At 31.6% G+C, this 72,089-nt stretch overlaps 4 protein-coding genes across 7 annotated transcripts; 2 read left to right on the top strand and 2 right to left on the bottom strand.

Moving 5' to 3' along the window:
- Window positions 1-36,313: 36,313 nt before the first annotated feature.
- Window positions 36,314-42,944, bottom strand: LOC121123532 (EEF1A lysine methyltransferase 1). The gene is made up of 2 exons (XM_071890700.1): window positions 42,037-42,944; window positions 36,314-36,627 (listed from the first exon to the last, which is right to left on the bottom strand). The coding sequence occupies exons 1-2, from the start codon at window positions 42,572-42,574 to the stop codon at window positions 36,488-36,490; spliced, it is 678 nt and encodes a 225-aa protein (XP_071746801.1). The 5' UTR covers window positions 42,575-42,944; the 3' UTR covers window positions 36,314-36,487.
- Window positions 40,058-50,502, top strand: LOC121123531 (uncharacterized). 4 transcript variants are annotated; one of them, XM_040718657.2, is made up of 2 exons: window positions 40,058-40,212; window positions 49,348-50,502. In XM_040718657.2, the coding sequence occupies exon 2, from the start codon at window positions 49,371-49,373 to the stop codon at window positions 50,298-50,300; it is 930 nt and encodes a 309-aa protein (XP_040574591.1). In that variant the 5' UTR covers window positions 40,058-40,212; window positions 49,348-49,370; the 3' UTR covers window positions 50,301-50,502. The 4 variants fall into 4 exon arrangements, with proteins under 4 accessions (XP_040574591.1, XP_071746800.1, XP_040574592.1 ...); XM_071890699.1 differs by lacking the exon at window positions 40,058-40,212 and adding an exon at window positions 48,974-49,075; XM_040718658.2 differs by lacking the exon at window positions 40,058-40,212 and adding an exon at window positions 49,103-49,251.
- Window positions 42,574-46,149, bottom strand: PGAP5 (Per1-like protein PGAP5). Its single transcript, XM_040718656.2, has 2 exons — window positions 43,491-46,149; window positions 42,574-43,331 (listed from the first exon to the last, which is right to left on the bottom strand). Exons 1-2 carry the CDS (start codon window positions 43,933-43,935, stop codon window positions 42,748-42,750), a joined length of 1,029 nt encoding a protein of 342 aa, XP_040574590.1. The 5' UTR covers window positions 43,936-46,149; the 3' UTR covers window positions 42,574-42,747.
- On the top strand, window positions 47,038-48,953 carry noi (splicing factor 3a subunit 3 noi). The gene has a single exon (XM_040718654.2). It carries the CDS (start codon window positions 47,191-47,193, stop codon window positions 48,700-48,702), a length of 1,512 nt encoding a protein of 503 aa, XP_040574588.1. The 5' UTR covers window positions 47,038-47,190; the 3' UTR covers window positions 48,703-48,953.
- Window positions 50,503-72,089: the final 21,587 nt, after the last annotated feature.

Here is a 72,089-nt window from a genome sequence, read left to right as displayed (position 1 = left end):
CATCTGTAATTCCTGAGATAAACATTTTTGTAATGCGATAAGCATAAAATTGGTTATTCAAATTATCAAGGATAGTTCCAGAAAATTTCACGCAGAGGGAAGTTGATGCACATTTGTTTGAATTTATAGTTAAATTCGAAGTCGTGAACGTTACCATATATAATTTTCCCAAGTTTCCCTATTTATAATAAATAAACACATAATAAGTTTGATATATATTATTCATATAATCTAGGATACCTGAAAACGAGTTCGCTCAATATTTGGGACCATTGAGCTCAGTTATTAAGTGAGATAGTGGTGATTTATTAGTATGAAGTTAAAACACTATTCAAACAAGTCTATGGACAAAAAATTTCTCTATTAGTTGCGCTCTGTGGATCTTTAAGAGTTTAATGGACAGTTTTTGTAGTCCGAAATTATAAATTGGTAAAATAGGTTGTCTTATTGGGCATAAATGAACAAAATGTATATTTGATAATAATTCTTTGACACTTTAAATAAAAAAAAATGAGATTTGAGTGATAAAAATGAAAAGAAACATCAAAATAAATGCGCATAAAACGCGGTACCAAAAGATAATATTTATTTATGAGCAGCATATTTGGAACTAAAATACTCATACACTGAGGCAAGTTACAGAAAAGATTGTTAAAATATTGCTTCAAACTACATGTTTCATCTATAATACTTAATAAAATAAAATTCCTGTAGCTGGATACAAATCGATAATTTTAAGGAAACAACATCAAAGTTTCCTTTTTTGTCTATTCTGGCTAAATATGAGGGGGGAGGGGGTGTTGACAAAAGGTTTAGCTGGGATAACATTTTCAGGATCCATTAAATGTTATAGGGAGTCAGAACACCTCCCCCCCGTCCTTTAAGCAAAAAATAAAAAAACAAACCCAAAAGTATCTTTAAAGGTGCAATAGAGGTCAAAAGATACTTTTATAGTAATTCCCCGGAATACTAAAAGGGTACGAAGATCCAGTCGAGTGAAAAAAAATATATGTACGTTGACTATTGCAGTAAATAAAATGGGGATAATGAAGGCAAAAAGTCGGCTTAAAGTAGCTTTATCCACTCTAAGTCAAATGACCATTTCGTCTCCTACATATATCCAGGATTACTAAAAAAGATTAGTAATAATAACAGTTGCCCCTCAAAAAGATATTTGTCCCTCAAGGCAAAAATGGGCATTTAATCTGGTCCATTTGATCTCTCTATAAAAAAAGTAAATAGGTAATGAGTTTTATATAAAAAATGTTAAAAAAAGTTAATCAAAGAAATGTATTTAATTTTATAAAAAGTTAATCAAAGAAATGTATTTAATTTAATAAAAAGTTATCAAAAAATGTATTTTCTAAAGAAATTCATGAAAAAAATACTGCTTGTATTCCCAAATATTCGTGAAAAATTTGTTTAGTCCAACAAAAAATGATCTTATCTTACGCTTATGAATAAATACCAAAGTTACTCAACTGGTGCCCTGTCGCACAAATCCGAATCTTTTTAGTTGGATAGCAAGATAAGAAAATTCATACCAACAGTTGACCATGATAAATATTTGTTTCTGTTTGTTTATCCCTATGTTATAAACTCAAATGGTTTAGTATAGGCTCTAATATTAGTATTTTATATGCATGATTTGATGAAATTCTGTACCTATGAATGCATTGGAACTTGTCTAACTGGACTATGAATCATAAGGTGATTGAATAGTACTCTAAATACATGTATCACATATCTGTAGTACAGCTTGCAAATATTTTATCCGACTATGCAAAGAAGACTGAATACTTAAGATTCAATGAAGAAAGATTTTTCAATTAAATTAATCTTCTCCATGCACCTTTATAAGGATATTATTTTTGGCAAAATTGCTTCGACAGTAACTTTCATTATATGTATTTAAATAGTAATTCCACCAAGTTAACTTGTCAAGAAATCAAACCACATCGTGCATTTTAAATTATCCATACATAATGTATGAGTATGTGTTGTGAACAAGTTGAAACTTGTATTATCAAGTTGTACAACTCTTAACGCAAAAAAAGAGATTGAAAAGTTCGATTACCTACTTGTCATGAAAATAATGTAGTAATTTAATATTTTGCCGATATTATAATACTGTAATTTTTAACTATTTTGATAAAAATTACAACTGGGGGTATCAATGCCCCCCTCCCCCCTCCAATGAAGGAATTTATGTTTACTTCTAGAAAGTTTAATATTTGAAATTTAATTTTTACAATTTTTTTCTCTAAAAAACTTAATTTTCCAAATTTTACCAAAAAATTTGATTTTCAGTCAACAACTACGGAGATTTGAAATTTTTACCAAAAAATTTAATATTTGAGAACTTTTTCCAAAAAAAAATTGTATTTGAATTATGGTTTTTGAAATTTTTGGAAAAAAAATTCCAAAAAATTTTAATTTCTTGAGAATATTTATGAATTTCTGAAATGTTTGTCTAAAAAATTTAATATTTGAAATTTTTTTCATAAAAATTGATTTTTTTGAATTTTTTTCAAAATATTCCAAAAATTAAGCCCTAACCAAAAAAAAAAAAAATATATATATATATATAACCCTGTGGACTCCCCTGGGCATGAACTAACTAAAAATATATATTATCGGCAATGTGGTATGACAGTCTGTAGTTTGTTGTTTAAACTAGTTTTTTTTTTTTTTTTTTCAACAAGGCATGACGAGAAGAATTTTCACAGCGCCCTCCATTCGAGTAACATAAACCTATATTTTTTTATTAATTAGTTTGATCATTCTGGGAGATACTTTTTCAATTAAAATTATTTAAATAATAAGTTTGTAAAGGCAGTTTACATGCACTTAGAGGGATGTCCTTAAATATTTATTTGAGCAAGGGGAATAGCTAATAATCATAAATAGTCAAACCAAGTCTAAGGTGCACTTGTTTTAAGCATGTCATCCCACTAAGCGGCGTGTTCCAATTTTCAAATTTAGAATTGTAACAAAATAGGAAACCTAACGTAGTTCCTTACCTGATCAATTATAATTCGACTCTCAAATATATTTTGTACTATGTTGGTACTCACGGCCACAACGTTTTCATTCCTACTTTGTTTTTAGCAGATAAAAAGTTTAGACGTCTTTTTTTGTACTCTGCGATTTTCTACTATAGAAAAAAATAGAAAGAAAAAATCTATGGAGAGGAAAATTCTTTAAAGACTATACATAGATTAATTATTAAAAATCACCATTTAAAAAAATTAAACAATCTTTAAAAAGTTTTTTTTTTTTTTAAGCTTCCTAATTAATTTTTCCTATCCATTTTTTTTCAAAATCCAGGGCACACTAAAAGACGTCTAACCTTATTATCTGTCAAAAAAAAATAAACAGTTCAAAATGGCTGATATTATCAACATCACGTTGTAAACATGTGGACCGACATAATAAAAAAATTAACTTGCGAATCAAATGAGAATTGAATTCGACATTATAAATTAACGGTTACTTTTTGATAGGAGTATTATAAATAATTATATTTTCATTCTTCTTTTTTATAAGGGGCCATTTTGTTTGAGGGTAGGTTGGCGCAGGTCTTAATGACGTAACGTCGCTGCAAAATGTACTGGTTCCAAAACTAATTTAGTATAATACAGTTTTAAATATGTCCACTATAGCACAGATAATTCTAATACATTAAAATGAAGGGTTATTAAAAATGACTCATTATGTAATTTAATAAAGCGTTCTGTGACGTAAAAATTTTAACTTGTACAATCTACTTATACAAGTTACAACTTGTAAATAATTTCATCTTATACGCAATACAACTATTATTCATATGCAGGTAGAAGTTCAAATCACCTAAGTATTTTTAGAATGAAAGTGCCTTTTCAAAGTAAAATTATATAGACTTGTTCTTTATTAAATCTTTTTAGAGAAGAAGGGATCAAAGGCAGCTAAAAATGCTCAAACAATAAAAATAGTTATTTAAGTCCTTTTAGTATTTAAAATATAAAGAATATTGCATAATCATGATTGATCGATATGACTGACAGAAATGCTAAAAATATATATATTTAAAAACCAAATCAGAAAACATATAACACTACGATCAAATAGGACGATTCAATTTTTATTCATCAGTTCTACAAACATTTATACATTGAAGTATCACTTAGTACCTATACAAGTATTTATGGGCAACACACTTGAATAAATGTGAATATGCGATAATTGGTGAATTTTGAATGTAATTATGTGATGCTTCACAAAATGACTGATAATGATGGATTTGAAAAATCCATTATTTGATTGTGAAATTGGGTAAGAGTAGGTCCATTAGTTTGATTGGGCAATTTTATGTTCTCGTTGTTTCGTTTTAAAGATAGGTAGCTACAAATTTGGAAACTGAGTAAAAAAAAAAACTATGCGCTAGGCAATTTTGAAACAAAATTTCATTATATCTCATTACTACAATATATACCTTTAGTCAAACCTGTATTAAGCGTCCACTTAGAGTGACCTCTAAGTGTAGATGATCTCTTAAACCAGGTTTCCGATATTGTAATAATTCGAAATTGGAAAAATAAATGTTTCCAATTAGTGACACGCTTAAAACAGGTGGCCGTTATACCAGATTTGACTCTATATCATTAAAATATTAAAGTCTAATAGATCAGAAAAGTTTTATTTTTGTTTCATAATAACAGTACACATTTGAAGTTTTGTTTTACACAGTTTTGAAAATCCCATCAGATAGGTGACGTCATCCACCATTATCCATGAACTGAATATTGGTCCATCCAAAAGAATTGAGACTCTTTGGGAACAAATAATAAAACACATTTAATTCATTTTAAATGCATTTTTTCTGTATTCTATTAAAAAATAAAAGTGGCTTAACATTTGATTTCCTATCTATTTGTCGAATATGGGCGCTATCAGCTTCCAATACATCCTCCAGACGCTGCAGCAATCCCTGGCATACCCTGATCAGGTAGTACTTGATCATTGCGGCCCAGGTCTGGTCGACAGAGGCCTTAAGGTCCTCACTATTTGATTGGCGCACTTGACAGGCCTGACTCTTCATGTGCCATCATATAGAGTAATCAATAGGATTGAGGTCTGGGCTCTATGGTCACCATAAGTTATTGTCCCACAATTGCATGATGTTGGACAACCACTTTTTTTCAGTTTCGCAATGTTTCAGGTGGGCCTCTGCGAGTAGAGGCCACTCATGTGCTCGATGAGAGGTATTTCCCGAATTCTTGATGATCCTGGACACGGTACAGCGGCTGGCGGCCTAGTCCTTGTCAAAGTCAGACATGTACATCTTGGTATTGCTTGAAAAGCTTCCTTGACCCTATTAGAGTCCAATTTTTTTTCACAAAAATCATCCCACTCCATGTTGTAAGTCATTAAATTTTAGTCTCAATTTATTTGCACGGACCGGTACACCGAGCTTCGATATTTTACTACCTAGGGTTTTTTTTTTTTAATTAGAAATTTTAAAAGGATAGTAATTTAAAAAAAGAAGAAGATATCAAAGTATAATTTTCAACAAATTTTATTTTATGACTGTCCATAATTCATCAATTAAGTCATTAATTATTAACAATTCCGCAAAGATGCTGGTTTTCTTTGGGAATAAATCCGGTTCCAATTAATTGATTTGAACAAATGACACTAATTTAGAATTAAATCATCAAACCCACTACGATAAAATCAATTCAAGCTAATTAGCAAAATTATCTGTGGAGTTATTTGTGCTCTGATAATTTTTTCAACCTTAAATCATGAAAATAAATTTTTAAAAAACCGTTTTTTGTGTATTAGAAATTGAAAATATTTCTAATATGTTTATAAATTGCACGTATAAAAACTCAAGAGCCAAATTGCAATGAATTTAAATTAATAAAATATTATTCAAACCCTTTTTGACAATATTTATTTTAAGAGCAAAAAAAACTTTATAATTTTACCTCTATATTGAAACTACGTCCAGTCCGTTACTATTTTAAAAACCTGCCTGCTACACACTATTAAAAAGGAAGTTATGTTGCCGCACCATGTACTTTGGATATTCGTTAGTTACATGTTGACTACTCAACTGTCAATATCTTAGTTATCATATGCATTTGACAAAGAAATGTAAAAAAAGAAGAGTAAAGTGGTATTGAGCAGTATTGCTGGAAAGTTACTGCAATAACCCGACCCGAACCTCCTACATTTCATCTCATTTGATTGCTATAGAAAATTTAACAGAAACACGTAATACTGAATAATTTCTGGCTCTACATCCCTACTTTTTAAATATATTTTAACTCAATATATATATATATTTAATGGGAAAACCTTTTACTGACATTGTAGCATGTTTAATGATGAAATGGCCTAGTAAATTATAATTCATTATATGATTGCTCAATCAGAAAAATAATACCAACTTTATTCCAATGGGGCATGAGCGTTATTTACTTATATTAGTTTGTAAACAAAGTGACAGAGAGTGGCACCATCTTGCAGCAAAAAATACAACTATTATTTAACATAAAATATATACTAATAAAGTAAAGTTTGTTTGTAGGAATATATGAAAACGAATCACCGGGTGTACTGTACAGGGTATTCATGATAAATTAGGAACATCTTTAAAGGCTTATAACGAACAAACTAGAAGGAGTAGAACAATATTTTTTTATTATTTGAAAACTGCATTCAATTATTCCAATGAGATCCGCCTTTCTTGATAATCTATGTCACACAGGGACGAAAGCTTTGGCAGGCCTGATGGATTAGCCCAAGGAAGAAATTACACCTTCCATCAAGACAGTGTACTGGGGCACAAGGCAAAAATGTACAGGATTCATTTGCAACAAAATATCCTCACTTTTGAAGCCTGGATTTTTGGTCTGCAAACAACCCGTACCAGATCCACTCCTATTTGTATCTTTGGGAAGGATCGAGCATGAGGTATGTGCCAAGTATCATTCGACTGTAGAGACCCTGGAGAAGTACATTACCCGTAGAATGGCAAAGCTGAATCTACATTTTGTACGAGGTCTCTAAAGATGTTTTTGCATAAAAATATGTAGTTTTTTTACTTCATATAAAGTATATAAAAACCATTACCTGTAATGCATAGTGTATAAAGTATGTCCTGTGGGTATTTCAAAATACTAGGAAACAAAAATGATATGGTAATCCTGACAATGTTAAGAGTGTTTGGGAGAAGAACAGCTTAGCTGTTAGAACGTTTTATTAAATTAACTATTACTTAATGTGAGAGGAATGAAATCAACACAAATCCCACTCCGTATCTAGCATGTACATAGGCAGAAATTCCTCCCATATCAAAGGACTTACACGTCTAAGTCCATCCTCAATTTTACTCTCCGTCTCTCATGAGCACCCGCATTAGCGGTTACATTATATTCAGATGTTCTCTCTTGAAGAATTAAAGAATAATGGCAACAGCTTTGGAAAAAAATAGGACTATTAAAATTACTAATTAGAAAAAATATAGCACACTTTTAGGTCATTTATTATACAGCTCTACATATCCCCTAATCCCTATTTGGTATTTTAAGTGTAAAAAAACTTAACCACTATGTGAATAACGAGTTGATTTTTGTAGGAACAGCGGATTGAATACACACAAACCAACTTGCAGATAACCTGTATATCATAAATATGTACAAATGACTATATCAAATTTTTTTTTTTAAACTACGCAAATTCTTATAGGTCAAAGGTACGCATCAATCCTTGATCATCATTTTAATTAAACAACTTTATGGGTGATTCGACAACAATGGAGACATTAGTAATTAATTAATATTTAATTGAGCAACTATATGAAAAAAAAATTAGTAGATTATTTCGTACATGCAATACTCAACTCTTTATCTCAAACTATTCAAATACATGTCATAAAAAAAAACTGTTATGATAATATGGTTTTACAACAGCCTTATCATGGAATTTTTTGAGATGTTCTTCAAATTTTTGGTATAATTAGACGTAGGTTTAAGTATGAATAATTATACCTCACTAATATCCGTTATCTGAAAGTTATAAAAAAAAATACTTGGTAATATAAATCACATTGGCACAAACAAAAAATAGCATTGGAATTATCTTTTTGAAAAACAGGGTCGTAAATTAGACACATCTTGAATGAAATACATGCAAAAAATTCACCGTTACAGAGTAATATGATCTCATCCATTAAATCAAGCAACTAAAATGTTTGTTTCGAAGATTCTAATGATTTCAAGTGCTCAAACAATATTATCTATCTACACTAAACCCATTAATCAAATTATCATCTAATATAATATTATGTATCAATCATTTGATTCCATTTTCTCATTACAATTATAATAAAGTCAATTCTGATGTGCTCATTATTTTGTAAATAAGTCGTGGTATTCAATTGTGGTCTTTTGATATCAATGAAAATCTTACAAACTCTGTTCGGTGAACAGATTGACAGCTCTTGACGTTGAAGGCCGTGTCCATGGCGTACCAGGCTGTCATGGTAGGAGCTCAGAGCGAATCCAAATTTGTGTGAGAGATGCGCAGACATTCTTCTTCGTGACACCCAAAATTGCAAAGTTCAAGGGTTTGAGGTCAGAGCTAGATAAGGGTCATATGGAGGCTGGTAGAAGTAAGACTTATTGTTACTACATAAGTTTTTGCTCTTATGAGTTATAATACACTAATAATTTAATTATTAAATCACTGAAAGTAGTGGCGAAAGGAAAAAGATAAGGTTTTTTTATAAAGGAATAACAATGAAAAAATGCGTAATCAAAGTAAAAAGTATTTTCAATATTTGTTGTTGGTTTTTTTAATGATGAAAGTAATCTCCCCATACACACACTTATGAACTATTTAGGTGCTTTGACCTCGAGTGATTTTTGCCTCAAAATACTTTTTTTATTACTGCTGAACTAGACTAAAGAACGCCGAGCTCATATAAATAAGGACTTCCTAGAGATGCGAAAATTGTCAAAATCTTTGTGAGTGTAAATTTATATAAAAAAATGTATAATTGTTAAAAAAAATTGTGTTATGAATTCCCTTCCAGCAAGGCAATTTGCCCCTCTGAAAGCTTAAGCTTTTTGACTCTCTCAATTAAAAAATTCGTATTTGCAGAATTGAGAGATGGATTTCCTTCTTTTTTTTTACTTCTTCTTCTTTTTACTGAGACATAACAAGAAAAGGGATGCATACCCCCATATTAATAAAGTTAAGCTTGTTTTTTTATTTTTAAAAAAAGATTTATGACCTTCAAGAGAACTAAAAATGCTTTGGGTTTGATACAGTGGCCTCGAAACCAATTCATAAATGTGTGTTTTGGAGGGGAAATAACGTCACATATTGATAATTACCAGAATAATGCAGTTTTTTATTTGTTATTGTTTTATTAAAAGTGAGAAACCCATAATCCATTGCTTTGCACTAATCCACCCCTTCAATTCTGACACCTATATTTTGATTTTTTACTAAAAATTCCACAAAATGTTACATTTCGGGATTTTAACATATTATAATTTTAAATTATAGCAAAAATACTTGTAAACATATTTTTTTTTAAATACTCGTATCAAAATATTAATTTCCACTGATGCTACTCCAACAATATATTGGTTAAATATTCGTAAAACTTCGTAAAGCCGCCCTTGTGTCAACGCCTAGCTTTGAGGTCTCTAAAGAGGGCAAAGTGTGGTCTTTCAAAACATCTACTGTAGCCAAGTCAATGGAATTGAAATTCAAAGTTGGAAAGGAGTTCGAGGAAACTACCTCTGACGGTCGTACAGTGGACACCCTCGTCACGATGGACGGGCCCACAACTTTTGTCCCTGAGCAAACCGCCAAAAATGACGGACAAAAGAGTACCAAGACTGTACGTGACATCAAGGATGGCAAATGTACGCAAGTCACTGAGGTCGTTGGATGGATCTGATGTTAAATGGGCTCAAGTCTTTCAAAAAGCATAAATCAGTAAGGAAGATAACAATTAACTTATAATACTTAAGTCATAAAAGTTATTTAATTTTTTCCTATGATCTAGTAATGTATTTAAACTCTTGTTAAATTATTGTAATGTTATCTAGTTGCGTACATGGGGTGGGTTAGCTAGTGTATGCATTAAAAGTATACTGCCCGACTGAAAAAAAAAAATAGTTAAACATTTTTTTTAAATCTTTTCACTTCAACCTATATTAAATTGCTTTACTCACATTTTTTTAAAGTATTTTTATCATTCAAGGATTATGAATAGCATGCTAACTTGATTGTCATGGAAACATTAAAAAAACCTTCACACTAACTATCGCTCTTGTTGTAGTAAACATCTGCGTTTGTGTGAGTACCTATGATGTTGTCTTCTTGTAGATAATAATAATTAGTAAGGATCTTGGGAGTGGATGATGATGATATATTTCATCGTTACTCGAGTAAATAACAAGAGACCCACCTTAATTTGTTATCTCGATGATGTGCGTGATGATAGTTATTATCTTTACACTCATCCACGTTGGTTGAAGGACGCGGAGATGCTCCAAATTAATTTTACTTGGATGGATTTCTGTGTTCATAACCCTGATTTGAAGAATATGCAAACTAGCGGCATTAGGTATATCGGAACCATATACAGTGATAAAGGGGTACTGACGTATTTAAAACGGTACTATACCTACAAAATTTATACTGCAGTCGGTATTCAGAGCGTTATTATTTGATAACAACATTGAACCACCAATAATGTAAACCACAAATTTCTTACCCATATCAAAAAATTGTCATTATAAAATACAATAATGAAAATGTTCTTTTTTTTTTAACAGTTTTTAAACTTCTTTATTAAAATTAAAAAAGAAACGATATGGCTCACTTTTGCCTTACTCTAACCTTGACCTCAACCCTCACTGAATTTTGCAGTTTGTGGCGTTTAAGAGAAGAATGTCCACCGCACCTCAAATCCAAATTTGGATTCGCTCCGAACTATCATGATGACAGCGTGGTACACCATGTACACGGCTTTCATCGACAAGAGCTGCCAATCTTTTCCCCAACGTGTCAAGGCTGTATTTGCTTGTGAAGGAGAAGATATTGCGTAAAAAATACAACTAAATATTGTATTTAAACATATCACAAGTATGTTTTGAGTTGTCATTCTTGATTCCATAAAGATCACTTTGTCGTAATTAAGTCATGCTACTTCAAGTTTTGTCTACCCACTCTGTAGAAATACGGATAATAATTTTGATACCGAAGCCACTACGAAAATATTGCTATCATGACAACACTAATTAAACCAATCATACATTAAGCAAATAAGTCATAACCAAAGTTATAAATCAAATGGCGAAACGGAAACTACATCATCAATACTTTCCCAATTATAATTGGCTATATTACAACTTATTTGTCTGGCATGGAGAGTGCATAGACTATTACTCCATAACAAACTACGCAGTATCCATAAATTCACACTTTTAATTGAATTACGAAGGTGCGAAGAGAAAATAGTTGCATATATCAGGAGGGAAAAGGATAAAGACACGTCATCCATGGTATCTCAAAAGCGACATCTGGCCAGGTAGGGTAGTTTTCAATAAGGCTAGGAAATGTTCTCATGCTAACAAAATTTTGTTTGTTTGATAGCTTGGTCATAACAATCCATAGCAAATTGAGGAATGTCATTGATGTTGTATATACTTTAGAATCATGTTAAATTGACCGAATGGATAAGAGTATGGTTTTTTTGCAAATATGTACAACCTACATAGGAATACATTAATAGACCCACAAAAAGTATGACTTTCCATTCACATTAAATATTCAAATAGAAAATTAAATAGTATGTCAAAGAAATGCAATTAATAGCTTGTCGATCAATCTTCTATCTGTGCAAAAGTTGATTGATTTCATGAGGAAACCTGACCCAGTATGGATCAAGATAATATACATACAGAATAATTTGTAAATAGTATATTTAGATAGTAGTGATGTGTCGTTCATGTGCGAGTTGTTCAAAATTAAACTCTCTTTTAAAAGAATAAGACTAATGAGTCATTAAAATGAACGACTCCTTCAAGAATAAAAAATCAATAACTGTCTAAATATTTATTGGTAGACGGAATATACTCAGTCCTTTGAAAGTCCGTGAGTTGCCAACTGGTCTAAGATAAATTACAAAAAACAATGGCAAAACGATTGTTTTAATGAATATCTTGAGATTGTATGTTTAGATATTTATATGTCCAATACATATCGAGGTAGCGTTGTGTCCATCCTTATTAAGGACTAAAGACTGCAGTCTTGTTCAGTTTAGTCTCGCCTCGGTCCAGTTCAGTTCTGCATATTAGTCCTAAAACTCATAAATTTCGGTCCTTTATGACGTACTCAACAATACTTCTTCTCTTTTTAATCAGTTCTAGTACTGACAGTCCGAAGGACCAGGTCCAAGAACTGATAGGGCCGGCCCTACGACTGGGCTAGACCAAATAAATAAGTACTGACACAACATTATGTAGGGGTCATTCCATAATAAATTTTAACGACTACACAGATTGGACTAAAATTAACTATGTGGTATTGTTGACAGTAGACCAGCTCAAAAATTAAATTTTGGATCTATAAATCAATCCAATTTTGAGTAATGAGGCCTTATAGTTTTTTATACTAGTTTTTTTTTTTTAAATGAAATTTTCATCTATATACAGTGTGAGTAACCGATATCGTCTGTAAGATATTATGTTCGGGCGGGGGGATTGGTTTTTGGAATTTTTTGAAAAAATAATTTTTTTTTCTGAAGATAAACTTTTTTCAAAAAAAAAAATTTTTAATTCTACAGCCATCCAAAAAAAAATTAATATTTTCGAAAAAAATTTCAAAAACTAAATTTTTAAGAAAATATTTTAAAAATCCACAATTATTATCAAAAATATAATTTTGTAAAAAATTTCAAAAATTAGATTTGAAAATTAAATTTTTTTGAAAAAAATTTCAAAAATCCAGAGTTAGTTACAAAAAAATTAAATTTTTCGAAAATATTTCAAATATTAAATTTTATGAATAAAAATTCAAAAATCCTCAGCTGTTCACCAAAAATTATATTTTTGAAAAAAAAAATTTGAATATTACACCGTTATTTCTAATTACATGAATTTTCCACTCTACAGTTGTTTTTTATAATCAAAGGGTCTTTACATTTTTTTTTTTCATAATAAATGGTCACTCAGTTGAGCACAAACATCCGCCTAAGCTCTTTTTTTCTAAATTGGGTTTTTTGTTATATGAAGCATGTTTATTAAGTCTACATACATCAGGACACCAATTTGAGCTCTGTACCTTTATATGTTTCCAAATTTATGGTCGAGTATGCATTTTGCACTTTTCTACTACCTCTACCATTACCTCTCAAATTGTAATGCCCACGTACTGTGACCATATATAATCTTTGTACCAAGTTAGATCAAAATAGATCTGTATCTTTAGCATTAGTTCTGGTGACAAACAGAAGCAAAAACATAGCCTTCGTTGGCAGAGGTAATAAGTCTTATAATCTAAATGATAGTTTTTCAACAATGTATTAATCTAACCTCTCATTTCGTGGGTTTACGATAATTCACTAATCAAATATTCATCAAAAAGTTATTTTCTTCAGCTTTAAAGCGTCAAAACTCACAGTTGCATTGAGTTTTAGATCCAAAATTTTATTTCTACACTAGTCTACTGTCAATAATACTATATACTAAATTTTATTCCAATCCGTTTCCTCATGAAAATTTCTCATATAATGAGTTACATGTTAAAAGATGAATAATTTATTAATTAACGAAGAAATTTAGTTATTCTAGGGACTTTTTCCTTCAACTATTTTGCCTTATACCATTTGGCCTGACGACATTATTAATTATCATTATACATGATGGACTATTCATATTAGAAAATACTCAGGGATTAACAAACAAGCCTAACACGAAAAAAGAAAATAACCTCCATCATTAGTACAACAGAAAACAACCATTTAATGTGTTTTAATGTAATACACATAAATATTTTAAATAAAAAATTAAAAGGGAAATAACAATTTCAACCAAAAATAAACAATAAAGACGTATGAACCTCATTTATTTATATTTTAGGGGAAAATATCCTTGAGGTAAAATGGATTTAAGGCGAAATTTCTTAATCCGAAAAGGTTTAAGGCAAAATGTCCAGAGGAAAAATAATTTAAGGCAAAAGTTCCAGAAATTTGATATGATTTTTTCTTTTATAAATTTAAATTTTGATATATTCAAAACATGGAGTCAATTTCATTGTTTGGATGAGTTAAATTAATGGGAATAATACAGTTTTGCTAAGTCCGTTGTTACTGACTTATTAAAAAATAATGATAAAACGACGACTCATGAAGAGTCATCCTTTTTTGTGAACTAGAGTTAAAGAACCGAAACAGTAAAAAGAATTGATTTTCTCATCACTATTATGTATATTAATGATACCTTGTACGAGAGAAATCATGGCTTTATCAAGGAGCTTGGCCAAGAATTTTAAATATTTCAATACATAGATTTAACAAGCATGAATGACACAGGAAGTTGTAGGTTGTTTCAACCTTGATTCTAACTTTTAATGACTAAGCCAAACTCTCAGAATAATCATTTTGGCTCAAGGAACAGTGCATATTATGATGAAATGCAAAATGTTGTCATTATTTAATTCACTCATTATAGATACAACAGCTAATATTGAGACTGGGTCCGAGATCGATTTTTGTTTGGCTCAATATTAAATGATTTTTTCTACATCGATTTGGAACAATATTTGAATCTCGAAACCAACACTCGTATATAAAGAGTGGGGACCCAAAACTTACAATCACATTTAATCTAAAGGTTTCATTGCGAAATCAAGCAACAGTTGAAACAAACATTAACAATTTTTGTTTTAATGCCATGTCTCTTTGTGTAAAAAAAAAAATTAGTAACAACAACAAAAGGTGTGTGTACGATCTCCTCTGGGCTGGAACTGAGAAGCTTCCAGAGACCGTTGGCATCTCCATCTGGCCTTCCTACAACGCCAAGAAGTCCATTAAGAATAGAAATGGAACCATACAGCCAAGTAGAAGCTAAACTTCTTCAGCTAAAATTTGGGGGACTTCCAGGCTGCCTCCACGTGTCCCTCCTTCAGTGCTCACCTCAACTCCCTGAACTTTGGGGCGTCTTGTTAAAGAATGTCTGCAGAGCCTCGTATCCAAATGTGGATTCACTGCCTTCATGACAGCGTGGTACGCCTTGAAACCCGTCTTTATCGTCAAGAGCTCCCAATCTATTTGGCATATAATGTTTGTAAAGTAGGCTATATTGAATAAAATATATACCTAAACATATCACAAATCGGTATTGAGTAGTCTTCTTTCTTTTTTTTTTTTGATTACATAAAAATTACATTTCTCGTAATTTAGTCAAGCTACTGCAAGTTTTGGGTCCCCACCCTGTACAATTAAGGTTTATGAAATAGGTTGAAAAACTCCTTAAATTCAATATTTTGTTTTTCACATTTAATTTTCAGAATGTCAAATATAGAGTTCTATGCCTTGAATGGCTCTAAAATGCATCTTTAATAATTCCATTAGGATAGAACAGTCATACATCCAAAATCATGACTATCCTGATTTATTTAGGCTATCATTTTTGTCCTTAAAAATTGGACTCCGTGTGTATACTATCAACTTCTCTAAATTTTATTAGTGGTTAATTGGCAAAATAACGTTCTCATATGAATTAATAATAATTGATTATTGTAGGAATGTAGGAACTATCTCGAAATTATTACATATACACATTGTAGAACCGTATCTGTTATTCTTAATTTACAATTGTTTTAATAGTTTATTTGTGACTTTATCAGACTTGGCTGTTAAATTTCTTTGTGGTTTTACTAAGAACCATTTGCATAATTAAAATAGAAATTTGAAATTTTACAAAAAAGTATATCTGTTTTTTATCCAAAAAAATACATTAAGTAACTTTTATAAATTATGGTTGAAATCAAGGTTAGTGATGCCGAAGAGCAATCAATAGAGCTGAGTTCGATTGCAATTTGTCCTAGTCCTTAAATATAACTCAAAAACACTAGTCCCGGATTTATTTTCAAGTTATGGCGAGTGCAAATTACATTATGGTGATTTCATCAAAGTATCATGCATGATTATTTTCTTTGGAGGGAGGAGTAGGCTGTGCCGATGGGTTTTTTGTACAATTTACAATTTTGACATGAAAGTTTTTATTGTTTTTTGCAAATTTGAGAATACATTTTTTAGAGGAGACAAAAAAAACTTTTCCTTACATTTTAGATTTAAATTTTTCAGAAGAGACTAAATTTGAACGAGTTGTAATTTTAAAAAAAAAGATAAATAAATTTTTTTGTTTTATATCCTGCAACAATATTTTAACAATCTTTCTTAAACTTGCCTCAAAATAAGTTACAGAGAAAGATTGTAAAAATATTGCTACAAAATACATGTTTCATCTCCTAAATAAAATATAAATCCTGTAAATGGCTTAATTAAATTTTTTGGGAATATATATCGATTTTTGAATTTTATTCCAAAAAAAAAAAATATTTCTGAGAAAAGCTATGGATTTTAAATTTTTTGAGAATAGATATGGATTTTTCAAAAAAAAATCCCCAAAAATTGAATTTTTTCAAATTTTTGTCAAAAATTTTTATTTTTGTACTTCTTTTCAAAAAATCCAAAAAACCAGAGCCCCTCTAAAATAGGGAACGCCCCTTTCATTGAATCTAAACATACTTTGAGGGTGTAAGGGGTACTTGCATTAAATACATCATTTTAAAAAGGTTGAGAACCCCTTGTCTTATTTATATATATATATATTGGCCATTTTATTGTTTATATAAATAAATATTTGGTATTATTTACTTATGTATAGCTACGCCTGAAGTAAATTAATAATAAGGAAAATTATAATAGTGCAGTGGCTAATAAAATACTATGTAGGATCTTAATATTATAAAATATATGTATATAGTATGTAATTCTTCTGGTAGTAAAGCAGTTGGTATGATTGATTGATTTAAATAATTACTAACTGATTTCCGGGCTTTTTTCTATTTCTTTTTAGAAAGAGGGTTTCGCGGTACAATATAGGTACATATATATGTGAAATATATCTTTCTTTTCAAAAGAATACTATTACTTTTGAATGTCATTTTATAGCAAAAAAAGAAGCCCCTTGAAATTGTACGAGTATTAAATACGTACAAGAATAAATAGGTGTATAATGTACATGCTTCGACGTACAAATTGTATGTGATGATGAGGAGAATTCATTAAAATTTTGATCGATATGTGTAGATATTTCTATGCTTATGTGATAATGGAAATAAATACAAAATAAAATAGTTGGTATCTGGACAATGACATTTACATAACGACCAAAATAGTACTTTTGAAAATAAAAAGAGTCAAAAGAATGATAAACAGAGGAGAGTAGAAAAAGAGATTACTTTGGAATTCAAGACGTCAAAATTATTTTTTAGGCTTCTACGTAAACAATGGATGTTAATGCTAATGTTACATTGATGACATTTTCACGCCTCAATGACTCACTGCAAATGATGATATCACTAAAAACAATTGAACAAATACTTATTGACAAAAATAAAACTAATTAAATACAAGGGCGTCTGTAGGAATATATTTATCTATTCTTTTGAGGGGGGGGGGGCTTTGTTTTTTTTTAATTCTTGTGAAAAAAAAGGGAAAGAATAAATTTTTGTGGAAAAAAAATTCAAAAATCCACAGCTTTTCAAGAAAAATCAGATTTTTTGGAAAAAAAAAATTTTAAAAATCCACAACTGTTCAAGAAAAATTAATTTTTTTGGAAAAAAAATCAAAAAAGTAATATTAATATTAGTCTCAGCTGTTCAAAAATACTTTTTTTTTTTTAATTTTCCTTTAATTGGCCCGATGGAGTTGAACTGATTAAATATAATTTATTTCAAAAATTAAATTTCAAATATGTAATTCATGTTTAAAAGTATATAACTTTGCATAGAGGGCTAGTCTCCTGTTAGTATTTGGTTTAATAATGAGGAATAAAAAATTTTGGTTATTAATTAACGTACCAACTTGCAATTATAAAGGTTTATGAATAAATATTGATTAAGTCCCAATTATTTTTATTTTAAATATCAAGTAAATAACCGATTAAGAATCATATTTAAATTTACTATTATTTTACTGATATCTTATCTGGCATTCATTATTTTAGATCATTTAGTTGAATAAAATGTTTTGCTAGTCCAAACACTACTTAAAAACAAAGGAAAATAGTAAACAGTAACTTTGAAACATAATTCCTTCTATTTTACAGATTTTCGTACTAAAAAGCCGCACTAAGCAGGTACCCCCCTTGTATTCATAACACAGGAATGAAATACAGCTGTTTCCTTGCTTAATACCTATTTGGCATAAAAATGTAATGCATTTCTAGTTAAGAAATTGGCTTTAACATAAGTATGCACATAAATTAAATCACTGGCTAAGTACAAAAAGATAGTATCAAGTGCCACTCCCTTGCCACAAGAAATAAAAATGAAAAATTTTAATTGCTTAACATTTGTGTGACTTCATTCTTTTCGTCATAGGGGGGAACACAATAGGCTTCCATCCATATGGATTTTTGGAAACTGATACATAGATTGTTAAGGGAGTAGAAAATTTAATTGACCGATATTGAAGCCATTTTGTGGTCAATATTTTCTCTGACCTCTTTTAACGTCCCTGGCTTATTGGTGTAGACCAATGACTTTACGTGCCCCCAAAGAAAGTAATTAAAATGGGTTCAGTAACACAATCGATTGGAACGTTTGCTCTGTGACAGGTGTCACCGTCTTGCTGATACCACATGTTCGCCAAATTAATATCTTGCAATTAGAGCCAACATAAATCAGTTATCATGGTGAAATAGGGATTTCCATTTAAAGTAACGTGGCGATTACCATCATCAACGGAAAAATAAGGCCCAATTATTCCTCTAGCATGAAGTCCACACCAAACAGTAATTTTTTCAGGATATATTTATGTCTCGTAATGCACTTGTGGATTGCTGGCTGACCAATAACGCATATTTTTCTTATTAACAAAGCCATTGAGCCAAAAATGAGCTTCATCACAGTAATTGATTTTTCACTCTTAGAGTTATAAAAATGAGACGGTTATTTTCATAATAAATTTGGATAATTTGCAATCGCAGATCAGGTGTATATGCCTTCATGATGAAATATATACTAATGAAGTTTCGAAATGTCAAAGGAAAAAAGAAATATGCGATAATTTTTATCCCTAACAGAAATAAAATTTGAATTGTCCATCATAAAAAAAAACCTATATAAAACTAAGGTACTGTAATGTACTAACAGCTTAGCCAGGGATTTTTTGAAAATTTAAATATTTTGACAATAAATGAATTAAATAATTTTCAAAAAAAAAAAATCATGAAAATTTTAACATTCTAAAGTGATGTCGTATGCTTTAAATGACTTTTTAGGATTACAAAAGATTAAATAAGGCTGAGGAAGGAGAGATATGTATAAAAAAGGGGACGTCAGCTAAATCAGAGTTTTTAAAGGTTACATAATTTGAAACTACTTTTTTAAATATAAAGTTCGTTTTGTTTTTGTAAGTTAAAAAATATTGGTTATAATCGGCAAATTTAGTTGATTACCGATTATGTTGAAATTACTTATAGCAATCGTAACAATGGATAAAAAACATTCCAGCATTTTATATTGAAAAAAAATATAAAAAAGCTTCCAAAAAATATCCTTTATTTTGCTGGATTTTTGTATGACTAAATACATTTTGTAGGATCTGTATTCAAGATAACTTAATGAATATTTAATCTATTGAATAATGGAAGATTTTTTTATCAATTGTTACTATCTTTGATTTTCATGTATATTGTTATTTCACCTCGAAATATGACTCTGAATCGAAATTATACTCTAAAACTTGACTTTAAAGGCCAAAGGGTTGAAAGTTTTAATAGTCATTTTGTGTTCTACGGATTAAATAACAATCATGAATGGGGATTTTAGGTGGTGGGCTTTCCAAGACCTGAACTTTGTTGCATGGTGTTTATTTTGTATATTACTAGCATCGGGAGGCTGCGTTACAGGGCTGAATAGATGGGAATAGCAACAAAGAATGAAGGTAGAAGAAAATAGACGGATATGGGGATCTAAAGGACTCTAGTGAAAGATGTTCCTAACGTAGCCGCCTTTATTCTGCTTTTTCACTCAGGGGGGGGCTCACTCCTTCACTCCCCCTCCCCCACTGGTTGCGTGCATAGCTGGATAAACATATAGTAGCTTCTAATTTTAAACAAATCAGAATTGAGAACTACGATATCCTACCTTGAGTGTCCACTCTTTGCCTAGAGTCCTTTAGGGGGATCTTGAAAGGGACCAAGGGAGACGAGAAGAGAAGGAGAAAGACATTGGAAGAGAAAAGGGAAATTAGTTTTTATTGCGGTCAAAAACAGTCTCTTAATCACCTCGGAGGCCCAAAAAATAGCATTTGAATATGCTTGGTTATTTTCAACATCTACTTACTAAATTACAGACTAATCTGTTCAACTTTTTTGGACTCCATGTGTGATAAATATATATGAGATTAAGCTGTGCTGGAATGTATTTCTAACCTTTTGAAGCAAGTGTAGACATCAGCTTTCATACAAATTACATAATAATGGCTCCTTTCCGGTGTGACAATGATTTACAATCATCAAATTTCTATTTACAAAAGGTTATAAAAAGCAGACTGAGAAGTAATCATGTATTTTCTTCACAGTAGGAATGTTTTTTTGCGAGAAGATGTAGGTAGAGTATCTAGAAAATAATATCAAGAGTAGGGTGGGTCGTTTTCAGACGGTTTGATCAACTTTTTCGAAAACTGAAAACGGATGAGGAATAGGTGAATATTCGGATAAAACTAATTTGGGGAAAATATCTCGAGGCTCCCAATACATACACATTTACAAAATGGCTATTTTTTTATATAATTAATTTCTTTTGTTAGTACGATAAAGCCTATTCACTCTATCCTAAAGACAAGATCAATTTGCTTACTTTTTTTTGTACATTATTCGGTATTGATAGTGTTACGTCCGTCCCTATATTAGGACTGAAGACGGCATTCCCTTGCAGTTCAGTCTCAGTTCGGTCCAGTTCATTCCTACATATCAGTCCTAAAAACTTATAAAGTTCGGTCCTTGAAATTTAGTTCCTTTTTTTTAATTCTTTAATCAGTTCTAATACCAACAGTCTTAACGACCGACCGGTTCCAAAGACCAATAGGACCGTTCCTGGAACAAATGAATAAGCACCAATACAACACTAGGTATTGATAGTGTTGAATCGGTCCTAATCAGTCTTTTTTTTTTTTTTTTAACGGTTCCATCTTTTTTACCATTCAATAGTTATTTGTTACAACAGTCATAGCTATTTTTTTATTTTCTTCACTCCAAACTAGGATTAAAGATATAAAAACAAAAAAAAATAATGATTGATAACTGAAACATATTATACTTTAGAATAATATGTTCTAGCCACACACATCCTATTTTAAACTTTATGTATCTTGTCTCATTGAAAGTGGTTATGCTGAACAGCTGAACGAAGTAGTGAGTAACTGCGTCATTTCAAATGTTATACTGACTATATAAGACTTAGAAGGACCTGTTTTAGAACTGACACATTTTGTTCGGACCGGACTAATAAGACTGTAATTTTTTAGTTTTTTTTTAGTCTGATCCAACACACTAGAATACTGATGAATAATTATAATGGTTGAAAAAATTGAATAACTATTGTTTTGCTCTTGATAATTAAGTATACGTCTAACACAATGTTTAACATTTAATACAAAATTTGATTTGTGAGACATATAAATTTTTTTCTATAGGAAGGAAACTTACACAATTTGATTTTGATAGGTTAAAAATATCAATCAAGTATATCCAAGAATCAAATTTCGAACCATAATTCGTAATGATGGAAAAATATTTTTTACCTTAAATCCACAAAATATCCTATATAGTATTAAAATAGTTTAGATGTTTGTCTGATTTCCATTCGTTCCACTTGGAAAACACTGGTAAAAACTTCAAAAACAGAGATAAATATAAACTTTAGAAATAAAATGGAAGTTGTTCAGAATTCTGAGTTACGTACGTAAGGTTATGTTTCATTCTGATCGGACCAGATTCCTGGGTGTTGGAGGATAAATTTGTTATTTTGCTAATAAGTTAATTTTTTTCATAAGACAAGATCGATTCAAAAATGTACTAAAAAATTTAAAATTAAAAAAAAACCGAATTATTGTCCAAACGGAAAAAGGGAGATCGTATATTAAATACGAATTAAAAAGGGGAATTAGGTAAGTAAAGGAAGAAGAGGATTAGTAAGTTAGTCTTCGTATGTATCTTCATTATGGGTGAAGAAGGAACATGGCAAGTTAGCAAAGGCAAGGACAATAATTATATCACATGGCTAAGCATTTAGAAAAATTTCTTTATATTTACCAAAATCAGTATTTTAATATGGTCAATTATATGTTGCTTTTTCAAGAGTGTCAAAAGGGGGTGCAGGTTTGGTTTTATTTACATACATCAAATGAACAGAAAAAGCAAAGAATGTTGTATACAAGAAGGTTTTACAATAGAAATTGACCTATTATATATTTATAGTAGATCGTTTTAGTTCAGAATTTTGAGACAGAAAAACTAAATATATTTAAATCTTTTTAATTTTTCATACCCTATCTTTAAGATAGGGTATTTGCAGTAGTATATAAATAAAGTTTTAACGGAATTGAGGTAACTCCACCATACGTTCAATTATCCTGAAATTTAGTATAGTAAAGTCTTTTAGAGTCATACAAATCCATTTCCAAAATGCTGTTTTTCGACTCACTCTAAATTACCGCATTAACTGTGTATTGAAAGTATATAAAAAATGTATATCTTCTAATTATACTCATAGCAACAACAAAGCAAAATGCACCAGTTAAGATCAATGGAAATAATGATTACGTAAGTAAATCTTTAAAAGTTCCTACATAAGTTTTTCAAAAAACTTTTAAAAGATAGGTACATGATATCGTTTCCATATCAATAAATAAAGATTAACTTCATTAATAAATTTAATTTTAAAAAAGATGTAAACAATTCTGATCGTTCTTAAATTCATATTTTTAATTATAAAGATCCATCAAAATGTTAATTTATATAGATGACTGTTCAAATATTTTAGCAGTGCAGTTACTTATGGTTGTATTTTTTTTTTAAAGACAGTCGTAATTAGTGCTGTATTGGTAATAATTAATCAACTAGCACAGCTAATGGCTATGCTCTGACCAATGTAATAATTTAGACTTTTGAGGTGTTAGGGAATTGTGATTGCATGATGGACTATAGAGCACGTTATAAATTTGTAAAGATAACTTATAAATTGTGCTACCTTAATAAATTAATAATACTTAATACCTTTAATTTATAACCATTTAGAAAATAACTTTACGAACACTCAATATAAGGTGTTTTTTTGATAAATTATAACAATTTTTGTAACAAGAGTTGGAGTCAGTACAAATTGTCCGCCCTTGGCAGCCCTGCTGTAAATGCATATAAATTATGATGTACATTACCCTTAAGATAAAAAAAACCTTAAAAAAAACAGTGCTCCTTATATCGATGGGGACTGATTATTATTTTTTGTGTTAATAATATTTATATGATGTACATCAGAGAGCACTATATGCAGTGCACTATGTATACACGTTCGATGCTTTATCCACACGCCTCCAGTATTTCATTCATGGGACTAGATTGTTACTTCTCAGGTAAATATATGTTTATGACATCCATCATAAAGCACTATATCCGTTGCATCCAGTGATTCGTTTACATACATTCGTGGAAACATAAATACAAACTTGGCTTTATTAATAGAGATATAAAAGAATAATTTAAAAAAAAGGGTAAACATCCTCAATGACGTCACAAGGGAACAATTTTATCTTCTTTAATGACGGACAAGTGGGACTGGCCCGCAGTCCTCGGTCCTAAATAAGAACCGACACAACACTAATTTCTAAGCATTTACGTAAAGATTATGCTCGTGAAAAACAGTGAGTAACACTGAGGATTTCTTCGAGAGTTATCTTCTATATTCTTGAAGCAATGTTTGACTGTTCAATGTCGTCTAATAGCTCCGGGCACTTGTAGGTAATACCACTAGTATACAAATATGCATACAGACAGACAGACAAACTTTGCTTTACTAATTTTGATATGATAAAAAAATTGGAGGGCTTCAGAAAAGGGGGGATAGCAACACCGCCGGCTACAACTACCCCCTGGTCTCCAATGATCAATTGAAGTTGTGTTTATGATTGACTGTACATGATTATAAATACATAGAGGTCAAACACTTACTATTCTATGGATAAATACATATTTTGTAGTCATATGATTGTGCATGGTGCAAATGTATTCTATCAAATATTTTATGTTAGAAGATGCTTTTTTCATGAATATAATCAATGCAAAAACTATTAATAACAAAAAGTAACTCTTATATCAGTAAAACAAGGTTTGCATTTATATCTAGATAAGAAATCGTTATTTAAGATATGACCCAAAAATGTGCATATTACATTGTTATGTATCTTTAGATTGCAATCTTCTATCTAACTATTTATACAATAGAACCCCGCAACTTGTAAAATGATGAGATAACTTTATGTCTGAGCAGCGCGGACAAAACTTCTGACTCTTGCGAATTTTGTAAACAAAGTAAAATTCGTGCTTCGGTTACATGTCGCTAGTTGGCGCTGTTTCTTAGCAGGTTAAAAACCATTGTAACGGGCCAAGTAGAAAGTACATAAGGATATACTTCTAGTATTTATGACATACGTAAATTCTCAGTATTTTTTGCCCCTTCCTCATTTTCGCATTTGCTGCACATCATTTGCGTACTTTATGACCTCTGCCGACAAAGTTGAACGTCGATTTTGGTCAAACTTGGTACGAGGATTATTTATTGTCCCAGTAAGAGGGCATTAAATTTTGAGAGGTCAAGGTAACACACAACGTAAAAAATGCCTCATCAACCATAACTTTCTAACAAATTGAGATACATAACTCAATTTGATTTTAAGTGAAGGTTTTGTTCTCTACCGAGTGCACATTCTAATTATAGGTTGTGTTCCCTATTTCAATGCCCCTTCCTTCTTCCATACGTACATGTAAATTATACATACCTCCTACCACAGGGATGTCCAACTTCATCATGTAATGACCTGCTTTGCCACTTGAAATATTTTAATGGTCCACAGAACCTTTTAAATGAAATTTCATGAAAAATGGCATCAAAACTATTAAAAACAAATCTATTTTAAATTTAGGCAAAATCTAATTTTTGCTCTGCAGCATAATTTGATCGAATTATTATTTTTTTTTTAAAGAAATCCTTAAAAAAGCATGTTTTTCTCTTTTTTCTCATTAATTTTATTTTCCTAGAGAGGTAATTTTTCAAAAATTCCTTTATTTTGGGTGAACTACAGCTCCCCCTCCCTTGCGAGTGCCCTTGCTGTTAGAGTCTCAGAAAATACGAGATAACTTCAAATATTTTCCTATGTTTGTTATACATTATTTGCGTTCTACGCATTTTGATGATATTGTGACAATTTTGCTACAAAATACTAATTGAAGTGTGAATGAGTATTGGGCCACACTTAAACATTAAGTGGGATGCAATACAGTCCGCTGACTACGTGCTGGACATCCCTATCATATGGCTATACAAAGGCCGTAATCCTCTGCGGCCGAAGGCCCCAAATAATTGTATTCAGTAATAGTATTAATCTGTCTTATAATAGTAAATCATGTATAGTTACTTCACAGTTAAATTGTCATTACAGCACTGTATACTCCAAGCTTTTCCCAGATTTTCGATGTATTTAATGGTTTTATGTACAATTTTAGAAAAAAATATGGGTCAAAAGCTTAAATTAATATATGTCTTGTACATATATATTTGTGTAGCAAGGACTCATTTTTAACAACAAACGTGTGTACCTAAAACACAACACGTCATATTAAAAAAGAAAAGGCAAGTAAATTTATTTAGGGTTGTAAATCCCGAGCATTTTTTAGCGTATGAGTTTTGTTATGGACAACCTGTACAATGTGTTGTTTTATTGTGTCCAGCTGTTATCATCATAGATGACAATAATATGACAATGAAAGAGGTACCAGCTTTTTGTAGCTCTTACCTGAATGAGTGTGTTTTTATTTTCCAAAGCTGTTATCAAGCCTCTTTTATTCTCAAAGAGTGAAAATATAAGTATGTAGTAGTGCGTGAAAGACGAAAAAAGTGCCCTAGGATGTGTTGTCGAGCTATAAGTGTAAGTCCTTCTTTAACTCGGGGTAGAATTGAGGATTGACAACGGAATAACTTCTGCCAATGTACTTGCTTGATACGGACTGGTGTTATTGTTTATTTCCTTCATCTATTAGCTGTTCGCAGCTTATTTGTTAAAATGTCATGACAGTTAAGCTAATCACCTCCCAAAGATTTTTCAAATTGTGGGGGTGACCAAGTTAGTTATCGGTTTTTTTTTCTTTTAGCAAACTGGCAAATTATAGTATTTTCAACTATGGTTATCATTATAATTTCATTCTTGAGGAGAAAACAATATCTAAGTATAGAGTAACTATGTGTGAGTGTGCTCATGAAAAATGGTGAGTAAGACGGACGATTTCTTGGAGAATTATCTTCTATATTATTAAAGCAAAGTTTGTATGTTCGTTGACGACCAGTAACTCTGAGGAATCCCAAGTACTACCGCTAATTATAATATAATGATTAATGCCTATTTTTGAGCATAGTTCTCTAAAATTGTTGTATAAAAAAGACAATGTTAGGATACGAACATGATCCATTTTAAGTTATTCGACCATATCGTTTCTTGACTCCTTCAGGAACGAATAACGACGAGATCTGGGGTTCTATGTATGATTGTGTCTTGTCCAATTTGATTATCAGTAAACAAGTGTATATTTTTATATAAAGGGTGCTTCATCTAAAAGTTCGGAAGTCGTAAAAAAAGTAAAACCACTGATGTTACTTTATTTCTAAATTGATTTTACATATTAAAATTTTCACAAAAGTCAACATTATAACGTTCAAAACGGCCTCCTTATTCTAGCTCTCAGGGATCTTGTGGTGTTGTTTGGACCTTCATTAGAACCATGTTCAACATTGCCTCAAACAAAATATTTTGAAGGTTAAATTCCGGGAAGTAAGGAAGCCAAAAACTCGGCAGGCGTACATAACATTCTCGGAATCAAGAAATTATTGCTGCCAGATCCAAGGTCAGTCTGCCATGATGCTGTGGATCCAAAGAAATCCATGTGTGCACAGAACACTGATTTAGACCTTGGCGTCGACCTTCACAGCCTGTTTTAAATGAAGGGTGGCATAACGTGACCCATGCTGCGAGAAACGCCAAGAACTTTACTTACTGCGGGTACTTGACCTTCATGATCCTATGGATATTATAAGTACTTTTTGCGAACTTTATATTGTTCCTTGAGTTATGATTCTGGTTTTGACATAAATTTTTCTAATCTGTGAAGAACCAGACAACAGGAGGCTTCTGTTATAGCTTGATCAAAGACTCGGTTCGGGTAACCGTTTTCTCTCTAATTCTCTCTTATTGACGGGGTTAGAAGTAGTCCCTTGTAATAGCTGTGGTGCCGTAGGTCTTCGTTAATTAGACAGTGGACAGTTGAGCGGGATGATAAATCAATTGCATTCATCCATTTGCCCGGATTCTTCTCTATTTTTTTGTTTATTTTCCACAACAAAGAATGACTTTGGACGTTTTGAGCAGCTCATTGATCACAAGGCTTCCGGGAAGTCATCATCCATGGGTCGTAACCATCATGCTTCTTAAGTTATCTGCATCGAGTAGTTAATCCGACCGTTTTAGCCAAAAATCCTTGTCTATTTTACCATTTTAATTGTATGAATTATAGAAAAAAGCAAACTTTTTGTTCTTAATTAAAAGAAGACGATGTTATGTTGTCGTAAGAAAACATACTAAGTAATTCATGTAGTAGTCACATTTGTACCAGACTTACTCTCGATCAGTGTGTGTTTGTATTAAAACAAGTTTGTAGAGGGATGTGATGAAGCTGAAGAAAATTGCGAATGTTTAAAAGAACTTCCCTTTAGTCCCGAGATAAGATATTGCAACTACGTTTACCAAAAATAAAGAAGGAGAAAAAGAAAAGACGTTAATATGTATGTGATTAATATTATTGGTTTTTGTGGATTACAGAAAATAAAAAAACTAAATAAACTATTTAATAGCTAATTATGGATTATAGTAATCATTAAATATGGCAATGAACGATGAAATTGTATTTATGGATATGTATAAGCGGAGCCTTAGGAAGCAATTTAAATCACAATCACTTCCAAGCAAAAATAGATACATTTCATCTCGTCTAATATAGAAAAAGGAACTCAGCAGAATTGTAAATTCTAAGCAGTGACCGTATGTAAAAACAATAACATAACCGTCTTTACGTTCTATTAGATAACTCACAAGCAGCTATGAGATTAAAGAAATAAACACAATGTCGATCCTCAATTCTACTCCGAGTCCAAAAGAACATAAACTCATAACTCCCCAACAAATATTCGGTTTCAATTTTTGCTATTCATAAGTTATTGTTGTTTTTTATTTGGGGAGGGGGCTTTTTGGAATTTTTATGAACAAAATACGAAAATTAAAATTTTTTGGATAAAATTTGAAAAATTAAATTTTTTGGAAAAAAATTTCTAAAATTTATATAAAATATTAAATTTTTTTGAACTTTTTTCCACAGTTGACAAAAAGTTAAATTTAAAAAAAAAATTCAAATATTAAATTTCCAATATAAAAATTTCAAAAATCCTCAATTATTCCCGAAAATTTTTATTTTTGGAATAAAACTTCAAAAACTAATAACTATTTACAGAAGATTAAATTTTAAATATAAAATTTTGTTGAAAAAAAAATTTCAAATATTAATTTTCTCTCAAATATTTCAAAAATGAATAGTTTTTATAGGAAAATTAATATTTTGATTAAAATTTGGTAATTAAATTTTTTGGAAAAATAATTTAAAAAATTAAATTAAATTTCATATATAAAATTTTTTGAAAAAAATTTAAAATATTAAATTTTCTTGATTTTTGTATTTTTTTTTTCAAAACAATTCTAAAAACCAAAGCCCTACTAAAAAAAAAATATGTATATATGTATAATCCTGGAGAAACCCCAGAGCTATCATTAATTATTTTCTTCGTTTTAATTTTCTTCAATCCTAGCTAGGACAATAGGGCCACCTATCAGTCCTTAGGACTCATAAATGGTTAAAAAAAACCTGAACCGATTTAAAAAAAAATTGAAATGACTACAAAGATGATGAATTAAACTTCGTGGGGCAATGTGCTGTGGTCAGATGAGACAAAGATGGATTTTTTGTCCACAACTAGCATCGGGCACATTTGAAGACAGAATGGCCAAGCCTTCAACCCCAAATACACTTTCCAACAGTGAAACATGGTGGTGGAAGTCTCATGATTTGGGCTTGTTTTGCTGCCAATGGAACAATAGAACTTGATAAAATTGATGCCACCATGAAAAAGGAAGACTACATCGTGATTCTTGAAATTCATATGTATCAATCAGCAAATATGCTTAAGCTTGGAAAACATTGGTGTTTCCAAGACAACAATGAAAAAAAGTTCAATAATGAGCCAATAGGCATAAGTAAGGGTCATACACTTTCCAGCCCAAAATGCTGACCATAACGCTATTGAGAATCTATGTAGTATATCGAAAAAGCAGTGTGCAAAAGATATCCAACAAATCTCGATGACCTTTGGAGATTCTGTCAAGAAGAATAGGCTTCAATTTGAATTTCAAGGACTTATTAAAGCCAGACACTATGTCACAAAGTAATAAGTTATTTTGCTCTTTGCGTATGAATACTTATGAAACGCCAAAAATGATATTTCGTTAATTCATTCCGAAAAATGAATTAATTATTTTTTCATTTCATCACCTTTCTCCCCATAGAGAACCGTCACATAAACAGCGAAGGTGTTTGGTACCCCCCCCCCTCTCGCCTTTTTGTTTATTAAATTCTATGTGCCAAACAACCTCTGTTTAAGCTTCCTCTTCCGTTCTCTACACCATAGGGAATAGTCACGCGCAACAACGCTCCAATAAACTGTTCAATTTTTTCAACGTTTTATACACAGGATTCCGATGGTTCCATGGACGAAATCTCAACTGGGATCAAGGATCCTCCTAAGTAGGAATTGGTATCTCCAAGAATATCGACAGAGACTAATCCGATCAACATAAGTACTTACCCAAATCCATCAACATCAAGGTCATCAACTCAGGCACAGACTACTCCGCCAGTAGGGATGTTTTTCCCAATGTTTCCCTTCCGTCGACCAAAAATGGAAAGAACAAGAAAAACATTTTCAGCTATTATGCTGGGATGATGAAGGCTTTTTCATCCAAACAAAACAAAGCTCCACCGACGCCACTAACATCAAAAAATGAAATAGAGACTGGAGAAAGGGTGGGTGAGAAACCGGTAAGTTTCTCACCTTCCGATAAAATGTTAGAACTCTTTCAAAAAGGGATTTTTTCAACAGAAGCACGACTGAACGCTTCCGACTTTAAAGAATTTATGAACGCCAATTTTGGCCTTAGTTCATTAAATTATGAGAAGTTAGAGATCCTGGAGGCTAATCTGGATTTTTTTGCAATATGCGGCGGAGGCCAACCTAACCAGTTGGACCCTCCTCCATAAAACCTGGAGGAACGCCCTGAGTCATTTCATTGCCCCAAATGAGGTAATGAACAAGGCTAGTAAAATGTCTTCTGACATCATAAAAACCTCAAATGATTCCTTGGCCTTAGATTTCAGGGAGGCTGAGGAGATATTAGCAATCTCACACCCTGAACTCTCCGCCAGACTTGGCAAGGGTGTTTTTTCAATCTCTGACCTTGACCAGGTTGCCAGAGAAAGTAAAAGGTTGGGAGCTCATACAGGCCAAAAGAAGGAGTGAGTCCCTGATTACCAGCTTTAGGAGTTGGGCATATAATCGGCGGTTCTCCCTAAGAAAGACTCCTTTGACAAGACGGGAGAAAATTCTTTACGCCGCCTCTACCGTCAAGAGCGTAAAGGAATTTCCTAAGAGGAAGCCAGTTCCTAAGAATAAAGAATCAAGATTCAATTCCTATCTTACCCATCAACCTGCTCCATCAACCTCGGCAGGTCCAAATATACCTTTCCAGCAAAGTAATAAAAGTCATCGAATTACTATAGCCTTAATTATAACAAAAGAGGTGAGTTAAATAATTTTTATAGTCCATGGTTTTCTCTCTTACATTTTTAATCTGGAACTCTCCCTGAAAGATTTGTTGATTTGCTCTATCTTAGGTGTGATCAAATAATTTATAATTTTTGTGATAAACTAAACGCGGTTAATATTTTTGAAGCTATTATTTTCTTCAAAGAACTGGGTTTTACCTGGTCTGATAAAAAAAAATCCAATAAGTGGTTAAAACTAACCTTTGAAGTTCAATTGGAAATTAATAAGTAATAGTAAATTTGTACTTAGAATAATAGAAGAAGGTTACAAATTACATTTTATTAGCTAGGGACCTAAAAAGAGCATTATAATCGGAAACCCCATTCTAGATAAAGACATGGCTCTAGCTTATAATAAGGAGGTTTCATCTCTTTTAGAAGGAGGTGATATTACCCCTGTCCAGGATTTTTTATCATTATGTCCTAAGGTTTGTTCAAGCATATTTGCTGTCAAACGAAAAGACAAATTTCAATGGAGAGTGATTATTAATCCTACACCTCTAAATCGTTTTTAATCAAATTCCAAAATTGAAACACCTCAAAAATTAAAACTTTGGATTAAGACGGATTATTTTTCTCTGTTCCATCGACTTAGCAGATGATGGCCCTTCTTTCCTTATTCATAGCGATAATAGAAAGTTTCTTATTTTAAAATGGGTAGATTTTTTTTTTTAATTTAATGTGCTTTGTTTCAACCTAAGCAGTGCCCCCGATTTTTCACTAAATTAATGAGAAACGTAGTTCAATACTTAAGATCAATTTTAAATATAGCATGTAGTATTTATCCAGATGATATTATTATACAAGACGTGCCCAGAGATTCAGTAATCCAAGAAGCTTGCCATACAATTGTACTTCTCACTTCACTGGGCTTTAATGTAAGTGGACAGAAAAGTAACTGAATTCCCCCTAAAAGTTTACAGCACTTGGGAATTATTTGAGATACCGACAATTATGTAATCCGAGTAATAAAGGAAAAAGTCACAAAGATAAAATCTTGGTGCTCGTCACTCAGAAAACTAGATAAATGGTCTGTGAAAGACATCCAAAAAATAAAAGGCCTTCTAGAAAGCTCTAGAGTAGCCGTTGAATTTCCCCAGTATTTTTTCGTTCAATTCAGCAAGTTAGCAAAAAAAAATGCTCTCAACTGAATCCAAATGTAAGTACGTCTTCTCCTTCTACGGATGCCTTACAAGAGTTAGAATGGTGGTCCTCCTTAGATACAAATTTTCAATGCTCACGCGTTTGGGAAGATTTCCATCCAGATTAGAGATTCGCACAGATGCTTCACTCTCGGGATATGGGGTTTTTGCCTGAGACGGGAGATGCATTCAGGGTAATTGGAAATCATCAGAAAGTATTAATATTCTAGAAATAAGATCTGTTATTCATAGGTTATAATATCTCAAAATACTTCATTGCTTTCTTTGTGGATAATACTAGAGCTTTATATGATTTCAAGGCAATGGGAGGAACGAATTAATGTCCACTTTAGCAGTAACATTCAGGAAGAAAATCAAAGAAATGAACTGCAGAGCGAGATTCTTTTGGATCCCGACAAAAGAAAATGTGGAAGCAGATTTCCAATCACACCAGAGTCAGGAAATCTAGAATTTCACGCTATTGCCTCAGATTTTTCAGGAAATCACGCGTTTCTAGTTCAAACCAAAATGCGACTACTTCGCGACCAGAGAATGCCACCAAATAGATAAATATATTTCTTGGCTTCTGGACGACAGAACAATTGTAACAAATGCCTTCGCGATAGACTAGGAGAAAGAAGGTCACTTCTTTCTGTCAGTTCCACTTATACACAAAGTACCGATAAGATTAAGAGACCCGAAACTAAGACCGGCGATGATAATAACCCCTCGTTGGGAAGTGTCACTCTGGTTTCAAGAAGTAAAGGAGTTAGCCCAGGAGTTAATTAATTTAGGCAAGGAGGCAGTAATTAATCCACAAGCAGGAGACCTGCCGGAGATAGACCTGGGTTGCTTAATGCCATAGAAAATCTGAAAAACAACCTTAAACAAAAAGGTTTAACAGATAAAGCAATTGATATCATGATAGGAGACATCAGTCTCTTCACGAAAAGCTTACTCATATAATTTTAATAGATTAATAGTCTACTCTCAGGACATTGACATAGATCCCTTTAACGTCTCTGCAAAATACTTAATTAATTATTTAAGTAGTTTAGCAGAAGAGGGAAAATGCATCACATAGAGCAGCAAGTCTAAAATTTCAAACAGACTCAGCAACCTGATCTAATTCATCTAATTTAAAGAGATTGATGAAGGGTTTATTAAATAAATGTCCGCCTGTACAAAAATATAGAGAAACTTGGGATGTCAGACTTCTTTTAAAAGTATTAAAACCTGGGATTTCATAAATTTACCAGGTTTAGAACAACTATCTAAAAAGACTCTATGCTTAACAGCCCTGGCATCCATGTCCAGAGTATGAGAATGAAAGATTAGATCCAGTATTTCATATCTTAAATCTAATATATTTTCAAAAGTCCGTTAAGAGAGAAACCATTTCCCTCTTTAATACATACAAGGGCCCATTAGCACAAGCTTCCACACAAACTCTCAGCCGCTAGTTGAGAGTTTGCATGGAACCTGTAGGTATTGACACTAGCTCTTTCACTAGCCATAGTACAAGGTCAGCCATGGTTGCATTTAAAAGAAATGAAGGGTCTTTCTTAAACAAGATTATTAATAGGGTTTTTGGACTGAGAACTCATATAGCTTTAGACGTTTTTATAATGTACCTCTTCTTTCTTAAAGTACAGGCCGAGGCGGATCGTCCTTCCGCAAATAGAAATCTGTCTTCTTCTCTTTTTTTGTGTCAAATATAACTTTTCCTCTTTTCTAAAATGAAGAAGACTCAATGAGCATTCTTTTATTTTTTTTTCTACTCATTTTGTTTCGAAAATCAATGTACCACCTTTGAAGGATGCAATTGTATACCTACGGAGATGAAATGAAATATAATACTTTACCCTTTTTAAGTAATTAAGTAATATTTCATAAATAAACGTAGGTGTACAATTCCAGTGTCCCAGCACTCCATCCCGTACAGACTAAGTTATTTATTCTATCTTTAACAATATGTCAAGGACGTTACGTACGTCAGAGGAAGCTTAAATAGAGGTTGAGTGGTATATAGAAATTAAGAACCAAAAAGTTGTTGTTTATGTGACCGTTCTCTATTGGGTGGGGGGGGGGGAATACAATTGTATACCTACGTTTATTTATGAAATATTGCTGAACTACATAAAATAAGTAAAGTATTATATTATTTTTTTAGTTTATTTTTGCCAATTCCCACCCATAGCAATAAACAATTATGTTAGGAGTTACTAGTAATGAAAATCAGGTGTACTTTTTAGCTGGCCCGTTAATGTGTGATTGGTATTCTAAAGAATTAATTTTCTTCTCCTCAGCTGTTGTCATTGTTATCTAACTCCTGAGTAGTAAATCTTGTTAACCTGAGCTGTTATTATTTAGTTCCAATGGAGTGAACTTCCTTTTCTACCACATTCAATTATATTCAAAATCTAATTGTCCATTCGTGTGTGCTAAAAAAATAGGGAGAGTAACCTTTAGAATTTGTTGCGTAGTTATAATTTTAAGTCCTTGTTGGAGTAGAATTGAGGATCGACACCGGAGAAATTCTTGTCCATGTTTACTTCTCCCCCTCCCTTGCCCCAGCTGATAGTAACTGTTCTAATGAAATACCATTAGAGCTAAGTTGCACTCATCCAAAACATTATTCATATTGTCAGCATTACCACATTCATTTACGGTTTCTTTTTTTAACATGCCCAAAATACAAACGATTTACATATATATTATAATTTTCTTAAGATGATGTAGAGCCCCCTGGGATATTTTGGAGTAATAGTCAATGTACTTCAACAGTCATTCATAAGTGTAGATGACTAGTAATATTTCAATACGGAAAAAATGAGGAATTGGAAGGAATTAACTCATCCACTAATTGCCATGGTAAAATATTCTAACCAGGAACCTTTTATTAAACCAATTAAATTATATAAATGACAATGGATTAAATCAATGAATCTAATCTTTGAAGAAACAGAAAACTGATGGACAGGATTGGAAATGATTTATTGATTACGTTGTTATCTTGATGATAACTCACAACCTTTCTTCCATGAAGAAATTCAATCGGAAGTTAGTCCATTATTACCAAATGTGGAATAGCTTATTTAATAATATTCGTTGGGAGTTATTCATGGCATAATAAGAGCTAATTCCAATTCAACCAATCCACGTTCAGAACAAATATGAGGCGAAAATATCCAAAAGAAATCGAAAGTTGACTTCAAAATACAATGTAAATTTATATGTAAGTGGAGTACATGTAACACGTCGTTACCTCTATTGCATATCGAAACCTTAAGAAACAAAAAAAATGTCCCAATATCAGTTGGCCTTCCCCCTCCCCCCATTTTCGGAGGAAAGGTTGCGTGATACAAAAATGGGAACGACGCGTCTTAACATTGATAAGAGAAAAGGTATAGAAACATCGGCGGCCGACGATTTTTGTTACTGAGCATGACATGACGATTTTTTTTTTTTGCTTTAAACGTTGATTGGTTGAATTTCAATTGGATCTTGTTAAGTTGTGAACAATTCCCAAAAATAATAATAATCGAATAGATAGAAAGATATTTTCATTAAATACATGTGTGAAAACCGTGATAAAGAACACTTCGTGGAAACTGTAGTTGATATTATTATCATAAAAAGTATTATTTACAATTATGAAATAATAGCGTATATTTAACTCTTAATAGTTTATTTATTATATCATCACAATTAAAGATTGTATTTCAGCATAGATATGCGCATACCAAATCATCAAATATATTGAGAATGGACTGGAGTCCAGTGACTTCAAGAGGGCATATGCTCATCAAATTCCTCGTAGTTTGTTAAACAGCAAAACTCATTTGCAAGATTATTCTTGTGTTTGGGAGCAAATTTACGGACTTTCAAACTCATGAGGCGGTCGCACATGTCTGTCATCTTTTTACCTGGAATAGTAAATGTAAAAGTAGTTTAGTAGGCAGGTTATACACATAGACTGCACATTTAAATGCATGAAAATGAAATGTTATATTTTCACATTTGAGTCTTGAATAATATACTTATTATGTCTACACAAGATTTACCTTAATACATACTTAAATGACTAGTTCATTTAAGTATACTATGAACCTTCATGTATAAAATAATGATCATCCATTTATCCTTATTAGCCCCTTTAGTGTGTACCACCAAATAAGGTAAGATTTGCTCATAAATAAGGAATATTTTAACTCATATTAAGGGAGACGCCGCCAAGCAGTCTGCTGTACCTACCTATATATACATTCACGCACACATTATGTTACTTATAGGTATAAATAGATACCTTCCCAGGTTACATGTACCATGTACGTATTTGGTATTATATAATAAACTATCTACAAATTATAATAAATTGCGATTAATTATCGCCAGAGAGCGAGGAAGGCCAGTGTAATACATCATGTACTAATTATTGTGAAGAAAATCACTCTAAACATTTCTTCTACAAAAAGAAACAAAAAAAGGTCACAAATCAATAGGGCAGAACCAAATTTAAAAATATATACGTTCTGCAAGGTGGTATGAGTTCTCTAACCTGTCCTAATATAAGTATAGATTACTTGAGGGTACTGGTGTCAATTCTATATGATACTAATAATTAGAATTCAGGAAGTTGTATTATTTGTTCACAATACGGCACCACACTCTGTCGTCTTATTTACAAACTAATATAAGTAGACAACACTCAATTCTAATTGGTAGTTAGCCAATCCTTCACAACAACTATGAAATTATTATTTAATAATTATTTCTTCAGGCTTAACAAAAAGCTGTCCTATATATAAATAGTGAAATATATTATTTTGAGATCATAATTAATTATTAGAAAGAGAATCTTTCCAATAAGCAATAAATTAAGGACGTCGTTACTAGTGTTTGGTTTCGGTTCTTAATACTTAATTAAAGTCTGGAATAGTTTGATTCTAAAATTAGGTCTAACCAAAAATTAAAAATATAAGAAATTTATTTAAAAAATAGTATTATCTTTTTACATGTATGGAATTTAATTTTTGTTCTCGGTAGATCTACGATTACAGAGTACCGTTTAGAAAAAATTCCTAATGACCAAACCAGAAAAAAATCAGTCTCTAACCCTTGATAGTATAGTTCAATAATAAATTGCGAGGAAAAGTGCACAACTTAACTAAAGCTAATTGAAATTTAACAAATCAACGTTCAGAACTCTGAGTATACGAAAATAACCATAAAAATCGAAAGCTGACTTAGTTGACATCATGAAAATATCTTAATATATTCATCTACTACGGCGTTACCACCTCACTAACACAAAAATTTACAGTGTATTTTGGTGTCAGCTGTAAATTTTTCTTCTTCTTTTCGCCTAGTCAGTGTTCTGATCATTGATTGGTTGATTTCGAATCAACTCTTGTTCAGTTGTGAACAGTCTTGAATAATAGCTCCATAGTGAGGAACAATTGATCCAGAATTGGTTAATTATTGATGAATTTTGACCTTTTTCTGTTTTTTTTTTCGTATAAAACGTTGTGTTATACAATAAAGGTAAGGACGTGATGTGGTTGTCATTCTCTTAAAAAATTATCGGCATATTATTTGCTCATAAAAACAATATTTAAATCGGCCAATAAATAATCCCAAGTGGGATCTTGAGGATAATTACATATCATGTACTAATAAAATTTGTGTTCAATATACATATGTAGTAGACATTATGTACCCGGAAACCTTACAACTATCGTTCCGATTCATTAATTGTTGTTATTTTTTCTTCACAAAATCTCTATAATAATTATCCATATACAACCCTATTTTCTTTTTATGTTCACCTTTAATTCAGAGGGACGCCGACCATTACAACATTTATGTACTATTAACTACTACAGTCCTTTTTTCTGTAGAGATGGGCCCCTTGGCAAATCTTTAATGCAAAACTAAATAGCTAAAAGCATTTATCCCGTTGTTACGATGTTTCCTTCTATTTTTCAGACAATAGGAACTGGTTTTGTAGGGTATACTACTATGTAAGTATTTGTTATGTCCCAAGTCATCATCATGAATAGAGAAAAATAATATTTCAACTTTTGATGATGATTTAAGGAAGGGTTTAATTGTGGACCTTCACTCATAAATTAAGCGTATCTCTTCAATAATAATAATAATAATAATGCCTCACCAAAATATTATATCTTGGAAAAAATGTCAAATTTATTTATAAATGTGGATAGCCACTTCTGCAGTTTCGAATTAATGATGATACGTTGGTCATTCCTCGTACTAAAAAAACGCTACAAGAACAAAGCTTTTGTGAACGGGTCTTAGAATATTAATCAAGAGTATATAATACTACGTATTTTGGATAATCTTTTGATAAACATATGTACAACTCATCCAATGGAAGGAAAATTGCTATTTAATCCTTTTAAATATTACTCAATAGCTCATTCTCAATAAATAAAAACTTAATGCAAATGAGTGCATTCCCTCTTTTACAAATTAAATGCTTAAAATATTCATAATTTATGGACTTGGAAATAAACCATTCAACCAATTACCAAAGAGTAAAATATCAATAATAAATAAACACTAGGTCTAAGTTAAAGTGCCCCAAGCAAATCAATTTTACTTTGTAGGGGAGAACAAAAAAACTTTCATTATATATTTTTTAATTAGGGTATTGCAAGACCTGCGTGCATCAATCTGACTTAAATTTCAACTTATCACTTATCATTACATTTAAATATTGCTCCAGAGCATAATTATCGAATGATCTTTTTTTTACAGAAAATAATTCTTAAAAAAATATTTCCAAAGTTCTCGCATGATAATTTTTTCGACCACATTAATAATTTTTGGTTTTCATACCCATAACTTTTAAAAATTTCCTTGATTTGGGGGGGGAAGAGGGGCTGGAGGAGCTGTAGCATTTAAACTGACTTAAATTGGTGCAATCAAGCCTGAGTGTCTAAAGAGAGGAGTTCTCCAACCGTGGTAAGAACAGGCGTACAACAATAGCTTTTTCTAGTGTTACGTGGAGGAAACGTCGTTACCTTTATTGTATCATGCACCCTTTCCTCCAAAAAGAAAGAGAAAAAGGCCCAAAATCATCTCGTAGTTAACCAAATAAGTCAACCACGCCAATCATTATTGTTATACTATTTCTCCGCAATTTTTTAAATAAATTACATATATAAATTTCATAATATTCGAATCCTATAGTATTTTATTCGATACTGTACTATCATATTGTCTTTTAATATAGCCATACAATGTATTTCTATATGATAGCCAAAATTTATTCATAGAAACGATAAGATAGCCACTATACATATATATATGCAACGAGGGATCAACAAGTATCAAGTCAGAGGAGGGAATCGACAGCTAACACAAAAATACATAGGGTATTTTTGTGTTAGCAAGGTAAAGCCGTGAGAAACGTTATAAATAGGTTAAACTAAAGAGACTAAAATGGAAAGAGGAGGAGAGAAGATGGTTGATTGAAATAAAAAGTAAGTAAAACAATATATATACATTATGTTCAGGATTCAATCAAAAATAGAGAATATAAATGCCCTTCGTAGATGATTAGGGTTATGTATTTTTGTTTTAAAATAACTTTTATAATTTTTTAGAGCATAATTATGATTCAGTTACTATGAAATATGGTTTTAATAAATATTTAATGTTTCTGATTTATTCTAAAGAAAAATACATAACCCTGTCCAAAACGTTGACTTCTATTAAATTACATAAGATGAATCTTAGTCATAACTCATAAGACGTGATATAACAATGAACTGCGCAAGAGATGAAAAAGCGCAGATACTGAATTTTAGACGAATCAGAAAGAGATAAGAAAAAATATTCTTGATAGATATACATGACGGCCCTTTCTCCTTATAGTCTCTTTAGGTTTAACTACTGATAATCAGAAAAAAGTACACACTGAGAAATTTTTGAATATACCCTTTTCTATAATTAAAAAAAATAATTCCATGATATTCAAAATGTGTCTTTAGCCATTTTTCCAGAAGAATATCAACCATTCAGATGATTTTTTTTATACAGCCAGAACACACTGACTCACTACCTTGTCTTGAACATCCAGTCAAAGCAGACAAACTTTTGTTATGGACAAATAAGTGTGTCTTAATTGGTGAATCACAGCAAATGCAGGAGTTTAAATAAGAATTATAGTGCACGTTGTCATTATTCATGCGGCGAAATCTCACTAACGCAAAAAATAGATATTGTACAAGGTATTGTATGTTGTTGTCAGCTATGGATATTACTGCTTTTTTCTCCCAAAAATATATTATTAACGATTGGTTCAGAATTGGCTCTGGTTAAGCTGTAAACACTCATTCTCAATAACTGTTAAATAATAATTCCATAGTTGGGAAGAATTGGCCCAGAATGGCCTAACTGCCAATGGATTTCGGGCCTTTTTTCCTGTTTCTTTTCGTATGAAAGGTTGTATGATACAATAAAGGTAACGTCATGTCATTGTTGGACTTAAATTGCTGTTATGCTTGATTATTATTATTTTTTTTTTTTTTTTGTAGAAAAGGTGAAATCCTGGAATCTCGTTTTCCGGGATTGTCTTTAGTTTTTCACATACAAGAAATACTCAGGAAATATTTATTGTAACTTTTTAAATATGCATAGCAAGTTGATTTTAAAACTAGCTCTACCCTTTCGTCACTAACTATTTAATTTATGTATTAGGGGTGAGACCGGGATATGTAATTAAAAAAAGTGGGACCTACGGGCATTAAAATAACAACCAGCCCATAAGACTATCCAAAAAGGTTTCATTCTGCAAAAAATAAATACTTAAATTTCACTATTTTAATTATAATATAGATATTTCCCAAAGACAATTTCTGGGAAATGATAAACTCGTTACCTATGTAATGACCAATTTTAAGTCATTTATATAAAATGAATAACATTTAACAATGAATGACAGAAGTTTGACCACTTTTATACTGAAGGTTATCAACCATTTTAATTGACTTTAAAAAATCTGAATAATATAAAATGCACCTCATAATGAGCAAACCAGTAGATAAGACATAAAATATATTCTTATTGTAATTAAGTATATCTTGAAATGCTGCAATAACTAGATCATGTATCTATAAAAGCAACTTCTAAAAGAAAGAACATAAGCGATTCAAATAATAAAATCCTGAAAAATATGGTTTACAGTTGAGTTTTAGTAATCAACAGTGCATAATATTATGTATATCTAGATATATAGTCCCTCATTTAATTGACTAAATAATCCGAATAATTTAAAAATAAAAATGTAGAAACCTATATCTTACCAGTACAAAAAATGATTTTGTCCTTCCCCAAATATTTGACCGTAATAGCAGTTTTCGTTATACACTCGTCAGAGAGGAATGGAGGATCTGCTATGACAACTGAAAACTGGTCTCTAAAATCTCTTGGAACATCCACGGGAGCATTAAAGTCATAGAACACAAATTTGTCTCGGGCAATTTTTTGAAATCGTTGATCGTATTCAAATAAGTAAACATTTTTGTTTTCAGGAAAATATTTTTTTATAGCAATGTAAAGGGTGGGGCAGGAAATACAAGCCACCATACCATCACTTTTGGCGATTCGAATAGCTTCTTTCGCCAAACTGGCTGCTGTTTCTTCTGTATACCAAAACTGACTCAACTGCCAATCCTCACTTACTACCTCATTGCAATTTGATGTTGAGAGTTCTTCTTCATTAAAATTATCAACAGCAAGCCTTCGGGCATCTCTTTCCTCTTGTTCTGAGTAATACTCTTGAAGAGCAGTAAAAGTTTCAGTAGTCAAAGAGATTCCTTCATCTTCACTACTTGCACTCATCTACAATTAAAAAAATTGTAGAAATTAATTTAAATATTTAATTATAAGAAAAATACTTAAAATAACTTTTTGTATATTTCGTAATTTATCGGATATTAAGAGTTATTAACATTTTGGTGAAGTCTTTTCTTTCTTTCGTCTCTTTGACATAGACGAATACATATCTTTTTTCATTACTTTATCCACCTATTCCTTCGCCTACATCTCGAACAAGTTATGTATATAACGATTAGGGTAATACCTAAGCAGTAGAGATTTATGACAGTATCTTCTGGAGGAAGACTACATTTTTCAAGAGAAAAATCTTGTTGACTTATTTTGGCCAAATAAAAAGATGGAGTATTCTTGTTTCTCCATGAGAAAGAGGGAACTGTAATTTCAAGAACATCATTAGCTCGTCTAAAATGACAACCATGGTGGGTATGACCAGTCAATACTAATCTAGGGTTGATCATATTCATAAGATAATCAGTTGATTTCTGAGAGAGGCAATCATAACCTTCACGAAAGAGAGACTCTCTATCTTCAAGCTCTTCATCAAATTCTTCACATTCAGCATCAGAGCTTCGATACAATGGAAAATGTTGGAGTAAAATAGGCTGAGGTTCTGACTTTGGATTTAGACTTTTATTCACTCGATTTAATTCATTCTCCCCTTCTTTACAAAGGAAGCATTTGTCTGTTCTGTCAAAAGCCATGCTATTGACAAGAACAAACACAATTCCATCCAGAGTGAGTTTTCGCACAGCTTTGGTTCCTAGAATGGATTATAAAATATAGAACAATTCGTAACAATAAATAAATATAATTATTTTTTTAAATGAGACTATTGATTGTAATGCAAATCCCCGATAAAATTATCTCTATTTATTATATTAAAAAATAAACGAGTGCCATTGAAATAAACATTGCTTACCTTCAAACGCATTTTTGAAACGCTCATTAAGATGAGGACGGGATGCAAAATGAAATCCAATGTCATGATTGCCCTGCAGCACAAAGAGTTTTTCCTTATTTACGTAAAAGAGTGAGTTAAATCGTTCCTTATAGTATTCAAATTCTCTATCACTGCACCATTTCCCTTCGTCAAATATATCACCCAGAATAAAAATGGCATCCGGTGAGAATAATTGAACTGCAGTTTGAAAGGAGCGATGCATTTGCCACTCTCTACGAAGTTTGTCAAACCAATGACCATTTCTGGAGCCTAAGAGATGTGTGTCGGCAAGAAAGAGGACCTTGAGAGAATGATCGGATTCGCCCAGATTGGGATAATTACAATTTAACAAAAGGACGATGTAATAAACGAGGAATTCACATGTAAGTAAGAGCGTTGTGACTGCAAAAGCAATGTTCTTCATCCTTGTCTCCTATTAATTGGAAAAATGGCAATTGGCAACAGGAAGAATGATGCAAAAAAGGTTTAGAATAAATGAGGAAGAAAATGAATTTTTATTGCAATCTACGTTGTACAATTCTCAATTACTAATAATTAGACTAAAAATGACTCCGGAATTAAAGGTCCATTAGATGGAAAGGGATTCACTATCCACACTTTCTACTTGTGTGACTCGACTCCGAATGACGATCCGTAATTAATCGTCTTTTTGAACGTCAAAGATGCTGACATATGTGATTTTGGGTTTCCAATTCCAATCCTCGTCCACTAAATGAATAGTCAGCTTGGTTTTGTAAGAGATTATTCCAATCAAAATCAAATTAACCATCCAAATGACTCCAAAATCCCTTGCAAACTGATCATTACTCCATGCCTTAGGGGGTGGACCCAAAAAGTGTCTGACTCGTGGGAAAATGAACTTGCCTCGAAGTGACATGTCTTAACAACAACACATCGTCTGTTAGGACTGTGATTCAATCCAATGCAAGCCTTCCCCAGTTGTAGCTGCTGCCAGGAGAGTTAGTAGCTGCAGCTCTTCACTTTAGGCTGTGAGTAGCTGAAAACTGACACCGTATGTACATAGAAGGAGCAGCTATTCATGACTCATGGAATTCATACATAATTAAATGTAATAGAACTCGCTAGATGGAGCTACTCAACCAATCCGGGTTTCTCTTCATTTCTTGACCTCTATTTCTAATTGTCACTCAACCTTTGTCCAATCCTCTCTAATAATGAAAGTAAGAAGAATCTTGACTTCCATATTTGTATTGTTCAATGGATATATTATTGAATAGAGCAGTTTCAATGAAATCATAAATTAAATCATAATTGAAGGAGAAGTAATTCTGGAGGCTCAAAATAGATATTTGTTATACTTTTAATAAATCCTGATGTAACTCCATCAAATGGCTTTAAGAATTATTTTTTTTAAACTTAACACCTGCATTGAATACTACTTGATGCCAATGATAAAGAGTGAAATTGAATATAATTAAAGTAATATGTACTAAAAATCCCTATGAAATACATAAATCTGTACAATTATTATTCTTTTTTGAGGGATGAGGGACGAGAAAATTAGAATATTTGGAGAAAATTATCTGATTATCTCCATTGTTTTTGTTCATTTGTATCTACAATATGGAAATAAGATTGTATAACGATGTAGCTAATAAATATATAATCAAGGAATATATTTTTGATAGACAGTAAGGTTTAATTCCTTTTATTTATTGGTCCCATACTTCACTATTTTTCTTAACATTAATGATTAGGATTTTTCTTGCTGTAAAACTTGGTTGTTTAGGCCCCCAAAATGACCCACATCAACAATGCCCATGCACATTGAAACGCTCTATATACATCAAAATAGGATTAGGGGTTAATTCATTCTAATTGAATGAAATAAATATGAATCTTGACTTCGATAATAAAGTGTTTAGATCAATGGTCTAATGATATATCATTGAATTCCAACTCTTGTATAGGTTGAATCACGGAATTCTAGACTGTGTTTAGAATTCATGGCTGGATGAAAGCAAAGACATGTTTTACTAGTAAAAGATAAATCTGTGTTAAAAAACGACATTTTTGATGATAAATTCGACTTGCTAAACTCATATGAACTTTGCACAATTATAAGCCTGAAATATTTGTCGTAGTTGTAATTTTATATTAACATCACGTGATATTTTAAGCAACTTTTCTATTATGGATTAATATTTGAAATCCTAAAAAAATTGTTTTTGACCGAAAAATGGTAAATTGTCTTAATTTATACAACTCAAAACCTAAGTATATCTATATTGAAAGGTTGTAAATTGCAAATTTTAAAAATATTATTAAACCAATCATTTAAACTGATGAATTTGCCATTCAAAAATAAAATGTCAACCTCAGATCGGGTTTGTACAAGACTATATACTATGTTTCATTCATATAATATTAAATATTATATCATCCATTGATCTTTAAATAATAATGTAATTGATTCAAAACGATGAAAACTTTATAAAGACTGTATCGATTACTCATGTCCCCATTCTGAAGTTGATAAATAAATAAATATAATTTATTTATTTGGATAAACAAGATTCCTATATTCGGTGTCAAAATAGAACCAACTGGAAACATCAAGCAGACTGTATGGATTTCCAATATCCCCATTCCTGTGCTTCAAAGCATCGAAATAATGTAATTATTTACATTTAATTCCCATGAAGTAATAATTATGACTGATGAGTTAGCTTGGAGTCAGCTGAGTCACATGTATTTAATCACAGCGTCATTTTGTAATACAGAAAAGATGTACATATATTTATTTATAATTTGGAGTCGCAAATTTTAAAATAGCTGCAGATTCGGAGCCGGGATCTCTAAATATTATAAATCCAAATATATCCGAGTCATACTCTAGAAATTAAATTGGAATTCTCAGTAGTAAATTAACATAAAATAGTTTCATTAAAACTACCCCAATCTAAAAATCAATTATTCTTAATTAAAAGTTTGGAATAATATTTTGTGATCAAATCCATTTTACTAATTGTGCTAGTACACTCGGTTATACAGACTATATAAATGATTCGCATTGGTACTGAGAGATCAATCGAAGAATAATATTTCATATTAATTAGTTATTTGCATGAAACCTACTACATAATTATTAAGTATAAACACAAACAGAAGTTGATAATTTATTTTTGAAGGCCAAATTCGTCAGTTTAAATAATTAATTTAATAATTTTTAGAAAAATTACGTTAGATACCCTTTAAGATAAATCTATTTAGATTTTGAGTAGTAAACCTTAAGGCAATCCATCATTTCTTGATTAAAAACAATTTTTTAGGATTTTGAATATAAAACCAAAACAAAAGAATCGTTTAAAATACCACGTGATGTTAACATAAAACTACAACTACGACAAATATAATAGTCGTATAATTGTACAAAGTTCATATGAGTTACAAAGTTATGAATAAAAAAATGATGTTTTTCACCACAAAAGGTTGCGTGTTTTGAGTTTGTGCTCCTCCAGATAGTATTAGAACTCATTGGCTCATTATTTGTTTGGTAGCTGCAATTGTAGACTTTGTTTCTTTCTTGAGCTTGTTGACTAGGATTTGGAGCAGCAATCTGGATTCCGGTGTTCTGCCTTGTGAAGCTGGAACTAGATCGGAGTGGTGATAATTGGATTGTAATAGTGACTTGAAGATGGAGGCTCTCTTGGAGCAGCAGCGTCATTACCATGAGGAGCGTGAGCGCCTAATGGACTGCATGGTCTCGGAAGTGCTTCACGGGAAAAAGGGATCTCATCGTGAGGCTCTCAACTCTGAGCATCGGCAAAGGAGACTTTTGGATCGCTACAACAACGTGACCCAATCCTTACTCACTATTTACGAAGATGAAGATGGGCAAAGGAAGGAGGAGGTTTCGGCTCTTTCCGGGGAATTTACAGAGTTTTATGCTCGACTCAAGAACATAAAAGAGTTTCACAAGCGGCACTCTGTGGCCATCCCCATGGCCATGGAATTTGATGCTCTCAAAAAGGAAATCAGCAAGTCTGGAGATCAGCAAGAGAGTTTAATTGATTTCGCAGATGAAGAAGGCTACGGAAAGTATTTGGATCTCCATGAGTCCTATGAAGCTTATATCAATCTCAAAGGCATCCCGGAAACTGTGGATTACATCACGTACCTCTCCATATTTGATCGTCTGGACACGCTGATTCCCAAGGAGCGTAAAGGGGGAGAATACAAGAAGTATCTCTTGGGTTTGATTGAGTACTTTGAAGTCTTTACAAGAAAAGTGCGTCCGCTCTTAGATCTGGATGTAGTCATGGAGGAGACCTTAGTGGAGTTCAATCAAAAGTTTGATAAAGGAGAATTTCAGGGATGGGCGATAGAGACAGGAGGAACGGGAGGGGCGTTAGCTAACGTTGGAGCTCACTTAGATCTCTCTGCTTTCTCATCACCTGAAGAATTAGCCTCTCTGGGATTAGATCGCTTAAAGTCGGCATTAGTAGCTTTAAATTTAAAATGTGGAGGCACTTTAGAAGAAAGAGCTAAACGCTTATTCTCGACCAAAGGGAAGCAATTGAGTGAGTTGGATCCTTCTTTATTCGCTAAAAATTCAAAGAATGGAAAAAGTCGCAATAACACTGAGAAACAAAAAGAAATAGCTGCTTTGGAGGCTCAAATATACAAATTTGCGGAAATTTTAACTGAACCTCGTAATGCGACGAAAGAGAATGTTGAACGGAAGCAGGCTCGAACTGAATTTGAACGTGAGGATTCTGATGATGAAATGTCTGAAGAGGAACCTGAAGAAGCTGCAGATGATGATATTCCATATAATCCTAAAAATCTTCCACTAGGTTGGGACGGCAAACCCATCCCCTATTGGCTTTACAAACTTCATGGTCTCAATATATCTTACAATTGTGAAATATGTGGTAATTTTACATATAAGGGGCCTAAAGCATTTCAAAGACATTTTGCGGAATGGAGACACGCACACGGTATGCGATGTTTGGGAATACCTAACACCGCCCATTTCGCTAATGTGACGCAAATCGAGGATGCAATGGCATTATGGGAAAAATTAAAATCTCAAAAGCACGATGAGGCATGGAAGCCTGATATGGAAGAAGAATTTGAAGATTCTCAAGGCAATGTAGTTAACAAGAAAATATTTGAGGACTTGAAACGACAAGGACTTCTCTAATGATAGTTATTTCTTTCAGTTCCTGCCGAATAGGCTAAGTGACTTTGCCATCATTGCGGGTTTATTTTAAGTGTTAACTAATTTAACCTTCTTATTTACATCCATTACAATATTTTTAAAAGTATTTCTTATGAACTCATTTCAGCCAATCATGATGTTGTCTAGGTTTGGTTTCTTTTTGTATTGTCACTATTTTGAGTAGTGAAGTTTATTCCCTTGTAAAATATATAAGAAAATTGTTAAAAATTTTACTTTAATTTGTCTCATTGAAATTTCGGAGGAATATGATATTTAATGCATGAATTACTTTACATTTTATTTAGTAATTCATGTGTATTGATGTCACTTTAATGATGAAACGGTCCCTTAAAACGTGTGTTCACTAAATATTATGTTTTAAGTTATTAAACGTTTTCTGTGTATTTCTTCGTGCGATGTTGGTTAATATTGAATATGTATATCTGTGAATTAAGCTATCAAATTATTAAATGTGTAAAATCAATTTATTAGTCATCCTTTTTTCTTTTGAACAACAAAAGGAAAGGACAGGTATATAAAGCTTTTCCAAAAGATACAATATAATTGAACACGAACAAAAGCAGTTCGATTCAAAACTTAACATAGTATCTGTAATATTTTTTTCAGTGAATGAAGAGGTGTGATTCACCATGTTAGGACTCGAACCTCCCAGTTCTCGAGTGGATTGGAGGAGACAAAACTTAATAGAATTGAAACGAACACAGTGTCGTAACAGAGAAAGAAAGAAGGCGGAAGAACAACTTTCAACTAAAAGAGGACCATTGAAGGCTCAACATTTAAACCCTATATCCCCTCGAGTTTTTGAAGAAATTGATATTCCTGAGCTAAATTCAGATACAGCCAGTGTTTTCAACGATGTATCTATTTTAGCAAGACGTCAAAAAGTCGACGAAATTCTTGATGATATCTGGGCTACCTTACCTTTAAGTGATCAAGGAATTTATTATCCATCTCGAAGAGGGAGCAATCGGCACTCAAGGAGTCAGTCTCGATGCTCAAGCTCTAGAATATCTGTAAATCAACTTCCTTTTTCTAAACAATCTCGAATTGAAGTTAAGCCTACAAGAACATCATCTCGGTTATCTATCTCTACTCCAGACCTAGCAAAAGCCAGCAAAGAACCTACCAAAATAACAGGAACAAACTACGTTAAATCTAATGCAACTAATGTGTCCTCCCACAGAAAACACCATTTAAGTGATCATGAATCTCTAAAGAGACCTGAAGTTATTCCTTCAAAACCTGGGGCTATACCAAAATATTTGAAGCAAAGAAAGGATCAGTGGAGAAAAGATGCGGAATTAAAAGAAAGGTCAAAACCAGATCCCAATTGTCCTCCAGGTCATGTTTTGTTGAAGGAATCTAGTAGAATAGCTCAGATAGAGAATTTGGAATCAAAAATGCAATCGTTAGTTGAAGAGTTCAGTCATTTGCCTATGGGTAGAAATACACTTCGTATTCAGAATAGGAGAAAAGATATCGAAGATGAATTAAGACAAACGGAAGAATCTATTAGAGTACTTGCCAAGTCCAAAGTCTATGTTCCTCGAAAAAATTAATAATTACAAATATTGTTTTTGTGCTAAAATCTGCTTACAATTCTAATTTTATACTTATCTCGGACCAATTTATAAATGATTAGATAACTTACAAGTCTTTTAGATTTTTTGATTATACAAATCTTATTTGCTGCCAATATTAGAGTTATACATATGTGTATTTTGAATGGTTAAATAAAGGAATCATATTTTTATCAAGCTACATATTTTCTACTCTTAATTTAGCGTTTGAAGTTTAAAGTGCTAGCATTATTTTATGTATAAACCTACAGTCAACCCTGTATTAAGCAGTAAGACAAAGGAAACGGAAAAAGTGACCTATTTGTACAGGTGACCTTTTAAACCAGGTTTCTTGTTAAGTAAGAACTTTAAATTTGAAAACTGAATATGTCCGGGTTGTGCAGTGACAGGATTAAAAGAGGTGACCGCTATACCAGGTTTAACTTTATGTAGTAAAAATATAATATTAACCGTGCACAGAAAACTAAAAAAAAATCCAAGTGGATAACACTTCCATATGAATTAGCTTCAGAAGGGTCCAATATTACATTTGCTTTAATGTTTAATTTGAAAACGGAAAAATAGACTTAAATGAGGTTTTAAAAATGTCCCAAAAGGTATCCTTCAATACATTTTTGGTTATGATATTTTTCATAGACTTACATTTTAAACGTTAAAATTGAACTAACTAAAAAATATTTGTCTAATTTTTAGCATAAATTATTTCTTCAAAAATATTGCCATTTTTATTAATATTAGAAATATGGTTAATAAAGTTAAAAAAAACTTATAGTTTCATAACATCAAACATGAAACTTATTTTAGAAAATCATAGATGCATAAATGAGTAAGTTTATTAATCGTACCTATATGTATGAAACAAAGAAAAACAAAACCATAAAAGGTAAGATAATTTAACTGCACTCAAAAGTACATTGAAGGGTCCTATTTTAAATTCACCAGAAAAACAAATAAAATTTTATATCCTTTTGAAACTAATTAATCGATGTTTATCTATATATTGAAGCATAATAATTATCTAACTTGATTTTTTTTAGTTAATCACTGGCAATTTTTCTATAAGCAATATTAACAATACACTATATGGCTATTAGTTAATAAATAAGGATATTTACTAGAATTATATTATAATGAATGATAATCAGTAATTACTAACTAGAGTAGCAATAGTATGAGATTTCATATTTGTATCCTTAAATAGTAAATACTAATGTTTTAACAAATATTAATTGATAATTATTAGTTCTTACCAGAGGTAGGGATTTGGACTCGATTGCATATTTTGAAGACTTTCAACTACACTTGATCGCACAATCAAAGACTTGGACTTGAAAGCTATGACTCGAAACTTGGTTGGATTAAAGTTATTTTATAAACAAATTTTCTCAAAATCGTTTCAATTTTTTAACTAAATATAAAGTACTTTTTAAAATTTAAAGTATCTTTGATAGAGAAAAAACTCAATTTAAGTCAGATTCTGTAACTCTTAAATCTATACAATGAATAAGTCTAGCCTTGTATTTCTATTACCCTTGGTACATTGTTATTTCTTAGATTAAGTAGTGACCCAGTTCTACGATATTAATTTCACACTCAAAAACGAGGTATCAACAGACAAACTTTGCTTTATTTGGTTGTGGTCATTACTTATGGAAATCCCCCTACCCCTGCTAGAATCTGTTCCCACTAGAATCTTTTATAAAAATAAAACATTTATGAAAATTATCTTCTACTTAAGAAAAAACATTAACAGTTAACGCTATACATAATATATTTATAATCATTAGGGACCTAAAATTAACTCGAATGATATCTAAGGACTTGATGAAAATATTCGAGGATTTTTTAGGGTTTTGAGTAAAAACTGAAGAGTCAATATGGACTGGTAGTATAACGACACCCCACTTGGGGTCATTACTTAAGATATTAACGTAATCTTATTTTCCGACACATTTACAATCTATATAATTAATAACTAAATATACATTTTAAAACATTCTCAATATGCATGTTAATGTACATACAAGGATGTTTTTTTTTTAAATTATCCCATATTTTAAAAACTGAGAGGTTTTGTTGTTTTGTTTTTTCTTCCAAAAATGCATTAAACTTTCATAATTACCCTGGAACATATAATTTTTGCAACAAATGGAAAAATCCTAAAGAGAAGAGATTATTACTTTATGAAAAGCTGGATACACTTCTATGTCAACCCAGAAGATTGCCAAGGTGAATTGGAAAATTGTTTACAGATGTAAAAAGCGATTAGAGGATAGAATTAGGAGGTCAGGGAGTGAAACAACCAATACTGTGAGAACTTCTAGGTTGGCCAAGACCGTCTGTGAAAAAATTAGACGAAATCTACAAAGATCCATACAAAAGCTGGCCCAGGATCACAATATAAGCAGAACCAATATGACCAGTCGGAAATTCAACACAATGATATTATTGGCAAATATATATATGATAGCATTCATTCCAGTCAAAAATTTGCTTACAAAGTGCAAAACCAGAGTCAATCATGGTTTTGGGCGCTGTAGCTTTAAATAGGGTAAAATCACCTATATTTCGAATTCCTGATGGGGTAAAAATTAAACAAAAAGTTTATTTGTACTTTTTGAAGACAAAAGTGAAGTCTTGGGTTGAAGCAGCAGTTCCACGTCAAGAAGTTTGCTTCACTCGGGATTCAGCTCTAGCTCATGGTACCCACTCAGTTCAAAACTGGTGTAACAGAAATTCAGCATTTTTGGGACAATTCTATGTGGTCTCACTCTTCAATTGATTTAAATCCCCTGGACTTTTTCATTTAGGGAATATTGGAGAGGGAGGCAATGTTAATCCTTCAAGAAATAAGGATGCTCTCTTGGCAACCCTTGATAAGAAATGGAACCAAATTTCAGATGGTGTAGTACGTGCCAGTTGTAATGCTGTTGGTAGATTTGATTTCTGTAAAAAAAAAGGTGGACAAATTGAAATAATTCATATTTTAAATATTTGTAATAGTTAAATTAAATTTTTCAAAAGATTTTAATAAAATTGGACTTTAAGTTTTTGATTTAGAGTCAATTATTTATGGGACAATTTAAAAAAGCAACACGTTATATAGTTGTAAATAATATGACGTACAAGTATTTTTTTTTTAAAAAGAGCCCGAAAATTAACGTGGTCCCCCTGACAATGCTTCGGAGGAGAGAAGCGTAGCTGTCATCACGTTTCCTTAGATTATCTGTGAGAAACTATGAGCTGAAGGAAATAAACAAAATTTACTCCATATCTCACAGTAACATAGGTAGGAATTATCCAGATATCGATCCTCAATTTTAAACTGAGTCCAACAAAGACTAATAACTGCCCATCAAATCCTCAGGGATACTCCTTGTCTTACACGCCCAAGGGATTACTCCAAACTTATATATTGTCTCTTTAAGGCTAAAATATTAATGATAACAGTTTTGTAAAATAAAAACACTCTTGAGGGGGCAACTACAGAAAGTATTGCACTCATACAATGTCATATACTATACAACTCTAGTGATGCATTGATTTATATTTAAATCTTAACCATTTTTTAGCGTGCCAGTTGTTTTTTTTTAGGTTTGACAGCCTGAATAATTTTTTTCTTTTTTTTAAATATCCAATTTTTCTTTAATTATTGAGGAGAGACCATCTAAAATTAATGAGTATGGGCTCATGAAAGACGGAGAGAAACATAAATGATTTCTCGGATAGTTATGAGGGACTCAGAGTAGAATTGAGGATTGAGTATTTATTTCCCTTATCTCATAGCTGCTTGCAGCTAATCTACCCCCCTCTAATGAAAAGTCATGACGGATAAGTTGCACTACAAATTATTCTTTAAATTGTCAGGACTACCATTTTGATTTTCGTTTTTTTATATACCAAAAATGCTTATGATTTACAAGTCTAAAAGTACATATCAAAAGTGTTTTATCTTATTAATATAATTGCCTATACTAATGTCATAATAGATTGTGATATGTACAGGTATTGTACATAAATCATAAAGAAGATGAAAATATATTACCTCAGCGGTTCCTGAAAAATTCGGCAAAAAATATTTTATAATGTTATTGTGGAATTTCAGAAGATCTAAGAATCATGTGTGTTTGTCCATGTTGTTTCGATCTCGATAGGTATCCACGTTCTACATATTTCATTGAAAATATATTGCAAATTATATTTATCTTACGTATTAGTCAAACGTTGAGATTAGCGGAAAATTGGATCAATTTATTCGGTTTGTTCATTTTTAAGAACCTGAAGGGTGGGGGGGATGAACGAATAATGGGGAAAATCATCAAATAGCGGGAATTTAGCTCTTCAACTTTTATATCTTTTTCGTTTTGAGTATCTCTCCCTTTTTTTAAATGCTATCCTCGACCTTGTACAGTCGAATAAAAAAAATCTTATCAAAAATAAATACCATCCTAGCAACAAGTTCCTCATGTGAGAGGCTCTTCTCCAAGACCAAACTGGTTTTTCTTTTGAGAGGCTCTTCTCCAAGACCAAACTGGTTTTTTTTTTTTTCAAAAAGCAGCCATTTTCAAAGAAATACTTCGTGAGCTATCTCCTGCAGAATGCCAATGGTTGCCTATAAATAGAATTTAAATTTTGTAAGAGAAAAAAAGAGCACAAGGAGAAGGCGTGAGCGAGACAAATGGTACTACTGAATTAAGATCCTTGTTAATATCAGCTACTTTTTATATGATTTTCGGAGGATAAAATGAATCACTATAATAAAGAAGAGAACCTTTGACATTTCAAATAACCCTAGTGCATGAAAAATATTATAATTACATTTAAAATCAATTACATTTATTTTATCATCCGTTTTTAAAACAATTGACACCATAGATGGACAAGAATGCTTACTTCGGAGTGAGAAGTTTATACCATTACGACCTATGAAATAAAGAAGAAAAAAGAGGTCACTGAACAACAGTTTTTCCTTCTCTAATCACTAAGCTTTGTGTTTTCTCTACACATATCCCTTCTTTATTTATAAGCAGTGTCACTTCGTAATGACGGTTCGTACAGGCTGTAAAAAAAAACAACAAAGAATACGGTTGGTCACCCTTATTTGCCTTTAAGATTTTTTTTTTCAACCCAAAAAAATAGAGGATATAGGAGTAAAAAAATGTAGAAATGAGCCCCTGAACATAGAATTTTCAGAAGATGAACGAATTAACAGAAAAATTGTAAACGGATCCAAGCCTGTGTCGTTTCTCATTCTTATATATATGACAATCCGTGTTAAGAAACATTTTTAATACTTTAATTGTACATTGTAGAATCATCATTAACTAGTATTTATCCAGCATTGCTTGGAGTTACTAGACGTTTAATAATATACATATGTACTCCCTTGTTTTTTTTCTTTTTGAATATGACGTACTGAGCTTTTCTGAATAGCTTCTTTTTTTTTAATAATTTATATATAACACATTGAGTATTAGTTAGAAACAATCGTTTCTATATTATTATTTGTTGGATCAACAATGACACTATGGTAACATACAGCCATACAAACATTACTATATGAATATATTCTTGTATGTTGGCCTTCAACGAAATGCTATCCTAACATATGTATTTATTGATATAGAGGAAACACAAATTTAAAAAGGAAACAATTTATTATTTTTATATTTAAAAAAATATATAATCTATAATTCATTAATTCGAAATGATAATAACAGCTAACGTCAGAAATGTTTGACTAGGAGATCTTATTTCCATTATAATATATTTTTGGAATTATTTTAACTCTGTTATTTTGGCACAAATGCCTTCACATCCAATTATGATAAAATATGTTTCAAAAAAGTTTAAATTCATACTTCAATTGATTGATTATAGTCAGTGGCAAGGGATCACGATCCTAAAGCATTAAACACAATGAATATTTTATAGAGCGGGAAAGTTAAAGAGGGCGCGAAATTAAGGAAAAAAATTAGATTAATTCAACATTTCGATTTAAAAAGGTCCTTAAAAAATGGGAGTTTCTTTTCTAAAGATAGTCTTCCTCTCAAAATGTCTTGTAGAAAAAGATGGTCATTTGGGTAATTCCTTCTGTTAAAAAAGGGCATTAAACTATCATTTAAAAAAAAGTAAAGTAAAATTATTATCTTCTAAAAAAAATTATTATATATTTGGTAAAGAAAAAGGCGAATAAGTGAAATTAATTATTTTATAAAAAATCTAAATTTTACTTATTTACTTCAAGAAACCCCCAAATCGAAATTCCCGAAGAAAGTTGCATTTTTTTCTAGTTTTGTAAAAAAAAAGTTGCTAACAGCAACAATTGGAATTGTAAAGAGGAACACAAGCCTAACATAATTTTTTTCGTAATTGATAAAACAAAAAAGTCATGAAGAATAATGTTGTTGGAAAAATAGCCCTGAATATCTGGTTTATTTTTAGAAATATTGCAAAAATTATGCAATATAATGGTCCTACAATTGAAATTACATTATTAAACATAAAAGTCCAAAATTTTGCGTCAAAATCGTCGTTTCCGTGCCATTTCTTTTTGAAAAATTGAAAATTGACGTTTAATGAAAAAGTGAGGAAAAAAATGAGTCAGAAAATGACAGATTTTTCAGTTAAACATCAATTTTTTGAGTCAAATGTAAATGCAATGGAATCTCCAGACAAATTTCTACAAACTTTATTTTATTTACTAATCCCATATTTCATTGAAAGTTCATTTTTTTGCACTTGAAATAAACGAAATTGCAATTTTCTCCGATTTCTTTTTTTGATAATAACTTTTTTGATTTTGAATTAATTTAGAAAACGTAGTTATTCATCTAGTTGTTTTTTGAAACGCCAATCACTTTTGGATTTATAACTCAACCTCAACTCTTTAGTATCCTTGAGCTACAAAAAACGGTTTATGGGATTTTGGGTATAGCATAAGGCCCCTTATATAACCTCCTCCTCCCCCAAATCGACACCCCCTGTAGTATCATACAGTAGTATCTGGTTTGAATGTAGTTCGAATTTTTACCGTTGTTGTACTTTAAATAAAATAGTGCGAATCGCTCCTCCGTAATGAATTGAAGATCATCCGACATGATGGATTATTCATGGATTGACGAACAAGAATAATACCAGGCAATGAATAAAATTAATAAAAAATATTTTTTGTAAAAAAAAAGAAGACTAATTAATTGATCTATATGGCATTACAGTATATGAACAATACTTATTTATTATACTATGGATTATTCAACATCTGGATAAATCATTCCCTTTAATCACGCAACCTTTCGATTACCCATTACTGTTCTGATTCAATAAGTTTTTATTTATTTATTTAACAATTAACTAAATAATTTGGATAGAAAGTGACAATTCTTCCTAAACTTGCGTGTTCCTTGTTTTCACACTGGTAAATCATCTGGTCAAAAGCTTAAAGATAATAAAATAAGAACTTAATTTCATCAATTTCCATCATTAAACTCGGCAATTTCTTAATAAATATAAATCAGATATAGCAATTTATTGTATACCTGGTAAAAAAAATAATATATTAATATTTATTCTAGTAATATCTGAACAATTATCATTGTTTATATTGATGATAAATCCGTCGATAGATCTAAAAAGTTGTTTGCTCTCTTCATTTTAAAATGAAGATTTTGAAACAAACTAGATAACAAACTAGATGAACACATGTTCTTCATAATATATTCTTCAAAGATGACCCACAAACATATTCTCATTTTGGAAATCAAATCCGAAAAACTATTTTTTACACTAAAGCATTTAGAAAAGGGAGATTAAACTAATTTTACAAGAGGTAAGACATGAATTACTTAATGTAAAGTCATCTATAGCTAAAAACAGCTTCATTAATAGATGATCTTCTCTAAGACAAGAGAAATAGGATGAACTACGATGAAACTAAAAATCTCATTACTATGTCCTGGATATTTTCTCAAAAAATATCTTTATTAATAAAGGTGATCTGTGATTAAAGTAAAATCTGAAAGGAATCGACAAAAATCTATTTTTTTTTTTAAATTAGCTTTTTCTTTAACAGAATTTAATCATACTTCATAAATGCTTTTGGAGTACTCTTTCAAGTTTCAACTCTGAAAAATGAAATTTTCCAACAAATTATTTCACCAGACGATCCCCAATTCCATCATTGATTACTTAGATTCCAAATGAGGGTTTCAATGGAAAATGGTATACGTACCTGTCTCTGCGCTCATGATTCATCTATTTTTAACACGAATTAAGTCTCCCCTTCTAAAATTGTTATTTATTGGAAGAATTATATATTATTTATTTTTAATGCACTATTGAGGAGGTTACGTGGCGTGTGTCTATAGAGATGTAAAGTAATCTATGATTATATATACTGTCATTTTAAATTGAATAAAAATATGCAGTCATATATGAATAAATTAAATATAATGTTTCGGCCAAATGTTCCAAATTGTCCATCGACAAAAATGTCTGTTCGGCGAATTGTTCTTCGGGCAAATGTTCATTTAGCAAATTTTCCCGCGGCCAAAAGTCTACTCACAACCAGAAATATAAATGAAAATGTCATATATTAATCTAATAGTTATATGTAAATATTTGTAGAAAATAAAAATATCTCCACTTAAAAATAATCATCTACTACAGGGAACGATTTTATGGGAGGGTTATTGCGGATATTTGCTCTGGTCCACGCTTGTTTATGAAAAATAGGGGCCTGCTTGGTGAGATTTTTTTTCCACAAGACATCTTTAAAGACACAACCATTAAAAAAGGTTGTTTGAAAAAATTAGTTATCTCTTTTCTATTATAAAAAAGATCTTCCAATTATCCTAGTTTCCTAAAACATTAAAAAAAAACAGAAAAGAGCCCAGTAAATTTATACGTGCCCTGGGCTCACTCAGGGAAAAACTGGATCCCTCCTACACCTACGTAAGATAGTTGGAGTATCTAAGTATCATGCACCTAAGTAAATCATTGAGAGAGGGACAAGAGGATTATGCCCAGAGTTGTATAAAATATGTCCTAGAAAGTAGGAACGGGTTTTTCTTCTTGGCAATCTGCACATGTTTTTTTATTTTTCAAAGCTGTTGTCAATATTAATTAATTCTTGATGACAGAACATTTAAGTATAAAGCTCATGAAGGACAAGAGTATCAATGCAGTTTTGCTCGGGTGTTATAAGTAAAAGTCCTTGCTAGACTCGGAGTAGAATTAAGGATCAACATATGACTAATTCGACCAATGTATATAGAGTGAGATTTGTATTTGTTTATTTTCTCTCACGGCTGCTTGCAGCTGATCTAATAAAACGTAATGACAGCCAGCAAGGCTCCTCTTCTCCCAAACATTTTTCTAATTGTCAGGGTTACCATGTTAATTTTCGGTTTCTTTTATTAGTACATACCTACAGGGCATCTTTCATATGTATATCCCTGGCCATGCTCTTATCCTAACTAACAAACTCATTAAAATGGTTTAAATTAAGAGATAAACACTTTTTAATGAGTAAAGTTCGTTTTATGTGTTTTATAAAAAAAAGACATAAATTTTAACAATAAATCATTTTCATGGAATGATCAAAACGTCATGTACAGGGTGTAACAATGGAATCCAGACCTTCAGATTTTTTCTGATTTTCCGTCATATATAATGATTAAATGGTGCAATTTTTTTTGTGGTGAAATATACATATAAACGTTTCACTTAGTAGCCAAAACACCACTTTAGAGTCAACAACAGAATATTTCAAGCCTATTACATTTTCAGAGGCACTCTTGTGATGATTTTAGTGAACAACGATCTGGATATTAGCAATTTTGAGGTCTCAAAGATGACAGGGATCATGAGAATTCCATGTATCTGGCAACAGGACTCCGGTTCCTTCCACACCTCCAATGTGACTCAAGATTGGCTTAAGTAGTACTGCTACGACTGAGGATACAAGGATATTTGACCTGCTTGCTCCCCCAACCTGATTCAAGGGGTCAACATAGGTTCTCAACCCCCAAGCAGCCCTGATCAACTACGTCGTCCTGTAGTACAAGAATTTAGGAGGGACTCTAGTTTCCAGGACCTGCGCATGGTTCAGGACTCGAATCAAGGTCATTATTGAGATGAACGGAGGCTATATTAATTGGGATATATTCCCAATCATTGTATCTTCTGCTCAGTTTTTTAAATATTAACAAACAAAAAAATGACAATTTTATGTTAATTTTTAGTAGATCGATCAAAAAGGCCGGATTTCGTTGTTATACCCTGTGCTATTTTTGTTTTTATAAAATTTGAGATATTGTATTGAACAACCCACTTCCCTGGTATTATACCCCGAGTGTAACGTCAAGTATATCTTCTAAAACTATGTTAACTCGTTTGCAGTACCACCCTTAGTAGGTCAAGTTATCCATACTTTTACAAAAATCAAGGAAAAACTATTTTTCCAAACGCTAACAAATCTGTATTTTATTCACATCTTATTACAAAAAGTACCTATAGTCTTAGGGCCAATTTGAATCAATCTTGACCATATCTGGATCTCATATGAGCCAATCACGGCAGAGTTTTTACTCTTTGCATACCCGAGGTTAGGTTAATAATAAAATAAATTACCGTTTGTATTCATTTTTAGTCAGTAATTGTCAAGATGGAGAAACACGATCACTCATCAAGTAGTATTTTGCTAATTTAAAATTTTAAACATTATTTGAACAATAATAACTCCAGAATTAGTTATGCAAAAGCATAATAATTGGTGTTATCTGATCTCTTGTCATTGAAATTTCACTTATACTAACGGTTTAAAATTGTACCAAGCGGAGTAATAGCACTTTCAAATTCTGAACTTTTTTCATTAAGCGTTTATTCCTTGAAAAAGTGAAACACCGAGAAAAATGGTCAACTAGGGCAAATAATGCAAATGTTTATTTTTTCAAAACTGTGTATATTCAGAATATCTTCTAATGTTTGACTATAAAATCAATATTACCAACTCTTGGTCCGTTAATGTAAGAACAATATTTTTCTTTATAAAGTAAAATGGTTATTCTCTGGGATAACTGAGACAGTGATTGAGGCCCATGGAAGACATATTGAAAGTTAATATGATATTACCATCTATGATATTAAATAAAATCAAAAATTCACCACAGTGCATTTGTTCAGGATCTGTATGAGGTCAAAGTTTGTTTCAATTGTAGAGCACGACCCTGTATATACCCAATTTCTTCGTTTTATCCCCCTTTTAGACTATTTGTGAACTAATAGTAAATAATAAACGTAGTCCAAACTTAACAAAATAGAACTAGGCCTATGTATTAGTAATTAAAAAATCACTAAATATAATTTATGAATGTACAAAAGTAATTAGGTTAACAAAAAAATATGAATTCACAATTTCATAATGTATCGTAATTTTCTCATTAATGCATAACCTAATTTTATTTTTTCCCTTTAGCAAGGTCTTTATTTAATTTAATGGTTATAGAATACAAATTATTAAGTAGATAGAACAAAGAAAATTTGTGTTATAAGAAACATAAAATATTATACACATTTAGTATAAAATTAATATCCCTTTTTTATGACCTCTTTATCAATGTTAACGAATACATATTAAAATATAAAATTACATAAAAGAAATCTTTGTACTTACTAGTATAAAATTTCAATCTAAATGCTACTTAAAAACCATTAACAAAACTAAAAATAGACAACTCAGTCCGTAGTTTCTATCTTGTACAGGGTGCAAAATAACCAACACGATTAAAAAAAAAGAATTGTCTCCTCAACTTATCATCCGATTTGAATAAAAATCAATGCCAAATGAATTCTAAATCATTTTTATTACTATTATTCAATATAATCGCCTTTGGCGTCAATAACGCCCTCCTTTCGACCTCGAAAACGGGAACAGTTTTGTTAACAAAAAAAACCCCTTCTGGTTAGCCGCCAAAACAACATCCTTCCTGCACGTGCACATATTTTGCAGACGTTCTTCTTGGGCCTTGGATGCTTCATCATTTGCAAAATTCGAATGAAATTCTCATTCCTCTGGGAGTTTTACATCATTTCATTGTCAGAACGCTTTACTGCTGATTAATAATCACCTCCAGCCTCTTTCAGCTCTTTCCTAACTTTTCAGACAAAGGGTACCTCTCCATATTTAAAAAGCTTTCAATGTCAATATTCTCTCGTCCGGAGCAGATTGTAACAAGGAAACTTCGCCTTTTCAAAGACTGTGGAGTATTTACATCCTAGATCGATACCACTTTTTAACTGACACAAAACACTTCTAAATAGCCGCCAAAACAACAAAGAACGTCCTACTTGCGCATGCATAGCTGTTGCAGACCCTCAAAGTTCGTTTTTAAACAGTGGCCACAAGTTTTGCTTCCTATATCGATGGACGATACATAATTAGCCTAAGAGTCATTTGAAACAAAAGTAAGATCAATGGGAAATATTTAATTAATTCGAAAGTGTAACTCCAGAATTATTCTTGTAGCTGGGGAATATTTAGGTTTAAAGCAGTGTATCTAGCGGCAGCCAATATCAAGATAGTCCTCAGATTTCTTATGTTAATCACTCTTTCTTCTCTGAGCTATTGAGTAATAAAGCTTTACTAGTTACTGATATCTGAATGAATTGTTTTTTCAATTCAATTTCAAATTGAGCTTTGCTTCCCGTTAGTAGAAATACCGAAAAGAACAAACGCTCCCTATGATCTTGAATTTGTTTGAAATTAGGTAATGTTAAATATTCTCTAATTTTCAGAGGTGGACAGTGAGCAAAAGTGTGTTTGATATCTTTGTATATTCGTCTTTGCGATATGGCGGAAAATTAAAACTTTATCGATATTTGAAATTGTGATGTGAACTTCCAGCCATCAGATAACACATAATCCTTATTCCCTATGCTTAAGAAAGATCTAAGTTCTTTATATGGCCCTTAGTGATAAGAGACGCATCATTACGTGTGAATGTACTCATGAAAAACGTAAAATAATACTGAGAATTTCTTGGTGAGTTATCTTCTACATTAATAAAGCAAAGTGTGTATGATCGTTGAGGCCTAATTACTCCGGACAATGCCAGGTACTACTGCTACTGATTAATAATTGTAAGTTCCTGTAAAACCGAATGCCGACGATATTTATGAGATTTTTTTACAAGAATGCCATTGGTTTAACAGATGTCTTCCACATAACGTAACAGGAAAGTAGAAAACAGCCACACACATTCTATCATTTAAGTTGAACAACAACTAATTTAGATAAAACAAAGGGGCTGAGATTTTTTAATAATAAATATGATTCATACCAGTAAAATATTGTCATTAGATCATCTGAATGCAAACATTGTTACTCTTCTGATGAGTGTAAAATCCTTCTCTAAATAAACCTGAATTAGAAATGTGCAAAAGAAGGAGAAAGTCCTACTGGAGCCCAAAGTATTCGGTGTCAAGTACAGTCCAAATCCTTTGATTTCGAGTCGAGTCTCAAGTCTTTTATTCACAAGGGCAAGTTCATAAATATTTTTATCGAGTCTTCAGATTTCCAGTTCACAATCTTTATTTAGGTATGTGTTGATTGGAGTCTAAATATTGTCCAATATAAATTAGGAATCGTAAATCACAGTCAATATTTCACATCAAGTGTATTGCTGGTCCTGATATATTCGGTCAAGTCCAGTCTTAGGACCGGTTTTTAAGACTATCAATCCTTAGGACACTAAGTACTAGAGAACTAATAAAATAAAAGAATACATCAAATTGAGGGACGCCCTTTAAGGACATAACTTTATAAGTTTTAGGACTGGCATGCAGGACTGAACTGGACGAGACTGTAGTCTTTAATCCTAAATAAGAAACAACACAAGACTAGCAACGATCAAGGCTGTTGCTACGGGGCTGTGTACTCTCCTCTCCCACCCCCGCCACATAGATGACTTCAAATAAAGTGTAATCTACATAATTTGAAAAATAGGCACAATTTAGCAAAAAAGGCCCTAAAAGACTCTATTTTAAGCTTAAAAAAACGTTATTTGATTAAAATGAACTAAATTATATATGAAAAAAAGGTATTTTTAAAATTATTTTAGGAAAAATGAAGAGGGTCATATTTTATTTTCCCCCAAAAAGATCATCTCTTATGAGAGTAAGAAAAAATTGGTCTGAAGTCCAATTAAGTATTGGGTCTTCGATTTCAATTTTAAGTCAAACCTTCAAAAATTAAACTTGAGTCTACAGTCCAAGTCCCAATTGTGTATAACTTCTCAATTATCACCCTTGTTACAAAAATAAATTAATAGGCATGAATTCATTTGTGGAAAACAAGAAATTAACTACGTTTTGGAAAGTGACAATTACGTGTACATTGTACATATTCGTTATTATGCAAAATACTAGTGTTTGGTTAGAGTTCTACTCGAAAATGGATATAAAATACCTTTACTTTATTAAAAACGACATTTTTTCTGAAAATTACTAGAAATATTTTCGGCAAAATTGTACTTAACTTATACTCGAATAATAAAGAAAATAGATTAATAATTATCAAACTTTATTATGACTTAAAAGGATGGTAAAAAACTAAACGCATCTTACTTATTTAAATAGTGTTAATTCATAGAAATGAGCAAATTAAATTTTGGCCCAATTTTTCGGATGCAAAATGATCTTTTAACCACTCTGTAAAAAAAATTAATTTCCTGCCAAATCTTTTTCACCCATGAATGCGTATTTTTTAATCTTTTTTCAAAGTAATAAGAAAAAACTTGCAAATAACTTGCTCATTAAAGCCTTTTTAGGCTTAAAGCAATAGTTACATAACATTTTGAGTTTATTAATTACAGCTTTAAGGTCATGAAAAAGGTCAAAGGTCACAAAAAGGTCAACTTCTTCTAAATTTTTATTTTAGTGTGTCTAATAGGGTATCCTATTTTGAGGGTGACCTATAAATTCGATCTTCTGTTGTATTATAACAAAAAATTATTTTTTCAAAAATTTCAGTCTTCAAAGGGCGTTTTTTTTTACTTCTATACAAATTGAAAATGACTTATATTAAAGGAATTCTCTATTTGTAAAGGAATTCAGAAATTTCAATTTTAAAGTTATGTTGCTGAATTTCAGAAGATTGAATTTTAAAATCATGTTGTTGAATTTCAAAAGTTTCTTTAAAGTTCATTTTCTCAAGTGATATATAAGAATACGATAATTATTTTTCATGTTGAAGAAAAACAAAATGTAGAAAAACGAAATACTTCGGATACTTTTTTTTTTTTTTTTTTTTTGAAATTTTGATAATTGAAATTTAATTTTTGAAATAAATTTAATTTTTTGTGGACAGCCGGGGAATTTCTTAAAAAAAAAAAAATTAAATTAAATATTATTTTTTTTTTTTTTTTCCAAAAAATATCATAATTTTTGGATTTTTTTTCAAAGAAATTCAAAAAATCAAGAATATATTTAAATCCTGCGGACAGCCATGTTCTGACTGTGTCAGTACTAGAACTGATTTAAAAGAAGAAATAAAGTTGATTGGACCAAACTTTATAAATATTTAGGACTAATATGCAGGACTGAACTGGACGGGACTGTACTCATCAATTCTAAATAAAGACCGACACAATATTACTTAAGACCGAACCAAAAAAAAAATATATATATATATATGAAAAAAAAAATAACGGTGTTGGACTGAGTCCTTTAGAAGTGTGGTTCTCATACTTTCTAATTTGCAGATGAGTATTAACGGAGTTTGATATTACTGCCAGGAGAATGTGTTTTTTTATTAAATAGATCATTTTAAAACAGAGTTTTAATATTTCCTTTATCTCATTCCAGTATAGCCTTTTTATCCTCTCTCAACCTCGACTCCGAAAAGGGAAAGAAAAAATTTGAAAGAAAAAAAAACATATGGTAGAATACCTTTTGTATTTTTCTTAATGCCAACTGTTAATTATTATTTAAATAAGACTTATAAATTATTGTACATATTGTATTGATAGTCTTACCATTCACTGAGTATGAAATGATACGAATTCTAAACGAAGGCCGTAGACTTACATTAATTAATATAAAAATCATAATCTTAAGTAGTAACTTTTTTGAGTTCCTAATTTGTAGAGTCAGCTTCTTAAAATCATACCGAGAGTCAACTTATAAAAATGTATGAAAACAGCTGAAAGGAAAATACACACGTAACACAAAAATACCCAATGTATTTTGTTGTCAGCTGTCGATTCCCTCGTCTCACTCGATACATTCTGGGTATATCATAATTTATTCCTTTTGATAAATAAACGAAGTAGTAAGAAATAAAAATATTTCTTGTTGATCCCAAATATAGTCGTAGTATATTTATATATATTCTAAGGACAATGTACAAAATGCCCTATAGAGCGGACAATGTTGTTCAAAATGCTCGGGTAATCTATAAAATTCCCAATAGGGTGGTCATTTTGCGTCATTTACCCAATGTGAAACAATTCATTGGAAGCAATTCGATAATTGTGTGCATTTTCCTTGTAATTTATAAAATATTCGGATAATCAAACTATTGTATTATAAGAAATTGTCAAGAGAGACCACATTTTATTTTCCAAAATATAACTCGGCCAACAGGTTGTGCAAGTGGACAGCTGGTCCCTCAGGGGGATCAAAACTTATCGCTCCCGCTATCCTGAGTATCAAGGACCCCTTCTAATATCCTACACGTTATTATCTTTATTGTATCACGCAACCTTTTCTCCATAAAGAAAAGAAAAGAAAAAAGGCCCGAAATCATCTGGTAGTTAGCCAAATAAGTCAATGATACCAACTACCATTTATATCTAATATACTCCCAGACTATCACTGTCATATTATTTCTTCACATTTTAAAATGAATTGCATATTATTAAAATCTACATTGTATTTTAATTCGATACTATATTATAATATTGATTAGTTATATTTTATTAAGATAGTAATCTTCATTTGTGTTTGTGTATGATAGCCAAAATTTCTTCATAGAAATAATAAAATTGCCAATATATATGTATCTTATATAATCAAGAAATAGTGTTCCTGTCCTTTTGAAAACGGAGCATAATTATAGAATAATTTATTATTTTGTTTATTTATCAAGAAGAATAAGTTGTGAAATAGCCATGACGTATCAAGTGAGATGAGATAATCCACAGCCTACAACAAAATACATAGTGTATTTTGTGTTAGCGAGGTAACACCGTGCCTATGAAAGACCCCGGCCACCAGTTGTGCAAGTGAACTATTTGTCCAAAAGTTTTAATTAAAACACATCACCCGTCGATTCTATTTTCGATTTCTTTTTGGATGAAAGGTTTCGTGGTACAATAAAAGTAACGAAGAATTATGTGTATGTTTCAAAAAGCGAGCCGTGTTAAAGGTAGAAATTAGAAATGACTCTTAAATCTCCATCTTCTCATTTATTTTCTGTAATAGGATGAAATAATATATAAGATATCTATCTATTATTTAATTTATATCTTGAAATGGATGTTCATTGAATAGTGTACATGACTTGTAGTTAGTTACCTGAATAAAATATTATGATTATTTAAAATGAACATGTTGTTTCTTTTTTACAAGCAGGTGTGCCTTTTTGATCAAAACTAAACACATATGTACAATTTGTTGCGATTTCTATAAATGTATGTAATAAGACTTTTACTATGTTTCATGAATGTAGTAAGTACATATCTCAACTACTGACTAAGTAAGATAAATATCAAAAGATTTTAATTACTTGGAGGAAGTGAAAAAATATCTTTTTAATTCGTTTCGTTTTTGTTATGTATAAATGTCTACTCGTGGCATTCAAGAATTTTAATACCCCATTTCTGAATAAAAATATGATTATATTATGTAAATTATGTACAGAAATATTTGCTATTTGAAACTAGCCTCCAAAAGTGTATTCGCAATTTGCTGAAATACTTGATATTGCAAATCTCACAAAAAAATAAAATTAATAGTTACGTTAGGACAATTAAACGTCATACCTACGAATCCGTGGCCCCCAGGGTTAGTAAACATAACTTAAATACTAGAATAATTAGCTATATATTATTTGATTCAAAAGTAATATAGTTATACATAGTGTTTCCTTGATCCTTATATATTCGTTCCAGCCAAGTCTGAAAACCATTCCTATTGGTTCAAAACACTGTCAGTCCTTGGGATCGATCCTTAACTGTGGGTCCTAGGACTTTTTCCAACAAATGTCGAAGGTTTATCAAGCCAAATAATATATACGAGATATTTATTACAAAAGTTGCACATGTTTTGCAAAAAAATATTCATGTTTTCATTATAATGCAATATAACACGTACAACGAACATATTATACTTTACTTTGTTATACAATTTTTTTATTGGTTCTAGGAAGTTTCACTCCAGGAATTTTGGCGCTGCGACAGTTTTACCCTCATATATGTAAAAATTTATAGATTAAAAATACGAGTATATCTTCTCACATATAATTTATAAAATACAGAAAATTATGTAATATTCCAGAGTAAACTGTCATCAAGACCTACACCCATTTCTGAGGTAGAGATGAGGTCATTATTGACTTCAAAGGTGACTATTATTGTATTTGGATTCATCCCTCGTTTGTGATTGGTTTTCTTTTAAATCAGATGATTAGTTTGGGAGATAATCAATTTGAAAAACAATTTGCGTTGATTGTTAAATAGAGGTCACACTTCTTATATATATTATATATAAGACAACAATAAGGAACTAGAGATTATACGATCGAGACAGTAACACTAAAATGAATAGTCATATTTCAATATAGATAGGACTAAATAATTTTAATTTATCTCCTTTGAAGGGTTCTGTACCCCACATCGTTACCTAAATTGTGTATCTCAACCTTTCCTTCAAAAATAAAAAAGGGGACTAAAATCATATGGTAGTTGGCCCATTTTCCCCAACCATGGGATTATTATTTAATAATTGTTGGGAATATGGTATAATCAAACTAAAAATCTGCCAGTTGGTGTGACGGTCTGTAGCTTTAAAAGGGGTTTCTTTCTTAATTTTCAATTGAATAAAAAATCCCCCTGTGTCAGTAAAATATCTGTATTGTATATTAAATAATCTTATGCTTTAGGAAGTTGTAGTATTTTACCACAAGACGGCGCCACTCTCTGTCGTTTTATTTAAAAACTTATTTTAGTAAATAACGCTCATGCCCCATTGTCAGGAAATTGTGAATAACTTAACAAGATCTAATTCAAATCCAAACAATCAACGTCCATAAACTTGATAAGAGGAAAATAAGTAAAAAAATCGACAGCTGACGAAAAAGTACAATGTACATTTGTATGTAAGTGGGTTAGCGCCTTGACAAATATCTACAAAAAAATAAAGAAAGAAAGGGGGAAGTGCCACTGTTGTCAGCATTTATTTCTACTCCTCCAACCATCATGACTATCAAAAAATCTACATATAATAATTCAAACAAAATAAAAGAAGGTATGAACAACCCTAAGTAGGTAGATAAAATACTCCGTTTGAAGAATATCTCATTGATCTCTTTAATGTTAATCTATGTAAGTTCATTAATATTTGTGATACTTAATTAATTTTGAATTTCAAATATCTTGAAGGAGCTACGTACTTCAGAGTAACTGATAATGTGTGTAATAACTTTTATACTGTAAATGTAACAGCTTGATATACGTTCTCATTCATACTTATCTATATTAATAAAAAAGTCTATTTGTATGAATGTTTGTATGTACTACGTAAAGTCATTTTTGAGTGCATCAATTGAATGCACTGATACATAATTTAAGAAAATAACAACCCAATCTAGTGTGTGTTATATAAAGTTATGACTAGTGATGAAAATTGGGTGCATTTTTTAGCACGCCCTATTTTTGGAGTTGGCAAACAGAAGAATAAATTTTCTTTTCCTATTTTGTTGTTATTATTACTAAATTCGAGTGAACTTCCATTTCTGCTACATATTCGATATATGTAGCAAACCAAATCTTCAGGCTAGTTCATGCGAATGAACAAGTTTTGTGTAGTCTTGTATGGTGTACTTCAAGATAGAAAATACATCCAGTCTTCAGTTAGAAATCACATACATGGTCTAGTTCCATTTTTGGTGATCCCCACCACAAAAATAATGCCACCTACCACCCGTTCACAGGATCCTGAAAATCCTGAGCTTGAAACAGTCGCACTCTAGCAGTCAAATACCTCCTCCGGTGTTAATTCAGTAAGGCACAACGCTTCCCGTCACCTAACCGGATGTTCAGAATTTCGTATCCGAACTTTCGAGCAAGAAGACCCTGAAACATGGTTTATGAAAATCCATTTCATGTTTAAAGTACAAGGCATCACAAATGATTTCGACAAGCTCTACGTTTCCCGTCACCGAACCGGGTGTTCAGAATTTCATCTCCTAAAGTTCGACTAAGAAGATCCGGAAACATGGTTTCACAAATGATTTCGACAAGCTCTGAGCCGTAATATCTGTACTCCTGCCTAACGTCATGATAATGTTCCAAAGGAGGAGTTATCGGGTTCTTTTGGAGCCTTGAGGAAATTTTTTTGATCTCTATGGTATGTCACATCAAGAACGCATGAGAATGGCCCTTGATCTTTTGAAGCACGAATCATTAACGGCTAAGGATATTTTGGCTGCAGTGGATTGTCTCCTCGACCCTGAGTTTGTACCGGATCTCAAAGACATTCTAATGAAGGAGCTAATAAGCATGTGTCCCAAGTTTACTAAGAGCCTTGGCCCAATCGTAAACGAGAATAAGCAAGCATTGTGATAGCCTTAAACAATCATCGGCACTCTCCCAATCCTTAGAGGTGCATAATGCTCCACTACCTTCCTTTCTTCATTCCACTCCTTTACAGGATCTCATTTAAGCTTCTTCAATCTCTCGTCGACCTGACCTCCCAAGATTCCGCTGAGCCCTTTTAAGAAAGATAAAATCAACATCATCGTTCCAAGCTCAAGGTAATGCAGAGACGTATTTGCCAGCAATTCTTGGCGTACGGTATGTCTGCACGGAACTGTTCAGGTTCCAACTACCCATTCAACGGACTCCTGCTAACAAACTAATTAGTCATCAGCTCTTTTGAGCTGAGGTAACCAGCGTAGATATTGACCTAATTTATGTGAAAAACTGTCTCAGGTATATATAATTCCTTGATCACTCAGAAGCTCACGTCTCCATCTTGTAAACGACTTTAGCCAAATCTATAAAAAAGGAATCTAATCTTCCTCCTCTTATCGCTTTTGGAGGGCAGCTAGTCATACGGATCGGAACTTCGTCGGTGGATTTTGTTTCGGAGGATATCAGATATTCTTGGAGGTTTTATATTTTTGACAACGCCATCCCTAGTCTTGATATGGATTTTTTAAGAAAACATAATTTTAGTATTGATCTTGTGAATAAATCACTTTTCAAACAATCGTAAATGACAACTTACCCCTTGTCAATTGTAATTTGAGTCTCCCAACTACATCACCTGTTGAGTCAACTGAGTATGCACGTGAGTTTAATCTTTCCTTCTCAGAGTTTGATTCCCTTATTCCACTCAAGCCCTCAGTGACACACGCCATCGTCACAGCCAGTGCACGATGTTTTTCCTTGCTCGGAGGCTCAGTGGGCCAAACCTAGCCTTACTCAAGTACAAAGTCCAACTTTTACTTGACACTGGAGTACCTTCATCATCTCCTTATTCTTA

Source organism: Lepeophtheirus salmonis, chromosome 8, assembly GCF_016086655.4.
Source record: "Lepeophtheirus salmonis chromosome 8, UVic_Lsal_1.4, whole genome shotgun sequence".
In the NCBI taxonomy this organism is placed as follows: domain Eukaryota; kingdom Metazoa; phylum Arthropoda; class Copepoda; order Siphonostomatoida; family Caligidae; genus Lepeophtheirus; species Lepeophtheirus salmonis.
This window is presented reverse-complemented; position numbering and strand designations above follow the sequence as displayed.

Excerpts from the sequence above, each read along its gene's own strand:
- LOC121123531 (XM_040718657.2), top strand. The coding sequence starts at position 49,371 with ATGTTAGGACTCGAACCTCCCAGTTCTCGAGTGGATTGGAGGAGACAA.
- LOC121123532 (XM_071890700.1), bottom strand. The coding sequence starts at position 42,574 with ATGAGTGCAAGTAGTGAAGATGAAGGAATCTCTTTGACTACTGAAACT. Across the intron at positions 36,628-42,036 it reads CAAAATCATTTTTTGTACTG|GTAAAAAGATGACAGACATG; the intron begins GTAAGATATAGG and ends TTACTATTCCAG.
- PGAP5 (XM_040718656.2), bottom strand. The coding sequence starts at position 43,935 with ATGAAGAACATTGCTTTTGCAGTCACAACGCTCTTACTTACATGTGAA. Across the intron at positions 43,332-43,490 it reads TTTCAAAAATGCGTTTGAAG|GAACCAAAGCTGTGCGAAAA; the intron begins GTAAGCAATGTT and ends AATCCATTCTAG.
- noi (XM_040718654.2), top strand. The coding sequence starts at position 47,191 with ATGGAGGCTCTCTTGGAGCAGCAGCGTCATTACCATGAGGAGCGTGAG.